At 36.6% G+C, this 72,089-nt stretch overlaps 1 protein-coding gene across 5 annotated transcripts; it reads left to right on the top strand.

Annotated features, from left to right (window-relative positions):
• Nucleotides 1-31,817: 31,817 nt before the first annotated feature.
• On the top strand, nt 31,818-59,589 carry LOC130855439 (phospholipid scramblase 2). 5 transcript variants are annotated; one of them, XM_057739112.1, is made up of 9 exons: nt 31,818-32,070; nt 37,139-37,186; nt 40,991-41,032; nt 45,369-45,634; nt 47,388-47,430; nt 50,162-50,382; nt 51,951-52,112; nt 56,077-56,238; nt 58,554-59,589. In XM_057739112.1, the coding sequence occupies exons 3-9, from the start codon at nt 40,999-41,001 to the stop codon at nt 58,605-58,607; spliced, it is 942 nt and encodes a 313-aa protein (XP_057595095.1). In that variant the 5' UTR covers nt 31,818-32,070; nt 37,139-37,186; nt 40,991-40,998; the 3' UTR covers nt 58,608-59,589. The 5 variants fall into 5 exon arrangements, with proteins under 5 accessions (XP_057595095.1, XP_057595094.1, XP_057595093.1 ...); XM_057739111.1 differs by having other exon boundaries at nt 31,818-32,152; XM_057739110.1 differs by lacking the exon at nt 37,139-37,186 and having other exon boundaries at nt 31,818-32,152.
• The last annotated feature ends 12,500 nt before the right edge of the window (nt 59,590-72,089 follow it).

The raw sequence follows: 72,089 nt of genomic DNA, 5'->3' as shown, positions 1-72,089 counted from the left end.
TCTGTATCTATGCGTTTTGAATTAGTGTTTTCATTTTATTCAGATAAATATCCAGAAGCAGAATTGCTAGACTGTACAGAAGTTCTATCTTTCATTTTTTGAAGAATCTGTATACGCTTTCCATAGTGGCTACACCAATTTACAATCCCACCAAAAGTGCACGAGGGATTCCTTTTCTCCACATATTCACTTTGTATTGTCTTTTATTCTTGATAATAACCATTCTAACAGGTGTGAGGTGATATCTCACTGTGGTTTTGATTCACATTTCCCTGATGATTTGTGACGTTGAGCATCTTTTCATGTGTCTGTTGGTCATCTGTATGTACTCCTTGGAAATTCAAGTCCTCTGCTTGTTTTTTAATCAAGATTGGGTTTTTTTTTAATATTAAAATGTGTGAGTTCTTTATATATTTTGGATATTAACCCCTGATCAGATATCATTTGCAAGTATCTTTTCCCATTTAATAGGTTGCCTTTTCGTTTAGTTGAAGGTTTCCTCCTCTCTGCAAAAGCTTTCTAGTTTGATGTAGCCCCACTTGCCCTTGTCTGAGGAGACAGATAAGAAAAGACTGTTGTCAAAGAACATACTGCCTATATTTTCTTCCAAGAATTTTATGGTTTCAGGGCTTACATTTGACTCAATATACATTTTGAGTGTATTTTTGTATATGGTACAAGAAAGTAGTTCACTTTCATTCTTTTGCATGTAGCTATCCAGTTTTCCCAACATTGTTCATTGAAGAGACTGTCTTTTCCCCACTGTACATTCTTCAATCCTTGGTCATAAATCAATTGATCATATAAATATGGGTTTATTTCTGGGCTCTCTATTCTGTTCCATTGATCTATGTGTCTGTTTACTGTGTCAGTACCAAAGGGTCTTTGATTACTAACAACTTTGAAAGTAGTATACTTTGAAATCAGCGGGCTGGGTGACTCCAGCTTTGTTCTTTCTTAAGAACGCTTTGGCTACTTGGGGTCTTTTGTGGTTTCACACAAATTTTGGTATTATTTGATCCACTTCTGTGAAAAATGCCATTACTATTTTGATAGAGATCATATTGAATCTGTAGAATGCTTTGGGTAGGACAGACATTTTAACAATATTAATTCTTCCAATCCACTGCATTTTTTGTATCATCTTCAATGTTTTCATCAATTTCTTGTAATTTTCAGAGTATAGGTCTTTCAGCTCCCTGGTTAAATTTATTTCCAATATTTTATACTTTTGGATGAAATTGTGAATGGGATTGTTTTCTTAATTTCTCTTTCTCATAGTTTGTTATTAGTGTATAGAAACACAGCAGATTTCTGTATATTGATTTTGTATCCTAAAGCTCTACTAATTCATTTATTAGTTCTAACAGTGTTTTGGTAGCATCTTTAGGTTTTCCTACATATAGTATGATCCTTTTATCTACTAAGTCAATCTGGTTTAATACGTCCTTTAAGGACAATGTTACCTTACTGATTTTCTCTCTGTATGATCCATGATTTTATGTAATCATGGAGTTAGAGTCCACTAACATTACTGTATTACTGTCAATTTCTCCCTTTCTGTCTGTTAACATTGGCTCTATATATTTAGGAGCGTCTATGTTGGCCGCATATATATTTACAAGTGTTATGTTATTCTCTTTGTTCTCTTGTGATTTAATATCTTTCTTTAGTGCTATGTTTGTATTTCTTTCTTTTTTTGTGTATCTGTCATAGATTTGGTTTGTTGTTATCATGAGGTTTATATATAACAACCTATGTATACAGCATACATATATCTACTTTAAGTTGATGGTTGCTTAAGTTTAAGCATATTCCCAAAGCACTACATTTTTACTGCTCTCCCCATGTTTTATGCTTATGTCATAGTTGACATCTTTTTATTTTGTGTATTCCTTAACTATTTTAAATATAGATGATTTTACTACTTTTGTCTTTTAATCTTCATGCGAGCTTTATAGGCAGTTGATTAACTACTATATGTTTTTTCTTTTTATAGTTTACTCATTTCTAGTTATGGCCTTTTCTTTCCCATTTAAAGAAATCCCTTTAACATTTCTTTTAAGGCCAGTTTAGTGATGATGAACTCCTTTAGCCTCTGCTTGTCTAGGAAACACTTTATCTCTCCTTTGATTCTAAATAATAACCTTGCTGGGTAGAGTATTATTGGCTGTAAGTTTTTCCTTTCAGTACTTTGAATATATCATCTCACTTCCTTCTGACCTGAAAAGTTTCTGCTAAAAAATCAGCTGATAGTCTTATGAAGGTTCCCTTGTATATAACTAATTGTTTTTCTCTTGCTGCTTTTAAGATTCTCTTTTTAACTTTTGACATTTTAATCATAATGTATCTTGGTGTGGGTCTCTTTGGGTTCATCTTGTTTGAGATATTCTGTGCTTCCTGGACTTGGATGTCTGCTTCCTTCAACCAGTTAGTGAAGTTTTCAACAAAAAGATTTCTTCAAATAGTTTTTCTGTCATTTTCTCTCTTGCTTCTCCTTTGGGAGCTCTGTTATGCATATGTTAGTACTCTTGATGTTGTTCCACAGGTCCCTTAAACTACCCTTATTTTTAAATGTTTTTCCTTTTTGCAGTTTTGATTAGTAATTTCCTACCTTGTCGTCTGGATCACTGATCTGTTTTTCTGCACTGTCCAATGTGCTTTTGATTGCCTAGAGTGTATTTTTCTTTACAGTTATTGTATTTTCCCATTACAATTGGTTCTTTTTTTATAATTTCTACCTCTTCATTGAAGTTTTCACTGAGTTTATCCATTTTCCCCCTGAGTTTGGTGACATTTTTATGATTATTTGAACCCTTTATCTGGTAACTTGCTTGTCTTCATTTCATTTAGCTCTTTTTCTGAGGTTTTATCATTCTGTTTAGAAGCTATTCCTTTGTCTCATTTTGCCTGCCTTCATTTCTATATATTAGGTATATCAGCTACATCTTGGAAGAGTGGTCTTACGAAGGAGTTCTATGGGACCCAATGATACACTTCCCCCTGGTCACCAGATCCAGGTGCCCCAGGGGTATCCCACATGAAGGCTGTATGGCCCTCTTGTAGTTGGGTTGCAATTGCTGCAGGCACACTGATAGGCAGCGTTGACCTCCGGCTTAGCTGTCTGTGGGACCTAGTTGTGACTGTTGTGGGCATGCTGGTGTGTAGGGCTGGCTCCCCAGAGCAGAAGCCTCTTTAGTGGGTGCCAGTACAGGCTAAGGTCAGCTACAGAGGTGGTGAGGCTACCTGCCCAGTATCAGAGGCACTCTGGAGGGGCCCTGCTTCCTGCTGGGTGGGGCAGGAAGTGAGCCATTTCAGAGAGGCCAGCCAGGGCAGGCAGGTTGGGCAGGGCTGATCCTCAAGGGAATGCCAGGGCGGGGTGCGCAGTGTTATCTATGTTCATAAAGAATTACATAAATGGCTCCTGTCAGCACTAGGACAGCTAGATGAAAGGAGAGTTTTTTTAAAAAAAGAAAAAAAAAAAAAAAAAAAAGGAAGGAGGAAACTACCAGTGCTTTCATCCCGGGAGAAAATTCCCATCAGATCTCTGATCTTCCCACACACACCCTCCTTTTCGTATGACCCAGCAATTTTCAAGCTCCTGCCTCTGCACTAGGACTCAGAGTGAGTTTGTGTGTGTGTTTTTCTAGTGAAGCCTTATTTTCCCACAGCCCTCTGGCTTTCCTGAATACAATCACCACTGATTTTCAAAGTGAGATGTTATGGGGGTTCATCTTCTGGTGCAGGTCCCCTGGACTGGGGAGCCCAACATGGGGCCTGGACCCCTTGCTCCACAGAAGGTACCTCCACAGTTGTGATATCTCTCCCACGTATGGGTCACTGCTGGTATGGGTTCTAAGTAGACTGTGTTTCTGCCTCTCCTATCCTTCTTGATGTGGCCTTTTTAAAATATCCTTTGTTGTAGAAAATCTGTTCTACTAATCTTCTCGATGTTCTCAGAGATAGTTTCTCTATATGTAGTTGTAGTTTTGGTGTGTCCATGGGAGGAGATGAACGCAGTATTTTCCTACTCCACCATCTTGGTTTGGATCCTCTGTGATTCATCTTATTTCCTAGACTATGAGCTCCTTCTTGAAAGGTCTGCCTCTGAACCATTTTTGTATCTATCCTCAATAGTGCCAAGAATACTGCCTTGCATATAGTTAATTTCAATTAGGGTTTCTTTTCTTGCAGTGGAATAAATGAAAATTTTATATAGCTACATCTACTTTCTCAGACCTGATGACAAATCATCTTCAAATTTTCAGAATGGAGAATGTGCCAACATTTCATGTAAATGAAGAACAAGAGTTTTATTTAACTACATGCTCAAGTAACTACTAGAAAGTCAGAATCTTATTAAGGTGATTTGACAGAAGTATAATGTCTATAACAAAGGTGGTAGCTATGGCATTGTATATGTCAATAGTCCACTCTTTGGTTTTATAAACACTATAGTAATAGATTTCAAACTTCAACAACACTGGAGGACATTTGAAATAGAATGATTAAAATCATGAAGATGAGGGGTTCCAGTGAACTCATGTTCTCCTACCCACATACCAAATCTACAGCTATAAATGGGAAAATTCCCTCTGAAAGAAATACAGAAACTGGCTGAGTGACTCCTACATATCAGGTAAACAAGAAAACACCCACATCAAAAGAGGCAGGAGACACTGAGACACAATCTGTCCATAAACCCCACCCCCATCATGGCTACACACAACCAGGAGGAAACTCACAACTCCCTGAATCTTCTTGAGTAACAAAGGGTTTGACCACACATTTGACCCCCCCACCTTTTAATACCTTCACCAGAGATAGGTCCCCAAAATATCCAGCTTTGAAAGCCAATGGGGCATGCATGCATGTTACCCACAAGGCTATAGCAAACTCAGAGAAAGATCTTAAAATATTAGTAAGTGTTCACTGAGGCTAAACCCCTGAAGCCCAGAGCAGAGGCATGCCGGAGCCTGCCGGCAAAATTGATCAGGTCCTTAGGCAAACACGACATGGCTAAGAAAGAAAGAAAGACAGACACACAAAGATTGGGGTCGAGAGGATCAGGAGCCCAGAATGCAGATGCATCCAAAAGCAGCTGATGACTTTCTTTATTCAAGCAAGACTTTATATATGGTTCTAAAGGAAAAACAGGCAAGTGGAAAAAATTATTTCTTAGTGAATGCATGTTTTGCTTCAGGGTAATCATAAACTTTTATAGTCACACATACCATACATACTGTTATTTACTTCTAGATAGACTTGCAAGATAATAGACCTGTGTGCGCAAGTAGTGCATTCCAGGGGATCAGATGTTTTTTGCTTAAGGACGTACTCAAAGGTCAGGGGTGGCGGGACAGAGAGCTATATTTGTCTTAGACAAATCCTTAAGTTAAGGCAGCTCCCAGAGCTATGTCCTGAGAACAGGACCCCTTTTTCAGGGCAGCTCCCCACAGAGGCAGCAGACTAAGACACAACCACTCTTTTCAGAAAACAGGCCTATTTTCCTATCTTAATAGCTGTAGCCTGAGGAGCAGACTTCTATTTTAGCACATATAAACAGGCTGACTGCAATACTCTCCAGAGACCAGGAGGAACGCAGGGCCTTCTTCATGCTCTCTCTCCACCTTGCTCCAGATTGATAATATGTCTCAGAGAAGCTCATGTATGTGTCTGAAGCCCTGGTTTCTGTCTATACTTACATCAGACAAAATAGACTTTAATCCAAAGACTGTAATAAGAGACAAAGAAGGTCATTATATAATGGTAAAAGGGTCAATCCAACAAGAGGAAGTAACATTTACAAATATTTGTGCACCTAACATAGTCATAGCTATATATGTAAAGCAAATATTAGCAGACCTAAAGGGAAAAGTAGATAGGAATACAATAATAGTAGGAGACTTCAATACCCTGCTTTCATCAATGGATAGATCATCCAGATAGAAAACCAATGAGGAAACACTGGACTTAAATGACATGCTAGACCAGCAGGACTTAACATTTACAGAATATTCCATCCAAAAGCAGCAGAATATACATTTTTCTCAAATGCACAAGGAGCATTCTCCACAATACATCACGTCAGGCCATGAAATAAGTCTTAATAAATTTAAGAAGACTGAAGTCATATCAAGCAACTTTTCCAACTACAATGATATGAAACTAGAAATGAATTACAAGAAGAAAACTGGAAAATTCACAAATATGTTAGATTAAACATGTTACTAAACAACCAACGCGTCAAAGAAGAAATCAAGAAAGAAATAAAAAAATATCTTGAGACAAATTAAAAAGGAAATACAGTGTTCCAAAGCTTATTGGACGCAGCAAAAGCAGTTCTAAAAGAAAAGTTTAGCCTACATTAAGAAACAAGAAAGATCTGAAATAAATAACACAACTTTACACCTCAAGGAAATAGGAAAAGCAGCAAAAACTAAGTACGAAGTTATAAAGAAGGAAGGAAGAAAGATCAGAGTGGAAATAAATGAAATAGAGAGTAAAAAAAAATCAAAATGATTAATGGAACTAACAGCTGGCTTTTGAAAAGATACAAAATAGACACACCTTTAGTTAGACTCACCAAAAAACAAGAGAGGACTCAAATATGTAAAATCATGTATTATAAGAAGATACTATGAATATTTATATGTCAAAAAATTGTATAACCTAGAAGAACTGGAAAAATCCTAGAAACATACAGCCTAACAAGAGAGAATCATGAAGAAACACAAAATCTGAACAGATCAATAACAAGAAAGTAGATTCGAATCAGTGACCAAAACTTCCTAACAAACAAAAGCCCCGGACCAGATGGCTTCACTGATTAAATCTGCAAAAATTTAAAGAATTAATAACAATCCTTCTCAAATTCTTCACCCCAAAAAAAGAATAGAAGGATACACTTCCAAACTCATTTTATGAGGCCAGCATCATCCTGATACCAAAGCCAGATGATGATGCTACAAGATAAAAAAGTACAGGCTAATGTATATATCTCAACATCTTTTGATGATTAAAACTTTCAACAAATTAGGTATAGCAGGAACTTACTTCAACTCAATAAAGGATATTTATGACAAACCTACAGGTAACATCATACTTAAAGGTGAAAAACTGAAAGCTTTTCCTCTAAGATCTAGAAAAATAGAAGGATGCCCACTCTCACTACTTTTATTCAACACAGTATTGGAAGTTAGCCAGAATAAGTAGGCAAGCAAAAGAAATAAAAGGCATCCAAACCAGAAAAGAAGAATAAAACTGTCTCTATTTGCAGGTGATATGATATACACAGAAAAAAACCCTAGAGACTTCATCAAAAAACTTTTAAAACCCATAAATCAATGCGTTAGAATTGCAGGTTACAAAATCAATATACAAAAATCAGCTGTGTTTTTATACACTGATATTAAACTAGCAGGAGGAGAAATTAAAAAGGCAGTCTCATTCACAATTGTGTCAAAATAATATATTTAGAAAAGAATAAATTTAACCAAGGAGGTGAAAGATCTGTACACTGAAACTACAGGACAGTGACAAAAGAAAGTGAAGAGAACACAGATAAATGGAACAATATCCCATGCTCATGGACTGGACAAATTAATATTATTAGAAAGTTTATACTACCCAAAGGAATCTACGGTTGCAAAATTCCAATGCCATTTTTCACAGAAATAGAACAAACAATCCTATAATTTGTATGGAACGAAAAAGACCCTGAGCAGGCAAAGCAATCTTGAGAAAGATGTCTAAAGATTTCTCAAGGCTTTATGAGCGGTATCACGCTTCAAACTGTATTACAAATCTATAATAATCAAAATAAGGTGGTACTGGCATAAAAATAGACACATGGATCAGTGAAGCAGAAAAAAGAGCCCAGAAATAAACTCATGGATGATCTATTCATTCACAACAAAGGAGCCAACATTACAGAAAGGGAAAAGGATAGTCTTTTCAATAAATGATGCTGAAAAAACTGGACAGCCACCTGCAAAAGAATGAAATTGGACCTCTGTGTTACACAACTCACAAAAACCAACTCACAATAAGTTAAATGCCTGAATGTAAGACCTGAAACCATAAAACTTCTAGAAGAAAACATAGACAATAAGCTCCCTAACATTAGTCTTGGTGGTGATTTTTTTAGATTTGACACCAACAAGACAACAAGAGCAAAATCCAACAAGTGGAACTACATCAAACTAAAAAAGTTTCTGTACAGGAAAAGAAACTATTGATAAAATGAAAAGGCAATCTACAGAATGGGAGAAAATATTTGCAAATCATATATCTAGTAAGGGGTTAATGGCCTATATATAAAGAACACTTACAACTCAATAGCAAAAAAACCCCCAAATAATCCAATTTAAAAAAGTGCAGAGGACTGGAACAGACATTGTTCCAAAGAAGAATTACAAATGGTCAACAAGTAAATGAAAAGGTTTTGAACATCACTAATCATCAGGAAATCTAAATCAAAACTACAATGAGCTATCACTTAACATCTGTTAGAATGGTTATTATCAAAAAGAAAAGAGATAACAAGTGTTGGCAAGAATATGGAGAAAACGAAACCCTTGTGCACTGTTGATGAAAATATAAATTGGTGCAGCTATTATGGAAACAGTATGGAGATTTTCAAAAAATGAAAAAGAGAACTACCATATAATCCATCAATTCCACTTCTGGGCATTTATCCTAAAGAAAATTATTGTCTCAAAAAGATAACTGCACTCCCATGTTCACTGCAGTATTATTTATAATAGCCAAGACATGGAAGGAACCTAAGTGTCCACAGATGGATGGATAAAGAAAATGTGGTATTTATATGCAATGGAATATTATTTAGCCATAAAAATGAAGGATTTCCTATCATTTGCAACAACATGGATGGACCTTGAGGGCATTATGCTAAGTGAAATAAGTCAGACTGGAAAGATAAACACTGTATGATCTCATATGTGGAATCTAAAACAAAAACAAAACCTCTAAATTCATAGATACAGAGAGAAGATTGGTGGTTGCCAGAAGTAGGGGATGAAGGGGACAGCAAAATAGTGGTGAAAAGCACAAATTTCTGGTTATAAGATAAATAAGTCCTTGGGATGTAATGCACAGCATGGTGACTATAGTTGAAAATACTGTCCTGTATATTGGAAAGTTACTAAGAGACTATATGTTCAGAGTTCTCATCACAAGAAAAAAAAGTTTGTAACTGTGTAGTGATGATGTTACTAAACTTGTGGTACCCATTTTGCACTATATACATACATCAAATCAACATGTTGTATGCCTAAACTAATACAATGTTATATGTCAGTTATACCCCAATAAAAAAAGATGAAGACTGTGGAGACCATGCTCTGTGAAGAATGATCAGTGGGATATAGCCTCGGGAAGGGAAAATGTGGGTGCTGAACTACGGATGTGGGAATAAGCGCAGATACTCTGAATAGCTCTGTAATAGTCTGGGTTTCTCACCTGCAAAACTTAAATAATGACTGTATATTTCTCATAGGGTTGTTGTGAAGATTAAGTAAGTCACTGCATGTTAAACACTTACAATAGTTCCTGGCAAACAGTAAGCACTGTAAAAATGTTACTTACTACTGTTGTTATTATTCCCCCAAGAGTTGAACAAGGACCAATGATACACCTGGACAAATTTTTCTCTGTAGAAGAAAGAGCTCCATGATCATTAGAATTTTCCAACCTCTCAAAACAGCAAAATAGTTCAACACTCAACTTAAATGCCTTGAAGTCAGAAACTCAGAATATTTCAGTCTTGGGAAGAAGTCAGACTGCATAACCTCTCAGACTCTATGTAGGGACTACTGATGAGCGGAACCAGTCTTTGGCCATAAATGACAAGTGCTATGGAAAGGCACTCTGCACGTTTGCAAGACGTTAAGGAACCTTCTGAGTTCTCTTCTCGTGGCATTTGGATGAAATTATTCATGCATTCACAGCCAGTATATGTGCATGGTGAGATTTACGACCATACATACAGAACTCTAAAATTAGTATTCTTTAGACATAAAGAACAATGAGGGTATCGGTTTATGAGAAAGCCAGAGAGAAAAAGTCAGGCATAGACAAAGTGCCCACTTCACAACTGTGTCTAAAGTACACCTTTTTTAATAGTGGCTAAGCAAAGATGCTAGTTGGTGAATATGTCATTGAAAGCCTAATGTCCCTAATCTGACTATAGTGTTCTCATCATCTACAGGAGAAAGCCAACAAGAGTAAACAATGATGTTTTATTTCCACCTAGAAAATCCACAAAGGCTTATACAGGACTGGCTATGTGCTGTTATACTTCATTTTGTGTGTATATATTTGGGTAAGCAAGAAGAACTATGCAGAGAATATGTTGATTTTCATATTAAAATAATTATCTCATATTAAAAGAAATGACATCAGAGACACTAGGTTTTACGTAGCAATAAGAAAGTGAGCCTGAATAATTCTTCATAAAGGAAAAGTCCATGTCATAAACTCATTAGTTACACTAAAGCTATTAATTCGAAGTTAAGTTTTCATAAACCCTACTGTCTCAAACTAATAAATCCCTTGCACATGGAAAGATGTCAAACAAGTTCTCTCTCATCCTACCTTGGGCAAACACCACAACCTCTTAACCCAATTGTTAGTCGCTATGTGTAACACCTGTAAATTTTCACCTGATTAAACAGCATCTACTATATGTTGAGCGATGTAGCAGAATTCTTGATTTCAAAGAAACAAAACCCACTCTGGATAGTTGAAGCATAAAATAAATGTGTTAAAGGATATTAGTTTGCAGGTTCTTGGGGAGGGTTGGAGAGTCTGGCATGCAGTAAGAAACAATGCCCAAACCCTTCGAGGAATTCTCCAGAATGCTGGACTTGTGTGGAACTGTAGGAGAAAAGTAGGAATGAAGAAATCAGGAATTCATGAAAAAGATGAAAGGGTGTAGCAGATTTGTTAGAGAGGAGACTAAAGTACCAATGAGTGGAAAATGCAAGCTCTTACAATATATTCTTCTTCCACACTTTTCATTCATAAACTGAACTGATAGGATTGGTGCCTTTGGGAATAAAATTAAGTTGAAAATAAAATGTGAGCACACAACAGTGAAAGCAAAATGTAAAGAGAAGCCACAGCTCCAAGAATGCAGATACAGCAACACTATAAGAGTATCTGAAAACTACAAGTTTTAATTCAATCAAGTTAATTAGAAATGGCTGCGCTATAAAAAGGAATGAAATTGAGTTATTTGTAGTGAGGCGGATGGACCTAGAGTCTGTCATACAGAGTGAAGTAAGCCAGAAAGAGAAAAACAAATACTGTATGCTAACTCATATATATGGAATCTAAAAAAAAATGATACTGATGAACTCAGTGACAGGGCAAGAATAAAGATGCAGATGTAGAGAAAGTATTTGAGGACACGAGGTGGGGGGTGAAGGGGAAGCCAGGACAAAGTGAGAGAGTAGCACTGACATATATACACTACCAAATGTAAAACAGATAGCTAGTGGGAAGCTGCTGCATAACACAGGGAGATCAACTTGATGATGGATGATGACTTGGCTGGGACAGGGAGGGTGGGAAGGAGTCGTGGGAGGGAGGGGATACAGGGATATTGGTATAAATACAGCTGATTTACTTTGTTGTACAGCAAAAACTGGCACAACAATGTAAAGCAACTATATTCCAATAAAGAGCTTAAAAAAGAGAGAGAGCGAGAGAAAGAAATGGCTGTGAACACAGGGTCCATAAAACAAATTACAGTTTTTATTGGCGTTCAAATGATCCAAGCTACACAGAGACTGCAGAATTGCTGTCATTGTGACTGAGAGACTGACAAAGCCTACTGTGAACTCAGAGCATGGGGCTTGAGATGTTTAGGACTAGGCTGAGTAAATGTGCTAGTAATACGGATAAGTAATATGGATGTTGTCATATAAGAACAAAGATGAGGGAAGTCTTTTCATGATTACCTTCCATTATCAGTTTCCCAATTTTCTACAGAAGCTATTTAAAGCAAAAGATAAATCAATTTTAGGATAAAGTTAAAATCCTAGCGTTCTGTTTTGTTCCACCAGAAACCATGAGTCTTATTTGTCATGTGATATTTGTTGAAAATAGAGATAAATTCACTTTTATAGAGAGAAAATGACATTGTTTCAAAAAGTAGCATCGGCTCTCAACTTTGAGCAGACTAGGCAGAGACTGAGAGGGAAGAGGAATGAAATAGAACGTAATTTGCACTTTAATTTGGAAGAAAGCTGAAAATGCTGAAAAGCTCTTTCTAATGTCCTAAAATAGGTCCCTGTCCTTATTCCCAGCCAACACCCTCCAAACTACTAAGTTAATGACTCTGAAGTTTAACCCTAACCTCAAACAATCTGAAATAGGACAATATTTGTAACAACCATACTCTGCAGCTCTTTTGACAAGGCTAACCTGTGAAGCAGGCAGACTGCAGAAAATGCTATTCTTACCTTTTTTTTTTTTCTGCAAAAGCTTTGTTTCCATTTGGTCCACAGCTTGTGGGAGGGCTCCTGGGTGTTAGAAAAGCTGCCTAGTGGCTGCAGAGAGAGGCTCAGACAGAAGCCCTGACTCAAAGGGGGAGGCAGAGGAGCCCCTAAAAAGCTGCTGTGCTCCCGAGGCTCCAGTCGTGCTTGAGGGTGAGCGTTTGGAAGAAGAGACGCTCGTCCAGCCCCGCATGGGGCTGCCAGCCCGCGGAGGGCAGTCAGGTGATCGCCATCTTCTTGATGAGTTTCACCTGCTCATCCAGGACGTGGCTCTCCAGGAAGTCACAGAGATAGGCGTCTCTGCAGGCAAAACCTAGGCCTGGTTCAGGTTCTTTTCCAGGGCTGCTGTGGCTTCCACGATGTCCAGGGCTTTAGCTCACTTACCATGGGATGGCTTCTGCATGTCCCAGAAGTGGGTGTGGCTTCCACGCTGGTTTTGCATTTTCAGGAGATGCTGGGCTTCTCCTTGGCCAACTTGAGTTACAGGTGAGTGGCCCAAGCCCTATGGAGCCACAGTGTCTCCGTCGAAATAGAAGCCCAGAGAGAATTTTTGTAGATGAGGAATGGGATCCGAAGCTCCTGCTAATGTCCTGCAGGACAACAAAGGCACAGCTCCACTTACCCATTTTTAGCTGGTGAGTGTATTTCTTCATGAGGAAGCAGAAAAGCATGTCCACCACCCTTTCTTGGCCAAGCACAAGGCTCAAGTTATAAATTGTATATCCCTCAAAGAGAGTAGCAGCACGAAGGACAGCTTGTTGGGAGGTGTGAACAGCACCCTCATCTCCATTAACTCTAAGCTGCAATGAAGGAAGGCAGTGTGCAGTCTGGCAATGCAGCTTTGAAACAAGTCACAGCCTAGTTCCTCCCTCCAAGCCCCTACCATAGGACATTCTGCAACTTTTGCCTCTCTCTCCCACCCCATTTTCTCACTCACGAACTCTACCGTACAAAGTCCACAGCATGCAGTTTTGTTCTTATAAATGCTTCTTGCTGTGGTATGATGTCTTCTCCCCTAAATGACTGCACATGGAGGGTGGGGGACTTGCTATCAACACTTGCATCTGACCCAGAGCCCAGTGCAGTAGGTAAGCCACCATGTTTGCTGGTGGAACAGACTTCCTACCAGTGCCCCATCTTCTCCATTTCTCCCTCTCCCCACTTGCTTCTGGGCTACAACAGAAGCCTGCTGGCAAAATGCTCACTTCTAGTAATGCTGTTTCAACCCAGGTTGGAGAGGTTTGACCTGAGGAACATAAAGACCTACCTGAGGGGAAAATGTGACCAAGAAAATGTTAATGACCAGCTGAGCCACATCACACAGCATTACACTGTGACAGCATGAGGGCTCCTGTTGGGGGACCTGCAGAAATAATCTTTATTTTTGAACCACTGTGTGAAGGAGGGTAAGTGACCTGAGGAGGTACCCTGGGTTTGAGACAAGCTGGCCCTTTAAAGGCATGAAAGGCCAATCAGAAATGCTCAGAATCTTCAAAGGTTGAAACCAAACCATCCCCTGCAAACTGGAGTTCCCTGAGGGCATCTCAGGAGAAAGGCTCCATTCGCAGGTTTGGAGAGAGAACAAAGATGCTAATGAAGCGTGAACTGGCTGCCTTTCCTCCAGCCTTCTGGGCACCAGGCCACCCTCTCTCTCCCTTTCCTACCCATTTCTTTATTTATATTCTTAATTAGTGGAAATTTCAACCCCCATTAGATCAGGAAGAGTCAGAAAGAAACAGCTGGAGCGGTAGGTAGGCAGTGCTACTGGGGAAGGGCAGAGGCTCTTCTTCCTGGGCCTAGATCTGGTCACATGGCTGGCCTGGGCTGGGGAGAGAAAATCCATTTGCTGCTTCTATGTAGGAGGGTTGGGGCCTGTGTTGTTGGGCCACTGACCTCTACAGTACCTATGTTTCTTTTCTTTTTTTTTCTTTTTGAAGTATAGTTGTTTTGCAATATTGTATTAGTTTCAGGTGTACAACAAAATGATTCAATATTCTTATATATTATACTCCATTTAACATTATTACAAAACAGTGGCTATATTTCCCTATGCTGTAAAATATATCCTTGTTGCTTATCTATTTAAAAAAAACAGCATTGGTGGTAACTGGTGACTTTGTATGTTTTAGTTAAAATATTCTTTAATGAAAGTAGTTATGTGGATGGAGAAAGTATTTATTAGAATAGGAAAAAAGTTTACCTTATAGGCTAAGTGCCAAGAAATCTATGGGAAAAAGGAAAGTCCTATTGTTCACCACCCAGTTTCCTTAGTACACAATAGTGTCTGCTGAAGCCAAACTTTATTACGTGAGAAAAAAATAGGAGTCCTACATTTGCAAATAATTTGAATTTTCTGTTGATAATATAAATAATCAAGTAACATGTTACCATTTAAGAGAATTATAACTTAGATCCTCTCACCTGGTAATGTTTCCCAGGAAGAAATTTTAGAATATTAAAAAAAATCTATAGAAAATTATCATACATGACTGTACAACACTGGAAACATGAATGTCTTTTAAAGTTAAGGATAAAATATGGATATGCCTTCAATTACTGATACTATGCAACAATGTCTTTAAAGTTCTAACCAATGAATAGGCATGAAAAAAGTAAACTTATGAATATTAGAGAGAAAAAAACTGCCAGAATTTTAAGAGTATATTATTTTATTTTTAGAAAATACTAAACAATCAACTGAAAAACAATAAGGCATTTAATAAAGTATTAGCTATTTTCCTGTAAACCAACAATAACAAATTTGAAAGGGCAGTGGCAAAATATCCCATTTAAAATTAACCACAAATACTGTAAAATGTCCAAGAATATATACAAAAATAAATGTGCAAAAGCTAAACTTCAAAACTTATAAAGCTTTGCTGAGGGTCATAAAAGAAGACGTGGGTAAATGGAGTGATGTTTTAATGTATTGTCTACTTGATAATCTGATCCTAAAGTTTATCTGAAGGAATGTATGTGAAAAAATATTCAATATACAACATTAAGAAAGAACAGTGAGGGAGAACTATTCTAGATATCAAAATATACTATAAAGCTAAATCATTAAAATAGAGTAGTACTGTGCATAGTGCTTGAGGAAAAAGGTAAATAAAAATCAATGGGTTAAACTAGAGAAGCCATGTACATATGGAATTATACATATGATAAAACTGGCACCTTTAAAGCAATGGAGAAGAATTAACTATTTTTAAAATGGCATTAGGATAATTTGATAATATTTAGAAAAAGGAAGAAAAGGTTAGGACCCTTTTATATGTCATATACAAAAGTAATTATCAGGTGAAAATGAAAAACAAAACGCAAAAACCAAAACTATAAAAAGATTAGAAAATCCTGAAGAGATTACTTTCATAATCATTGTTTGAGGAAGGTGTCCCAATGAAAAACTCAGGAAAATATTTTCAAACTTTAACCATTTAAAAATTTAGAATCTTTATATTGTTGGGGGTAAAAATCTTAAAATAAAAAGTCTCAAAAATTATTAACATCAGTGAGCTATTTAAAGTTTCTATAAATCTATAAAAATTAAATTCAGTAAGTCAAAGTAAATAAACAGGAAATATAGTATAAATACTCACAAGGATCCAGTGTATCTAAAAATAGACATTCACTCTCATTAGCAATCAAAATTATACAGATTATGAATTTTGCCTCTTTGAAGTCAACACTCATGCATACTCATTTCAAAAAGTAGTGTTAAAAGAGGTCGTTTCTTTTAGATATTTAAGCAATGAAAGTTTATATACTTATTCAAGTGCCTTAATGTCCACTTTTGCAAAAATGCAATCATCTTTGAAAACTTGTAAGTTTTAAACAGCATTAAAAATGCAAACCACAATGCATTTACACAATTTTAAACCTCTAAAGATACAGGCATTTTAGAATGCTAAATTTCTCATATTTAAAAACATGCACGAAACAAAAAGAATAATGTATACACAGTTTTTAAAAGTTACTGAGTTTAAAATAGTAATACACATATTGTCAGCATAGCTATGCAACCTGTGAATCCCTGCCACTAGAGTTGGCATACTTTTAAGCAAGCACAGAGTCGTCTTCAATTTTTATTTTCTAATGCATAGCACAGTGTTTTATATCGTAGAAGAAGCCTAATAAATATTTTCTGAATGAAAATCAATCTTTACCTCCTTCCCAGGATATATGTATGACAAGTTTTTCCTTGTATTTACCCCCATGAATATAAATGGAATATGTCCCACACATAGATGTATTTAAATTATCTAATAGTGAATATATATAGTGTGTGTATATATATAGTTTATACATATATGTATATAGTATACATATATATACTCTGTAATCTTCATGTTTCTGAATACTTGTAAATAAATTATGATATCATGATTTAACAGAGCTGCACCTATTAGGCGTTGTGGATATATTATCTCAAGTTGATTCTTCAGGATTTTATTGGATAGAAAGAGGCAGTTTGGAAGATTTTAGGCTGTTAGACTAGCTTGATTAAAGTTAGTACATTTCCTAGCAGTTGATTTCTACAGCACAATAACAACATGAATGAATGAATGAATGAATGAATGGAGCATGTTCATGTTTGTCTTCTACATTGGCAAGATTTAATACACCCAATAAATCAACAACAACAAAAAAAACCCCAGAGGAATAGGCAATAACTAAACAGAAACAGATCTCCAAGAACAAGCTGACTTCATACATAAGTTTTTCAAATCTTTTAGATTTCTAGCTGGTAGAAATGAATAAGCATTTTACAATTATAAATATGAACTTTTAACCATAAATAAAGATTGCAGGGAGTATAATTCAAGTTATATGTAAGGATTGTGGCTGGTTAGTGTATTATGTTCATTGTTCCAAGGTAATAAATTCACCTCCTAGTTTGTCTAGTTAGCTGTACTGTCTCCCGCTAATACACACTGCTCATTTATTCCAAAATAGGGCCAAAGGAAAATGAGAAAGAGTTAGAAACAAAGAGTAGGTTAGCAATAAAATAAAGTACCACTACCACTAGCGGGTAATAATGATGATGGTAGCTAACATGTATTGGGTTAGTTTGATATTTAGTTGCTCCTATATATTAGGCAATATGCCAAGTACTATATATCAACTAATTTGACTCTAATATCTTTAAAATATTATTATCTCCACTTAAGAGATGGAACACAAGAAGAGGAAACTGAGGCAGAGAGGTGTGCGGGTATACAGTTTCTTTTTTGAGGTTTACACTTGAGTCTGCACTGAGTCTATCAGGCTCATGTATCATATTTAGATGTACGTGAACAACTAGTAGTGAATGTTAAGGAGTTTGAAATTTTGTCATGGCCCACTGGCCAATTAGCTCAGTGAATGTAGCTGTAAATATACATACATCCAAACATATATCTGACCTACATATACACACATACATACATATGTTTGACTCTGTGTGTGTGTGTGTGTGTGTGTGTGTGTACCTATACCTATAAACACATGAGGCCGTCAACTTAGGTTTTCCTTTTTGAGAATGAGAAGCACTGATGATGCCATCTAGTTGCTGGGCCCAGAGCACAGAATAAGGCATCCACTGACTGATCTGCCCTCATCCTTCTCTTCCCTTCCCTTCCCTTCCCTTCCCTCCCCTCCCCTCCCCTCCCCTCCCCTCCCCTCCCTTCCCTTCCCTTCCCTTTCCTTCTTTCCTGTCCTGTGTGACGGGCCCCATGTGGCTAAGGAAAAGGCAAAGCAGCTGTGCTGAGGTGGTGGACATTTATCTCATGTAGAAATTATTCTCCCTGAGTGGCATCACGAAAGAGGACTTCTTATATTTTGTTTCAGAATGAGCCTTTCAAAGGAATACATCCTGAAACTCAATTAACAAGAAATTTATATATTGGAATCATGGCTGCATTCCTTACTAAAACAAGGGGAAAGTTCAACTGCTAAGTCTCATAAATGAATACATTTGATGTCATTTGAACCAAGAAGCAACATATAACATTTAAGAGTACTGACCCTGGAGGCAGAGTGCCTGGCTTTAATTCTACCAGCTGTGGTCACATTCCTTAACTCTCTACAAACACCGATCATCTGTAAAATTGGGCAAAATTTAACCTTAAATATAGAGAATTAGATGTGTGTTTGTATATATGCATGTGTGTGTCTGCATCTCTGTGTGTATATACACATATATATACATATGTATATTTTTTATTCCCAATATAGTACTCAAATCAAGGCCTGGTATATAATAAGTGATCAACTACTGTTTTATTTATAAAAATATGCAGACTTGTTCACTTATGGCATTTTTAATCTTTTAACCCTTGTAAGGGCTCTGAGTGTTCTGGATCCAATTACCTACTATATCTGGAGATTTATGAGTAAAACATTAGTAGAAAAATATGCAGTGGCATATTATTTCTATTTGTGTCTGTTATTAACATTCCAAGTATATCCTAAAGTAAAGTTTAGCCTTAAAAGAGAATCTGTGAATTCATATAATTTGATATCTAGTTGATACCTAAGATTGAATATCATATATTTACAATTTAATTTTTACTAAAATAATATAATTGCATTGCATTTTTTTTCCATTTTGGGGCTTATATAAAGGATATCTTCATATATGAATTTTAATTAATATTTCATCAAGGAGCTCCTCATAAATACTACCTAGGAAATCAGAAGTTTATTGGGAAACAAATTTGATCCAGTAGGTTCCCTGTATCTCCTCTTGCTTCAAATATAATGTGCATACCAAAAGTGATTATCAAATTGCCTTTAAATGTCAAATATTTAACACAGTTGTAATTGTAATTAATCCTGATTAAATATCTCACCTGATGCACAGTTCATAATGTTCATACACATACAGGTGGATGAATACCATGTGATGGCACTTATATGAGAAATCTAAATAGTCAAACTGATAAAAGCAGAGAGTAGAAATGATGGTTGCCAGGTGCTGGGGAGAGGGGAAATGGGGGGGTATTAGTCAAGGAGTACAAGTTTCAGTTATGAAAGATGAATAACTCCTAGAGAACTACTGTAAAATATAGTGCCTATAATAAACAATACTGTAGTGTATATTTAAAAATTCACTGAGAGGAGTACTTAAACATTCTTATCAAAAAAATAATAATGATGATAAATAAAGAGGGCAAGAGTGAGATATTGGAGGTAAAGGATATGTTTATGATACTGATTGTGGTGGTCCTTTCACAAATGTATACTTATGTCCAAACTTATCCTATTGTATATATTCAACACATTAACCCTACCGTGAGGCACATTAATCAACAAGGCCTGTTGCTGAAATGTGCTATTTTACTGCCTCTGACATATATATAAATAGGCTATCTAAGAATCACCATACACCTAAGGCAGGTCTCAGACAAGGGAGACAAAAACAAACAAAAGAAAAGCAAAACTTGGAAAAACAGACATATTGCTGAAAAAACAGCAAAAAAAACCCAAACCCATAATTAATATCCTCTGCAACATAAAAACAATTATAAAACAAGAATACAAAACTACAACAAAGGGTATTTGGAGTGGTGGGCAGGAGCTGAAAACATAATAGCAAAACCTTTAAATTAAGTTTGGGTATGAAAGACAAATTGAGAAAAATCTCTCTTAACAAACAAAAAATACCAAGAAGGAAAATAGGGAAGAAAAGGTATGAGCGAGTAAAGGGGAGGGAAAAGGGATAGAATGAAAAAGAAAGGTGAGTTTGAACACCCTATTAGGAAGGGAATCCAGGTTTACTTTGTATATTGTGAAAAGTTTTCTGAAATAACAGAAGTAAAACCAATTAATCACCAAAGTAGTAAGTTTTCTGTGCACACACCAAAAAGACAGTTTGAGAACTGGGAACACCCAAATTAAATACTGAATGGAGCTCTGGATAAATTATTAAAAGCTAAAAATGGTACTGATGAACTCAGTGACAAGAACAAGGACGCAGATACAGAGAATGGACTGGAGAACTCGAGGTTTGGGAGGGGGCGGGGGGTGAAGGGGAAGCTGAGACGAAGCGAGAGAGTAGCACAGACATATATATACTACCAACTGTAAAATAGATAGTCAGTGGGAAGTTGTTGTATAACAAAGGGAGTCCAACTCAAGGGTGGAAGATGCCTTAGAGGACTGGGGCGGGGGGGGGGGGGGACTCGAGGGAGGGGGGAGTCAAGGAAGGGAGCGAATACAGGGATATGTGTATAAAAACAGATGATTGAACTTGGTGTACCCCCCAAAAAATAATTAATAAATAAATAAATAAATAAATAAATAAAAGCAATGACTATGTTTTCTTCACAGTGATTGGTTGTAATCTTAGAATTTTTTTAAATAATAGAGAATTGGTTAGTAGCTACCTCCTATCAAAAGCAAGAAACGACCCAAGCCAAGTTAATATCATGAAACAAGCTAAATTAAGCTTTGTATGACTAAACTGATTTTGTCTGTTCAGGGCATTTTCAAGGCTGCTTGTCCATTTGTGCTTGACTTTAACACCATTAAAAAGAGAAATTACATGTGCAACCAGTGTTGGACTGCTTGAAACACCAGGCTTCTCTGGTGCAGAAGAAACTAACCTAGGAGGTTGTTTGATATTTTCCAAGAATGGAGGAAGGATAGAGGGAAGGGGATAATTTAAGCATGTCTTTTGAATCTCTACGTTCAGTTTCACAGCTCATGAGTACTCTTCTGTAGATAAAATGGTCCATCTCTGCTATGAATAATTACAATTTGTGAGAGAGTTCTGGAAGTATTATTTGCAAAGTATGGCTCAGCTGTAATTATAAACGGAGATAATGCTCTTAGTTTGAGAGATCTCTTTGTATTCCAAATTAACTGAACCAACTCTATGGTTATTCCAGGCCTCAAAATTTCTCTCAAGAATGGATTCTAAATTTTTACAAACTCTAATCCAAAACAGGTCTCTCCATAACACATCATACTGAGACCTACTAATATCATTTGGCACTATAGCAGACCTGTATTTTTTAATTTTCTATGAGCCCAAGGATAATACCAAATAAACAAGTAGCTTTCTTCCAAATCTCAAAGCTTAAAGTATTTTTTATAGGCACAACAGATGATAAAGTTTAATTTGATAGATCTCTGAGAATTTGGCCTCTCAGCAAGGGAGTGAACCTTGCAGAACTTCTGGGAGAGTGCTGGGAGTGGGGGTGGGGGGGGTCAAGACTAGTCCACATGGTAAACCAGCTGCAACTACTTAGTTTGGACCCCCTTACAATACCCAAGCATGACAGAGGAGTAAGTGGTGCTTCCTCAACCAAGATTAGTGAGAAAAGGAATAGGGCTGACTGCCAAGGTTATAACACGTCTCACTGCTGTTGGCATTAGAATTATATTCGGGAATGACAATCAAAAGTGTAACTGGGATGGTATAAGGCCAAACGAGTCAGAATAGGTGCTGGGATAGATAGAATTATAAAGATTTCTCCCCCAGTTTTCCATCCCCTGGTTAGTTAATCAAACACTTGTCTAGGTACTGCTGTGAAAGTTATTAAGGTTACTAATCAGATGACCTTAAACTAGGGATAGTCTCCTGAATTATCCAGGTGGACCCAATGCAATCACATAAGGCCTAAAAAGCAGAAGAGGAAGATAGAAGACACAGTAAGAAAGATGCAGCAGAGATGGAAGTCAGACAGATTTCAAGTGTGAGGAGGATTCAACACACAACTACTGGTTCTGTGATGTAGGGACCCATGTGGCGCTAAGGGTAGGCCATAAGCTGATAGCCAATAAGGAAATGAGGACCTTGGTCTACAACCATAACAAAATGGATTTTGCCAACAACCTGAATGAGTTTGGAAGCGGGTTCTTTCCAGAGCTTCCAGATAAGAGCCCTTGATTCAGCCTTTGAGACCCAGATCAGAGAATCCAGTCAAGCCAACCCAGACTTGTGACCTACAGAACTGTGACATGACAAACTTGTGTTATTTTAAGCTGCTAAATTTGTGGTAATTTTTCCCAGCAGCAATACAAATCTAATACAAATGCCCAGCCTATCAGTAGAACCTGCACACAGGCTACACACAATAACTGCTAACTACCAGCTCTGGCTATGCCATGTAATGTTTTACCCAAAACTAGTGTTGCCGCATCTAACTACAGAAATACAGAGTGTGTGTTGCTTCACATTTCCTCCTACATTCTATTTACGATCAAATAATGCATAAATTAAATACCTGAATATTCATTATCCACATAGACTAGTCTCATTTTGTACAAGGATTTAGTGGCAAGAGCAAATAGTACTGATACCTAATAATTTCATACCTAGGATTCAAATCCACCTAAAACATTCTAGAGGCTCACATGTTTCATGTAGGAGACTGTTCACAGCATTTTATATAACAATAAAGAATAAATAAAATACATCATGGCACAGTTATTACATGAAGTATTATGTAACCCTCGAATAGATTTTTGAAGGAAATAATCTCTAGATACTAAGTGAAAGCAGGATACTAAATTGTATCAACTGTCTGACTAATTTTATTAAAAATACAAACACAATTGTACATACAATGAAGACTGGAAAGAAACATTATGTTATAGTGGTCATTAATGTGTGGTATGTTATTAATTTTTACATAGTTTTATTCTTTTTTTATCAAAATATATATTTTTACTTTGCAATTTGATATTTTTTTAAAAACACTGAATCTGTAGAATTAGTTTGCTACTTATACATATGGCAATAATTCTATATATTACTTTGCCAAATTGACCTTTTAGCACATTGGTTTCCTTATCTTAAAAAATAAATTGACCCAAAGGACCTAACATCTCTTTGAACACAAAACCTCTAAGAATGTCTAAATATAGAACTGTCACGAAAACCCTAGGTTTATAATGTATAGCTGTAGACTCATCACTTGGACTTGGCACTTTGCTATTTTTCTCCTTCATGTCATTGTTGCATAGGTCTTTTTATGAGCATTTATTTGAACTCTGAATATGAGTCACCTCTTAAATAGCAATAAATGATCTTCTTATTTTCCATCCTATCACTACATGAGTTTTGAAGACAGTTAAGAAAGTACAAACAAGAGCACAAACTATTGGGAAATTGCTATCTTAATTTTTCTTTATATTATTTTAAATAATATTCTTATGTAAATGACAACTACATAGAATTGTTTGTGAATTTCCTTCTCAAAATATTTATGCTCTTATTGTTGCCTTATATTAACATTATGCATACTAAAATAAGGTTTGTATATATGTTTGTAAGAGCTTTTAATTGAATTCATTATTTTAAAAATTATATAGAGATTACATCAAAACTACTTTGTATCATTAAAATTATATTTTAGCCACTGGTTTAAAACTTAATAAACACTATGCATAGTTTTCATTTTTTAAAAATCTTGTTTCTATATTTCATATATTTCATTCTATAAGTAGGAGTATAAATAAATCTTGAGGTGGAAGCAAATTTGGTAATATTCTTTTGGAAAGCATTTTAGCAAGATATACAAAGAGAATTAAAATGATCAAGTATTCTGACCTCAAAATCCACCTGGAAATTTATCCTTATGCAATGACTCAAAAGAAATAAAAGATCAATGATGGATATTTGCTTACATTTTAAAAACTTTCACTCAATTTTGAGCCTAAAAAATCTATTAGCATCTATCCCGAATTCTTTGAATTTCGCATCTCAACCCAGATTAAACCTAATTTCTTAATGCACTAATTTGCATTAACCCTATGAGCCTAAAGAATGGATTAGAAATTCAGTACTCAGTGAAGGAATGGTTTGGAATCTATTTACCAGGCTAATAAGTGCAAATAACATTCCTTGAAATATCACCATATTTAAGTTATTGCACACAACTATGAAACTTTTTTACTTCGCTATTATCTCTTTACAGATGAATATAAGGCCAAATAAATACATGCAATTCCTGCTTTGGCATGAATTTAAATGATATTACTTTGCAAATGAATTCAGTTCACCATCTGAGTTTGCAAATATGTGCTGACTATCAATACCAAGCAGTTTCTTCCTTGTGCCACAAAACAAACAAAACCAAACAGAACAAAACAAACATAACCACATTATTACTGGAAAGATCAAGACTAAAGTTTTCTTTTTTAAAAAAAGTAGATAAAATGTTGAATTACCACCAGTACTAAACTGGTGAAAGTAGAGCCAATATCTAACAAAACCATGATAAGTTGTTGCTGTATATTATGGTTTGTTTTCAATGTTGATTCCACTGGTGACTTGATTGTAGGCGATACAAACAAGCAATAACCCTTGATCAGAGGAGAAAGCAAGCAAAGGGCAAACATGATAAAGTGTAATTAAGTTAACTGAGATTTTTTTATCTATTGACCTTATACAGTATACTATCTATACTGAGCTCAGATTGACATATGACTTTTTTTTTTTTTTTTGAGAGGAATGAATCTCATTTATTATAGTCTAGAGCCTAATGAAACCTCACAGTTGAAATCACACATTTAAATGATATATTAACCTAACATCTCATACATTGTTCCAGTAAGTGTAGTTTATATAAGTACCAATTCAATCTAGCACCTAGAATAAAATGGCCAGAACCCTGAATATCTGCATGTAAGTAGCATATTAGTTTCCTTGGGATGCCATCAAGTATCACAAAAAGAATGGCTTAAAACAATAGAAATTTACTTTCTCACAGTTTTGGAAGGTAGAAGTCTGAAATCAGAATATCACCAGTGTTGACTGACATTCTTAATATAATGACTTATTGAAGAGATGAATGCATGATTGGTCTTTGATGGGGTTTTGTTTGTAATGAGTTGTTTTGTTTAAATTTGGCATTCATAAAGGAGTATGTCACTCAAGCTCACCCTCTGACTCAGTAACCAAATATTTGTACTTTATACACAGGAGCCCTTAATCTGAATATGAATTCCTCAGTTAACAGGGTTTCAAATTGTTCTTAGAGTTTTATTAAAGTGTCTCTTCTCTTGTTTTTGCTTGTGATACATCCAAGAAAGTTAATGTTTTCAGTTAACAAAGGGTTAGTCCAATGAACTTGATCCCCTTTAGGGTTTTTCATTACATCTTCATGGTTAGTAATCTTATAATTGCTTATAATTACTTTTAAGTAAGCTTGATTAGCAGTCATTTTATTTACTTTAAAAATAAATCCTAAAGTCATCTATATTTTGTTGTCTTCCTTTTCATTCCGTAAACCAACTGAACTATGGTTTCCATTCCCACCATTCCAATAAAATTGTCCTTGCTAAGATTGGTAATGGCCTTTTTACTTGTTAGACCCTCTGGAAACTGTTAAATCTTTAACTGACAACCAGGACAAATGTATACTATCTTTTTTGTGCTCAGATTTCCTGGATTTTTTTTTAACCTAATAATTATCTCTTTTGATGGTTATTTGATATTGGCTAAATAAGTAGAAAATTTAGGCCTCAAATTTAACTATTTTGTTTTGTTGGTTTGGATTTGGGGGAGGTGAAAATGGTTTGACTTGTGCAAAGTGAAGAATCAAAAGAGATAAGCTCATCTGATGGTAACTGATAAAGCTATACCTACAATTCTAAACCTTAGGAGTTGCCTGTGCCTCCTCCCAGGGCAACAGGATGCAACAGCCTGGCCACTCCCACCCTGCTCACTGAAACACGGGCTCTCTCTCTCTCTGTCTGTCTGTCTCTCTCCTGTCTACCAAGAAAAAGAAACCAAATAAATAAAAAATAAAGAACTAGTACATCACAGGGATCTGAAACTATAGAACGAAATCCTACTTTCTTTCCACCGTGCTCACATCCACCTACTAGGGATAAGATTGTGGATAAGATCGTGGGATATATTTTCTGTTTAGTGACTTCCCTTCCCTTCTAGAACCCAGGAAGTGGAGGGCACAATAAATTAGGCATTACGTTTAATCAGAAGGTCTCTTTTCCTTGTCATTAGTTGCAAAAAAAGGACATGATCTTATGACATAAGTGCAAGACTCAGCCACCACAATTTCTCTTATTTCCTGCAGCTGTGATACCACTGATCATTTCCTCATTAAAAGTTTCTCGCTGCTTAGTTTCACAAACATTACACTTCTGTTTTATGTGTTCTTCCTCCCTTTCAGTTCCTCTCGTTTTTTTTTTCCTCTCAGTTTCTTTAAGTAAGAATACAGAGCCCATGCTCATTAAATACTGGTGTCTCTCATTTCCATGCCTGACCCACTCCTCATGCTACAAATTCAATGGTATGGGTCTGTTTCGATAGCTTCAGTTACTGGGCATATTTCAAGTTCTCTCAACAGGTAGACAGGAATATCTTAACTACCCATTGTCACCACTTTGATGTCCCACAGGCATCTCACACTCAACAAATCTAGCTAGACTCTACTCCTAATCTCATTCTGTGCAGTCACTAATAGCTATCCAATTATTCAAAATGGAGACATTCTGAAAATAATCATCTTCCCTTTCCCTCTCCAAAATCTGTTGTCCCCAAGCAGCACCTATCCTTTTGTTTCCTAACCCTGGAATGCATCTCCTCCTTTCTAATTTCACTAAATACCATCTCACTATTTTTTTCAGGATAGTATTTTTGTCACTAAAATGATCTCCTTTCTTCTCCTACTCTACAAATCATTCTTCTCCCTGTCACAATTGTCTTGCTAAAACAAGAGCTTAACAGTGTCTTTTTCATACTTAAAATGATATCATACTTCAATCCAGTCTCCAAGATCAAACCCAATGTCTTCAGCACAGTATATGACCTTTCACTTGAGGTTTCTGCCCAACCTTTCCAGAATTGGATGATGAGAGCTCCTATAACAAATTTTAATGGCTTTTCTCAATACAACTTTCTTTCTCTTTCCCATAACTATCAAGGTGAGAGCTTCTAGTCTCTGGGCAGCTTTCATTCACACAGGGTTTCAGGGCCACAGAAGCCTCTGTTTTGTAGTTCTGTCATCCCTTAGGGTCTCAGCATCTTCTGCATCAAGCCAATGGGAAGGAAACAGTATGGTGAAGGCTGACCTAGTGCTTAAGAGTCTTAACTTGGAAGTAACACATTTGTTTCTTCTCACACTCTGTTGGCTGAAATTCAGTCGTCTGGCCACATGTTATCTGGCCACTTCTCAGCAATAGTTCTATACACCAAGGAAGAAGGAACACAAATTTTGGTGAACAGTTCATTTTCTCTGTGTCGACATCAAAAGTTTCTTGCTGTTCCCTATCTTGCTCCCTCTTGCACGGCAGCCATACTTAACCCTCCTACTTCTGAAATACACCGTGGCATCCCATGGCATGTATTGCTGCCTTTTGCTCATGGCTATCTTCTGCTCATCTTTAAAAATGTAGCTGAGAAATCTTTTTGTGTAGAAATCCATTACAGAACTCTTATTTCTGGATTAATATCCTCCCAATGTCTTCTATATATATTTTGTTGTTGTTGCAATAGGTGCTTGGAAAATCTTGACAGACTCAGTTATGTACATTATAACTTCAAAAATGTCCATCTCTCTTCTCAGTGGGAACTGAAAAATACGAGTACTGAAAATGAAACCTGACCCATTTGGAGCAATTATTATAAATTTATGAAAATGTTTTTGGTAAAGTAAAAGGATTTATGATTTTATAAGTAGCTGTTATTATACATCAGGTAACATACAGTTTGTTAAACAGGAGTTTTTTGTTTTTAATCTTAAGTGAAAACCTGCAGAAGATGATATAAAAACCTCTTGCTTAATAACAAACTAATTTCCTTATTTTTCTGAAGAAACACCAGACAGCATCTCTCAACTTCCTTTGTGCTTAAGTGTGGCCATATAATTGAGTGCCGACCAAGGAAATGTGAACAGAAATGATGTGTGTCAATTTCAGATAAAAACCTCTCATATGCAACCAACTTCTCCTTTCTCCTGCAAACTCAGTGCCAAAGCCCGGAAAAAATCTCAAAAGCCATATATTAAAGACGCCAGTGTTTCCATGAGCCTGGGTCCTTGAGTGATGCTGTAAAGCAGAGACCCCAGCCCACCAAAAGGGAACACTTCCATTTGGCTGTTACGTTGTGGAAAAAAAAGAAAAAACCTTTTATTATGCCACTGAAGTTTTGAGGTTGATAATGCCACCAGCATTATCCCAAATTATATGGCCCAGTGTTGATGACTAAAGAATTAATGTTTGGTGATCTTTTGGCAAATTAAAAACCTTTGCTAACATTAATATTTCAAAACAGAAAAATTTGTCTGAATAATGGTGAGCCTGAGGCACTCAGATGTTAGGACCTTCTCCTGCTGCTTCCCATGAAACCCTATTACATTGATTCACCTTGGGGCTGTGGGACTCTCTTGGAGCTACTGGCTATAGCAATTGGCCTAAACAAGAAAACAAAGAGCAAATAAGAGGATTTTAGGAAGAATATATTTAAGATTCTCAGTGGTACAATGCTAAGATTATTTTTAAAATAACCTTAAATAGTTTAAACAATAACCAAGAATCATGAAGAGTTATAACTATGGTGTAAAATTATAAAGACATAAACCCCACCAAGCAGAAGAAGACAGCAATACAGAATCCTGCTTATTTTAAGTATGAAATCAGATGAAAAAACAAAAATAAATACTCTTGGTCAGTCCATAACCACAAGCCAGTCTTCACATAACCAGTCATCTGGAACTATGTAAGTCAGGGTCAGTGCTATTGTTGCAGAAATCGGTCTGTCAAGAAACCAAGCACCACACTTGGAGGGTTGGAGAACTCAGGTTTATTAAGCCAGCAGCCCCAGATGAGCTAACGCTCCAAAGTTCTGGGCCCCGAACGCAGGGTGAGCTTTACTTTTATAGTGCACATGTTTACAGAGCATAAAAAAGTTTCCAAACAGAAACTTACAAGAGGAGGTGCAGAACATTCCATTTTTAGCAAAACATCTTAAAGTTACATTGGATTGCTAGGTCATCCTGTTTTTCTGTTTTTCTCCAGGCAGCAAGCATATTTCACAAAAGCAAAACAAACATGGAGTTATTTCTAGCTGAGAGTAAGTTTCTAACTTTCCTCTTCACTATGGCTCAAAGGGATCATCATGTTCTTGAGACTGTTCCATAATTCCTATATGTATGTGTGTGTGTGTGTGTGTATGTAGGTACGTTTGTATGTGTGTATATACAGAAATATATATATACACATATACATATATACACATACATATAAGGGTAAGTCAAAAATTATCCACACTCTGGCAGTAAAATTTATAGAAGTTTTAATATAATTGGAATGCAGATAATCTTTGACTCACCCTCGTATATAAAATTAGGCAGGAAGGCTTTTCTAAAAGTCCTCATGAAGATTTTTCCTCAGCCAAATCTGAGAAAAATGCTCACCTGTGCACCAATCACAGGCAAAAGAGATAGGCCGATGTCAACATGATTGTCTACCAACAAAAATTCATATTTCGGGTTAGGACCCTTTTTCCATGAACACATTGCTCCCTAATACCTGACCACAATCGGATTCCCTTACCAAGTGGTTCTCAAAGTGAGGTCCATAAAGTAACATTATCAGCGTCACATGTGAAGTTATCAGAAAAGCACATTCTCAGGCTCCCTCCCAAACCTACTGATTCAGAAAAACTGAAGATAGGGCTTCACAAATTCAGTTTTAACAAGTTTTAACAGGTGGTTCTGGCACACATTAAAATTTGAGATCCACTGCTTTACCATGTAAAAGCAGATCCTGAGTTTTGGGTAGGCAACTAATAGTTTATGCTATGCCTAGATATTTTCTACTTAAAGATATTTTCTAATTAAAAATACTTTTCTTTAGAGATCATAATAAAATTAAAGCAAATATAGTTAAAACAAAACAAACAAAAAGCTATAAAAAGCACAAGAACAACAAGAAAATGTCAACGTACAGAAGGGAATAAAATCTTAACACGTTTGAGAAAATCGGAAGTGGCAGATGTGGTAACTGCGGAGTGCGCCAAGGACAAAGAACAAGCTAGATTCAAAGGGCCAATATTGCCAGAACAAAGAGCTACAGGACTCCTATCACTCTGTACGATGCAACAATTGCAACGTCCCAAACTTTCTCAAGCAGCATGCCATGTCCCTTGCCCAACCCATATAAGGAAAAACATTTGCCCCATTTTTCTCCGGCTCAGCACACTAAAAGTATACATTCTCTGCCCAGTCAGCAGATAGCTGCAGGTTCCCTGCCTATAAAAACAGGCAAGCGACCAATGCTCAGGGTCGGCTTTCCCAGGCTACCAGGAAGTCGGCCCACTGTTCTAATCAGCGACCTTCTCTCTAATAAACTCTTATTTTCCTTGCATTCTACCTTGTGTCTGGAAGTTCTTTTTCAACCCGCAGTCGCACCACGACAGTAACTATTTTATAACAGGAAGTTATAAAGTGTGTAAAGAGGGATGTAAGAATAAAGAGATCCATCTTACCACCACAGAATCGCAGGGAGACTAAGGACATAGCGACTTCCAATAAAAGGGAGAATAAAGTTGAAAATTAGAGATCAGAATGAGAAAAGCTTGAAAGTCTATATCCAGAGGCCTATTCACCAACCGTTATTCATTATCACCATGGAGAGAATGTGGCAATGGTATATACCACCCTAAGACCCTAAGCAAGGTGTAGGAGATTTCTTCTGTTTAAAAGAGAACAGAAACGTCTAGAGATTCAAAAACAATATTCATGGAGGAGGAGGAGAGGTTGAAAAATAACATTGAAAATGGAAGGTACTGAATCTCTACAGTTTTCCTACTTCTTTTGCAGCAGATAATCAGCAGTCAGAAAGCTAAACGGCGGCAAGGTACATATCACTTTTCTCCATATTCGACTACAATTGTTTGGAAGATCATGTGTTATTTTTGTAAATAAAAACTTTAATAGAAAAACAACAAAAACGAATCCTTCAGTTCAACAAATATTTGTTTTTTTACTGTGCCTGTTTGCCAGGAGGGGGGCCGAAAATAGTCAACATTCTAAACACATCTGGTTGCCCTCTTCAAAGCAGTTAACATCATTTAGTGGAAAGACAGCGCGCGGGCGCACAACAGAAAAGACACCATAAACAAAAACAAGCTTGACTCGCCCTCACGTGTACTCTTTATCGCCCCCTGCTCCCTGGCTTGAAAGCAACGGGAATCTAAGGGACAGAGGTCGGTCGAGGTCAGGGCAAAGGAAATTCTCCTGAGTCAGGCACCAGAGTCCACCCCCGAGGGGGCCACTCCCCCGTTAATGACTTCCTAAGTTCCAGCTGGTTTCAACTTCCCAGTTCCTCGCGGCCCCGAACCTTAGAACCAACGTTTCTGGCGCCTCTCCAGGTCAAGAGGAGGCTGACAGCGTCTCGGCGCCGCACCGGCGCGGCGGCACCGCCTCCAGGTCTCAAGCCTCCAGTAGCAGCGCGGACGCGCCCGCCCCGGAACGAGCGCGGGAAGCCCCGTTGTAACCCGGGATCTAGGAAACGAAACCAGAAGCCACCAGCTTCCTCACCGGAGTCTCTCGGAGGCCTCTCTTCGGGTCACTTAAGGGAAGATTGTGTAAGGAGCACACTTGCCCGCCTAGGCTCGGACGCAGAGCATCGGCCCCGCGCTCGTCTCACCGGGGCTGCGGCGGCCACAGGTGGGCGGGCGGCTTGCTCGGCCTCCTCCCCGGGGGCACCGGGCGCGGGGCTGGCGCGGGTTCCCAGGCCCGGCGAGGGGCTCTGCGGTTACGGGGGAATGAGGGCCGGCGGGCTGCGTTTGAGCTGAAGTTGGGAATGGAGGGTGGGGGCTGGGGCTCCAGCCGCCTCGGGAAGCGACCACAGAAGCTTAGCGGAGACTCAGCGCGGGGCCCGGCTGACCCTAGTCCTATCCCGGCCAGACCCAGCACCTTTCCAAGGCCGAGATGCTTCCTGCCTGAATTCGCCTTGTAGCTTCGAATTCGCTTAGTTCATCTCTCAATAGCGCGGAGCAGCCCTGGATCATGGCCAGAACTTGGGCTCTGGGGTATCTGCCAGCATTTGGGGGTCTTAGAAGGGACGATTAATAGAGCCTGCTTGCTGTCGTCAAACAGTAAGTCTTAATGAGTGTGGCTGGAGCCAGAACTATGCTAGGCAACCTGGGACACCAGAAGAATTGGGAAGACAGGTGGTTTGTGGCAATAGACGCTAAAGCCATTAGCTTAGGAGTCCACCTGCCTGAGTTGAATCCTGCCTGTGCTACTTAACATCTGTGGACTCCCAGAAAGTTTCTTCCTTCATGTTCCTTCCTTGCCTCATCTCTGAAACTGGGTAACGATCAAAATTTACAGCAGTTAGAGTATGACGTGTAACTGCGTCTGGCACTGCAGAAAGTACTCAGTAAACGTTAAAGTTATTACTTTAAATATTTGATCAAGTCCCTGCTTCTCCAGGCTCCCTGTCTGGTTCCTGTGTGGTTTTATTTAGACAGTTATTCCAGCAAGTACTGGCATGGCCACTTCCCAGTTCCAAGAACAGGCAGTCAGTGTTTCTCCCAGTTTAGCAATTTGAGATACATGGTTAGTACAAGTGTCACTTGCTTAGTGTGACATGTCAGGCGATTCAGGGTCTCCTTGTTCTTCCTGGAACTTTCTTAACAACAGAACCTTCTCTTAATACCACCCTAGCAAGTATGACAATTGTAGGGCTTTGAATACTGAACAAACAAAAGGAAATGAAAACTAAATGGAAAGGGAAATGAGTGGGTTTCTGCATTTGGTTAGTAGTGTCATGTAAAAGGGCTGAGTAACAGGTTAGCCAGCCTTCACATCTGTAAGGTTACTGTTCTTTCTGACTGAAGGGAATGAAATAATACTGTACACACTGTTGAATCAACAAGCACCAATTAAGTGTCTTGACCACAGGCTATGCTCTGGCCTTTGAGAGCTTAGAGAGACAGGAAACCTATAAGAACTGTTCCATGTCCACCTCTCCATCCTCTTGCCCGGTGATCTCTCTCTCCTTCTGTGCTCTGTGACCCGCATATCTTCATTCCGTTGAATGATCCAAGCTCCCTCCCTGCAGCCACAGGACTGCTACCTCTGTAGTTCCCCCCTGCCTCTAATGCCTCACCCCACCCAAACCCACACTTCCATAACCTGGTTGATTTTAAACTGCCTTTGGCTCTCAGATCTGACTTTCTGACAAGCCCACCACCACCATCTAAATTAGTGCCTCTATAGTCTTTTTATAGAACCACTATTTTTATTCATAGCAGTAGTATTTGTAACAACGTATTAACTCTCATTTTGTTCTAGTGATTGTTACAGTTTCTTACATGCCCTATGCCTTCAAGCAATATTCCTTGAAAAGAGGCATAAACTTTATACTTAGTAAATATTTACAGACATTTTTATGTGTATATGTGCATTTATATGTGTGCATGTGTGTGTATACGTTATTGCATTTTCTTTAATAGTGCTAAATTTCAAAAAACCAAAGCATTGTAGTTAAGCTGTGCTAACTACTGTGCTTTACATTTTTCAAATTTTGAAAATAATAAGTACTTATAAAAACTCTTGCCTGGCCTAGTAAAAAACAAACAGCCAGGAGTAAATTTGAAATCCATGCTGTCTGCCTTACATAAGAAAGATACCATAAAGATAGTCTTTTAACAAATTTCACTGAAACTTGGCAATTTGTAAGAATGTCTTTTTCCCCCCAGTGACTCAAGGACATGACTGCGAAGGAACTGAATCATGAATCATTCATATGAGCTAGTTAGTGAGCTGTATAACATTAACTAACCATTAACCTCTCTGGGCTTAGGGTCCTCAATTATAAGGAGGAAAGGAACCAACACAAATTTGTGAGGGAGCTCTGAGTTGTAAGGAAAGGTTTTCTAGGAGTAATAAAGCAAACAAACTAGGATAACTGACATAAAGATTAGTTTATGTGTCTTTGGTCTCTTTGGTTTAGTTGCTAGTTCTGTTGATCCCAGTTGATGTAATATCTGTGTTGTTCTTCAAGGTTTACTTGGGATAAAATGCTGTCCCAATGTGGTTCTGAGCATATTTGTTTTGATTTCTTGAATCTAAAATACAGGAGTGAATTTTTATAGGCAGACTCCTATTGCTAGGTTTCTTGCACTGATAATGGCCTCAGCCACCCCTTTCAGTCCCGTCTTGGATGTACGTATACTGGTGTACTCAAATCCTCACCAACATCTTTGCCACCTATTTGTGTGAACCCATCTGTTGTTGCTCTGCTTGTCTTTTACCAGAACCACAGTTCAACAGGTGAAATGCTTTTGCCGTTAGATGTTAACCTTTTTAAATGCATAAAATTTACCTGTAAACATAAAGCTGAACAACATGGAAATTGCTTATTTGTGACTTACCTCAGCAAGTGTTGTGTTCTCCACCTCTGTCTAATTCCTCTCTCCCCCTAGTCTAGTATCTCATTTTTACTTATTTGTAGGGAGTTAGGGATATAGAATTCTGGGATTGTGTTTAGAGCAGTAATGTTGTGCTAAAGTAATTAAGAACACATCCCTATCTTGGGACTCTGAGGAAAATGTTAAGTGGCCTTGGTTTTAGGCAATTAAGAAGTAAATTTGAATAAGTAATCCAAATCTAGTTTATGCCTAGTTTATACGCTTAGTAGTTTTAGGATCTCTCAAAATTAGGGATGTTTGATTATACTTTAATATTTTTGACACAGTAAGATAGAAATTTCAGGACCCCAAGAGATGGGTCAAAGGGTTTCCTGTAATATGAATTGTGGAGCCATAACTGGCTATCACCTGCGCTATTTCTCCTTCTCCTTGGTGGTAGAGGTTTATGATTGTCTAATATCCCATAGCACCAATAGAATGGGTCTTATGATGTCTGATAGAATAAATTTAAGAGAGATATACTTATTTGTATATGGTATATGGTGGCTTAATTTCCTCAGAAGCTCTCATTTAACAGATCAGGATAAGTGTGTAGTAATCAGATTATAATTTGAAGTTCTGTATTTGTCCTGAAGTAATTATGATTCCAGTGGTACAATAAATATATAATATGACTTCATTAGAGACCTTTTTGTTTTAGTACAGGATAAATATGATTTTCTTGGAAGTCATTCTGTGATTTGTTTCTTACTAGGAGTGGTGGAAGACAGTACTTAAAAGTTACCATATTAAATTAATTAACTAATTAATTCAATCAGGACACACAGGCCAGTCATTCCCAAAACTGAGTAATGTTATGTCTTGTAATACACCCATTAAGTTTGAGAAAACCAAAACATCCTTAAAACAGCAAAGTAGAGTGGACGGGGATGAACATGGGAGATATCTTTAGTCCACAAGTGCTTTATTCTACCTGGCGCACATACAGGTTCAGCTGTCACATCACATTTTGCACCAGAGCTTGTGATATACCATTTTTCATGCTTGAGATGTTATGAAATTGTGAAAATTCTAAAACCTACAGGATATTGAGGACCCAGATTTTATTCTGCAGTAGTTTTGCCAACAGGTACTCATCCTCACAAAGCTTATAGTTTTAAGACTCAAAATAATGTGACCAAGTAGGAAGGAAAAGAGTAAATATGAACAGATGAGCTGTTTGAGTCTGTTTTGTTTCCCTTCCTTGGATTTCTGTGCAAGGAGGGAATTATCTCTGGCTTCATGAAAAGTAAATACTCATATTCACAGTCGGTACTTATTCTGCAAGGACTTGGGAACTTATTGCTCTGTTGCTTAAGAGCCTCCACCTGTTCCTAATATGATGCATAGCATTCATGTATAAATTCCCTCTCTTTCTAGCACATTCTTTATTTCTGACTGGCACTGAATTTCCCAGGCTTGAACAGCTAAATGCTAAGAAGAGATATATTTTTCTATTAAAACTAATTTCTTTTCCATCTCAGATGTACAGACTTGCCCTCCAGGAACTATGGATTTTTTTTGCCAATTCAGCAATTTGTGCACAAAAATAGTTTAATTCTAAAAATTAGACCTCCAGGTATTATTTAGGATTTTTCCTTGAACTGAGTGCCCTTTTGACATTGTAGGCAAGGCAAGAATGACTCAAACAGTAGTCCCTTAAAATTGCTAAGTTGGTTAAAGGGCCATATGACATTTTAGGAAAACTAATCATATTATAAAGTGATCCTATGAGAAACAGTAGTTAAATAAAAACTTAAGCTGTTTAGTCCAGTGTGTTGATTAAGGGATACTACCCATTTCTTCTCCAGAATTTATTAGGTTTTAAATTTTTATATATGTTAAGGTACTCAGCATATTTGAAGATAACGGGTGTAAATTTTAATATACAGTCTTTGATCACAGAACTGCATGTTGACAAAAGTAATCGTGGTCTATTATATATAAGAATTTAGTTTGCTTTTTTTAGTTGTTCTTCATATGATAGAACATAAAACACAATAATGGCCTTTGAAAACTTTTGGTATGCTTGTGTTACATGTGTTTATTAGCTTACAGTTCACCTTCTTGAATAAATGCAGAAAAACGTAAATTTTAATCTTTTTGTTCTTTTGGCCTGAGGAGGTCCATAGCAGTTCGTTTCTGACCATTTAATGCTAACAGGGGTTATTATTCTAAGAAAATCCAGGAAGTCAAATCTGTGAAAAAAAACATATTTTTAAATTTATTCCAGGGCCAAGAAAACCCAGTACTGAACTTCCTGAATATATATAATTAAGAGGTGACTATAATTGGAATATTCTTAAGAGTTTTACTATATTATTAAATTGTATGCTCCTAACATGCAACGATAAATCAATAATTTAGAAGAGGAGAGGAGGGATGGGGGGGGTTCTTCTTGGGAACGCCAGATTTTAGTTAAGGATATGGAAGATCAGATGGCTTTTATTTACCATTTACGATAACAGCAGAAGGGGTTAGAAAAGGGGCAGCAAAGACTAGAGAGGGCCTGGGAGGGGCACAGCTGATTCGTATTAGTGTGTGGGTCCCAGATAAAACCGCTGAGTAGCAAATTTTTGCCTAATGTGTTAATTGTAATTAACAGGCATATAGGGGTTGGGATTTAAAGTGGAGAGATAGGAAAAGTAGCGACTGGATAATAGTGGGAAAGACTAGGACAGTATCAAGGCACTAGAAGGCAGAAGTGAGTATAATGTTTTTTATTATTCTTTGTAGAAATAAGCAACACAAAGTTTCAGTTGAATATGGTGTTACAGCTACTACAACCCCTGAGTGCTTGTTTTTAGGCTAAAAGCATGTAGTGATACACTAACGGAGTCAGGCCTTCTCAGATTTGCTGTTGAAGCTAGGTGGAACATGTCCTCAGGACCTGGAATTTCCAGAGATATTTGCAGTAGTGTGACCTGATAGCTAACCTTTCTCTTTCCCGTGCTGGACCATGCCTGGAGCCCACCCCTGAGGCTGGATGCTGGAGTGCTTTGCTCTCTGTAGATTGTGTAGTTTGGAAGGCTCCAGTTTTCAACTAGAGGGCCTTGAGCTCACAGTGTTTCTGTCTTTCTGCCTCACTGGACCCTCTCCTCCCGAGATTTTTATAAACGGTTCTAAATATCCTGGACTGACCTACAACTTGTAAATCCCACTCAGAAACATAGCAGTGCGGAATAGAGTCAAGATTGAAGAGTTTAAATGGCCAGATTCTGGAAGACTAGATGAATAGAGGAATAGCTCATGTATTAGATTATCTTGTTTCAACCATCATATTTGACCAATGTATTTATTATCAGGTCTTCTTTTTCAGAACTGTTTAAATCATGGACAAAATAAGTAATTTAAGTGTTTACTTTCCTCCTATAATATTAAATCTCTTGTTAATGTGTTATTTGTCATAATGTTTTATTCAGTTTCTGAAAGGATAAAATTTGCTTTGTGTTATGTTCCAGAATCCTAAGTCTGGGCCAGTGTTTAGACCATAGAGAAGATATACACAAACATCCACTACCACTAATTTTCCCTTTAAAAATAAAAAAGCCTTAGATAAACCTAAGAAATGTTAGGGTTACTGGGAAATATGTTGTATAATTTATATTACATTTCATCTGAATCATTTCCTTTTCTGTGTGCATTTTATATACAAAAAGACTATCCAAATCATATTTAACAAACAATGAATTTAAGATGCCAGGACACTGTAATAAAATGCTCAGATACATCCCCACTATATATCTCAAAAATTCACATGTGGATAGGTTTAAATAAATACAAATCTTTATTTTCTTGCTATTTTTTTCTCAAGAAAATTCTAAATAAGATGAGTATTGACCAAACATGTAATAAAAGACTTTGTCTTTTAAAAATTTTAAGTCCCCAAACATGTAATAAAAGACTTTGTCTTTTAAAAATTTTAAGTTTTTGAAGAGAAAAAAAAAAATCACATGGGAAAAATATGGAAAACAAAATTCTGTTTTCTAAAGGATCTCTCTTCTCTATCTTTGTTTAGATAGCCAAAGAGATGTTTATCTCTCCCACAGTGCCAGCCTTGCTACATATATTAGATACTCTTTAGGACCAGAAACCTTCACTTTCCTTCATGAAGTTTCATGATTTTTCTTAATGTTTGCTATACTAATTTAATTTTATTAACAAAACTCAAAACTTTTAAAAGGTAAATTTATATAATATTAGCTATTTTCTTTGCTGTAAGCTTTAGGATGCTTCAGATCACTTAAAATTCATTGGGTCATGTTCACAATTACCTTTTAACTCTTCAGCTTCATATACACAAATGTATGTCTTTGTATGTATATGTGTGCATAAACGTGTAAATAAGTAGAAATAGAATATGTAATACATATAAATATGCATATATAGAGAAATAACTAACTTGTCAACAATATGAAAGTCCTATGAGTTTGTAAGTTATTCTCAGTTGCATTTCACAAATGCAGAAATCCATCCATAATTCATATGCTCTTTGATCTACTTGAGCAGTTGCCCATTCACTTATTTTCTCCTTGTATAAATTCCCCCTGGAATTCCTGAAAGTGGGATCATTGCTCTGGTACCAAAACCCCAGAGATTATGAGCTCCTCATTTCTTGAATCTGTGACCTCCTTTATATGTGTGTGTATTTACTATTGTTTCAACAGTGGTACCTGTTAAGATGTGCCAAAATCTGACATATCATTTAAAGATGGGCCTTTAAGTCACACTTGCAGTGTGTTTCCTTAAGATCTGTTGAGTCTGATCCTGTTGCTTTCACCTCAGGTTGGGAGTTGGGGCTGTGGGCAGAGCCTTGAGAACTAGAGAACAAAGAGCTCAGCCACCTTCCTGAAGCCAAGACACAGAAGGGATGGTTGGGGTGGACTGACTTGTGATATTGCAGAGATGTGTGATAATTTGGGGCATGCTGTGGTGTCTGTACGGGGAAAAGCCCTGACTCAAGTAGAGGATTCTCTGTTGCCTGAATTTGCACAGTGTCCATAGACTCCATTCTACTGAAGTTATTACAAAGCCAGTGATGGAGGAGAAAGTGGGTGGGGGGTGGGGGTGGGACACAACCCTGCCTTCCTGCAGAAATCATAGGACTTGAGTGGTCTTTCAAGGCCCAGGATAGAGAAACAGAGAGGAAATGTGTCAGACTGAAAGTCTGGTCAACTTTTTCTTCTACATTGATGCCATGTCCCCATTGTTTAAAAATAAACTATTTTGAATTTACAGTTAGTAATCCATAGGAAAGAAAGGAGAATCTGGCGTAAATGGAGTGTCCACTGGACCATAAATTCCATGAAGGCAGGGCCAGTGTGGCCATAGAGCCTGACTGAGGGGTGACACAGGAGATGACAGTAAATACTTTCCGGCTGGGGTGGCTGCCAAAGGAATGAGCTGAGAAGCACAAATGTGAAGAACTAGGAAACCAAACTATGTGTACATATATTAAGATTATTCAAACCACGCTGATTAGCAGATAACAAAAGTTACTATGTTTGCTTATTGTAATTAAGTCTGTTATGATTTTTGTAGGTCAAAATCAGTCAAATACTGGGAATCTCCTATGGTTCAAACTGAATGGGGTAGTTCCAGAGTAAGCATAAAAAGGATATTTAAATACTGAATTATATGTATTATTTTAAATAGTTAAAACATAATTCTTATAGCAACAATTATAGATATCTTTAAAATCACCTATAATCTTTCCATTACCAAACCCACATCCAACTAGTTTCATTTACCTGTTTCTTCACAGTCTAAATGTAGTTTTAAAACAATCTATTTTTCCTAGTGACAACAAAATCTAAGTATGGAAGAGACCACTCATCAGGCATATGTGAAAACTAGAAATTCAGCCCCAGTAACTTAGCTACCTATTTTATCCAAAGGGAATTTGTCTGAAACAGGATTCTACTGCAAATTAACTTATAACAGGCACAGCTTTTGTTAAGTGAAGAAGCCACTTTGTTTCAATATGACACAAGAGCATATAAATGAAATTATCTAAGAACAATGCATTTTTTTTCTGATATGTATTTTTTAAGAAGATATATGTTTTCCGCTCCTTGAATTGCAGATGTGAAGATGAATGCTCCTCACCCAGGAACACATTTACCAGGTGGGTATCCCCCTGAATATCCTCCGCAGCAGTCCCAGGTAAAACACTGGCTTAAAGAATAAAAAAACAGAATTTATCAATTATTGATATTCCCCAAAGGGTCTGTGTGTCTGTTTGTCTCTGTGTGTATTTTAGTCATGTCTTTTATTAAAAGTGCAATAATGAAATTGGCAGCCTAGTTCTTTATTTTTTTTTGACCATATGTTATCATAAAGATCATTAAAATATTTTTTATTTATACAGGATACTAAAAGAATAGTGTTAATAAAAATAGTAGTGAGTTGACATTTAGCAAATAAAATAGAAGGTTGCACATAAATTAAACCCCAAAATACACATATTAAGTAACAGATTTTATCAATTCTCCATTCATTCTGAAAATTTTGGTAATGCAATCACATTTAGTAGATTTGTCTCTGGGTAATTTTGAGTCAGTTATTATTTGGGGTTAATTGTGTTTAGTGATTGTCTTGCAAAAGAGATGACTGCTTAAGTCTGGAAGCCTCAAGCAATAGCAGCATAGCTACCTGGAATAATTCTCATTTTTATTTTGTAACATGCAAAAATGTGAAAGCTTTGCTTTTATATACATGCTCAATCATGCCTTGCCTTTCTAAGAAAAGTAACTGAGTCATATCGTTATATACCAAGGAATATATTATTTCTTTTGAACCACTGCATAGAAGACTTCACAGGTTTTCATTTAGACAAGTGCAGTTATCAGCATCATCAGAACTTTACCAGACGGTAGAGTCCATGGTGCACACCCATATTTGCAAGCAGGCAGGCTACCCACATCTTGAGAGACTGTCCTGAGGACTTAGGATCAAAAGGAATCTGGTTTGGCCACAAGGGTGTATGCATTTTGTATTCTACTTGGAGCAAACAAATCTGCTTGGGAGCTGAATGGCTTGTTTTGCTGTCTAGCCAGAAACCTCTCAGTGGAGCCTGGATCTCATCCAGATGTTTGCATTTAAGAGAATGTGAAGTAGAAAGACTCCCAAGACTAAGATGATAGTTCTCAAAGGTGCCTATACTTAAGTATTACTTGTAAACTGCTGAAAACACTAGTGTCAGGGCACTATCCTAGGAAAACTGAAGCAGAAGCTCTGGTTGTGGGACCCCGGAATTGGTAATTTTTAAATTTCCCAGGTGATTCTAATGTGCAGCCAGGGCTGAGAACTGCTGCTTTAAATTTTTATTTGGTTGGTGTTTAGAGAATAATTAGCAAGTGTATAGTGTGCACCCAAGGTGCCTGGAGGATATTTTAATCCACTCATAGCTAAATAATAGGAGATGATACATCATTAAGTTAGGTTATAATCAGACTTGAAAGTTTGTGAGAAAAAGAGCTCAATTTTATTTCTCAAGTCCAAGGCCAATACAAAACACAGGTCTTTTAGGACAATGATGGTAACAATAGTGATAGATTAAAATTGAGAGTTTATTGTGCCTAATGTGGATTAACTCATTTAATTCTCAGACAGTATTATAGGGTAAATACTCTTAATTATCCCCGTTATGCAAGTGGGAAAACAGGCACAGAGAGGCTGGATCAGTCTTCAAATTCTGGCTTCTGTACTTAATAGTTATGTGGTGGTTTTAAGCAAGTTGCTGTACCTTCAAGCCTCAGTTCTTATCTGTAAAATGGGCATAATATTTTCTAATTCAGGCAGTTTGGAGGTTTAATAAGAGTATGTGTAAAACACCTTGCACAAATGCTTTACAATTAATAAATGACAAATATTTGCTGACTATGAGATTAATAATATATTAAATCAATTGGCTTTAGGTAAATGAAAAGGTACCCAAATTTCAGGTTATTCTATATGCTTAATCCATTGATTTGGGAAATAATTATCCTCTCCAAGAATCTTGTGAAGATTTAATACTGCTAATAACGTAACCAATTAATTCACATTTCCTCCCCCTCACTGGTTTGCTAATGGTTTGATCTTTGCACTGTAGTCAGTGATGTTTAAAAATAGATATCTGTTAATATTACAGACAGTACCCAATGGGTACATCATTGGCTTCCTTTTGCTTTCAAGATAAAGACCAAAATGCTTAGTTTGGTCCACCAAACCCAAGGGGCTCCCCTGCCTGCTCTTTAACTGTCTCTTAAGACTGTCTCTCTTCTATTCATAGAGACTGGCCTCTTTTCAGATTTTTAAAGGCCCTGTGTTTATTATATCAGGGCTTCTTTCTGAAATGTTCATTCCCTGCTGCCCACCTACTCAACTCCTTTGTATCCCTTAGATTTCAGCTGAAGGTGGTTCTCAGGGAGGCTGTCCCAACTCCCTCCCTTTCTCCCCATCCAGACACCTTCCTTTGGCACGTGTAGTCATAAAACCCTGTCCCTTCTATCAAAGCGCTTGTCTCTGATTTTAGTTAATCAATTAATCACACTGGTGTTGTAGATCCGTAGAGTAAAGGGTGAGTATAAAGTTTTCTCTCCCATTAGGCAACAAGGGCAGAGACTGCATTTGCATTTCCCATTTTAAATCCCAGTGCTAGGTACTCCTAAAAACTTTTTGCAAGATATAACACAGATCATGGAACTCAGTCTGCTGTTTAAAATTCCTAAATCCTATCAATCACACTTGGAATAAAATCCAAACTCCTTAAGGGGCTCCCAAGATGAATCAATCCTATTTCTTTACTGACAGCTGTTTCTATTCTTCTCCCTTATAATGTCCCTCTTTCTCAAATATGTCAAATTTATTCATAATGTCAGAGATTTTGTATTTGGTATCCCTTCCTCCTGAAACATTTCTTACCACATCTTCACACATACTCCTTGCCTTCTCAACTTTTAGGTGTCAACCATAAATTTTTATCTGTCTAAAGTAACTGATTGATGCCTTGCACTTTCTCCCCATGTATTTCCTCCATCAGATAAATCTGAAATCTTTTTTAAAAAAATTATTTTCTGTCTCCCAGAAGTTGCCTCTAAGCTCCCTGAAAGCAGGTTGCCTTGTTGATAGCTGTATCCTCTGATTCTAAAACAGACCCAATCACATTATAGATCATCTGTAAATATCCATTTAGGAAGGAATGAATTATAAAGCTATATTTAAAAGACATTACTATGAAGTTTGGTCTGTCTTCTGAGTCTTACCTTTTAATGGTGTATGTATTTTGTCATCAGCATTCCACTTAAAAGTATTTACAATTTTCCTATTTTAAGTATTAAATTTTGCATAGCCTTAGCTGTTAAAATATTGTGGGACACAGTTCTTTGAAATTCCATTCCATTCCTATGGAACAGCTACTCTGCAGACTATTCATTTAAGTTATAAAGTTATGAAGCTTCATATTTGTAATCACAAATTCATGTGGAATAGAGTATCTACTGTACTTACTGAATTTCTTCTACTGTGCTTAATAAATACTTGAGACAGTTTTGCCTTTTATACGTTTTTACCTTCCTTGGTTCTCAAATTGTATTTTCCAGAGAGCTAAGGGTGGTAAATTGTGAAATTTAAATTTGTAACCTAAGTATCATAATTGAACTTTTTTTTTTCACGTGGAGGCTTTTAGGCATGGAAAACACCATGGGTTAAAAGTTCAGGCAAATTGTTAACCCAGAGGAGTTTCTGGACCATACTGGAAGGAATGACATGCCTTTACCTCTATACTATGGTTTCTCAACAAAGGCACTGTACTATTTGAGGATGGATAATTCTTTTTTTTTTTTACGGCACTGTTCTTGTCCTTGTAGGATATTTAGCAGCATCCCTGGCTTCTACCCACCAGGTGCCAATTCTACTCTCCAGTTGTGACAGCCAGGAGGGTCTCCAGACATTGCCAAATATGCCTTGAAGGGACAAAACTACTGTCAGTTCTATCCATATAGAACTGTGTGACATACGTCACTTGTTAGAATTCTAGAATTATCATTTTTTACAGGGTGGTTTGGTCCTAGAAATGCTGACTCAAAGCTTATTTTGGGCTTTCTACTCAATGCCATCCCTCTTTTCCAGGAAGCCATTCCAGAATTTTTATGTGCCTGACTCTAGATCATTGTTGACTTTCTTTCACTTTCTTAGATGTCAAGCATATTTTCATCTGAGTTTTTGAATGAGGAGGGTAAGGCTGTGAGGCAACTCTGTACACAGCCTAAAACCCTCAAAATAGAAGTGGACATGAAACCATAGGTATTTCATTGAAACATCACTGAAGGATAAAAATACAAACCTTAAGCTTAAGCTTCTTAGAAACAGGATTTCTGAGTGGAAATTGTAGTTTGTAGATAACTAGGGTAATCCTAAAAGACTTGAAGTTTGCATTTTTTTTGTGCAGTTACAAATTATTTCACGTGTTCATATTTCAGGACCTCCCGAATATACTGGCTATCCTGGCCCCCAGGCTGGCTATCCTGGCCCCCAGCCTGGCTACCCTGGCCCCCAGCCTGGCTACCCTGGCCCCCAGCCTGGCTATCCAGTCCCACCAGTCGGCTATTCAGGCGCTGGCCCAGTCGGCTTTCCTGTCCAACACCAGGCAGTGACCAGTCAGCCAGGTGCGCCTGCAGGAGTACCATGGATGCCAGCACCACCACCACCATTAAACTGTCCACCTGGATTGGAATATTTAACTCAGGTAATTCAATACATAGAAGACTCATTAAAAACAAAACTGTGCTTCCAGTTTACTTAATGAGATTAATAATTGACCAGTTCACAAAAGTCTGAAATGGTAAAACATCATTTTTTGCTAACAGATTACTTTAACTTCTCGGTCAGGTTTACTTTTAAAGCAAACTGCAGATGTCTTAGAAACTGTATTGTATGTGATCTTGAATATAATCTGCAATAATAGCCAATGGCAAACCTTTATTAAGCACTATTGTCCAGGCTTTGTTCCTAAGTATAATACATGTATTGGCTCATTTAATTCTTTTAAAAAAATTCTGTGACATATAAGTGCTATAATTATCACCATTTTACAGAAGAAGAAACTGAGGTCCAGAAAAGTTACATAATTCACTTAACATCAAAATGCAGAGGCAGTGGGAATGGCTTTTTACATCTGGAATCTTGGTTCTGGATCCTGTACCCTTTAAATCCCAAAACTGAATAATTTCCTAGGAGTTGGAAAGAAACATCAAACTCTATTTAGTGTTGATTCTCCATAAGTGGTACCAAGAAAGGAGTTAATAATGTGTATACTATGACCTACCTTTTATTATAATTAAGAAAATTACATTTTTATCTTGCTTTTGTTCTTCAAAAGACCCAATTTTATTAATGCTACCAATAAGAAAAGAAAATTCCTGGATTTTAATGTACTACATGATAGCTTATCTCAGCAGTGTGAGGTTTAGTATTTGTTTGCCATTAGAAATCTGGTATGTTAGTTTTCAATAATTGAAGCATCTCTCTTGCACTCTGCACTAATGTAAATGAAGTGTCTCTCTTGTACTCCACACCAGTTTTCCACAATGTACTTGGGCAGCATAATAATATAAGAATTTTGGTAGTTCCTAAATTTTCTAAGAAATACCCTAAGTAGATTTTTTTAAAAATTAGGCCCTTACAAAATATTTGGGGGAAGTTATCACCTACTACAAATAATAATATCAAGTATACTTAGAAAGAAAAATGTTTAGATTTGCAGAAAAAAGTTCTTTAAATGGATGAAAAGGTCAATATTTCTTAGGCCCTTTCTGGAAGGAACATTTTTTTCTACTTTTTATGGGGATTCCAGTGTAAGTCAATTTTTAAAAAAAATTTTTCAGTTTATTTATTAATTGATTGGCTGTGTTGGGGCTTCATTGATGTGTGTGGACTTTAGTTGCAGCGAGTGGGGGCCACTCTTCGTTGCAGTGCATAGGCTTCTCATTGCAGTGGCTTCTCTTGTTGTGGAGCACTGGCTCTAGACACACGGACTTCACTAGTTGTGGCACATGGGCTCAGTAGTTGTGGCTCGAGGGCTCTAGAGCACAGGCTCAGTAGTTGTGGCACATGGGCTTAGTTGCTCCATGGAACGTGGAATCTTCCCAGACCAGGGCTCAAACCCCTGTCCCCTGCATTGTCAGGCCGATTCTAAACCACTGTGCCACCAGGAAGTCCCCCCAGTGTAAGTCAATTTTGACCTGAATTTGCTCACATTAATAGTGAACATGTTCAATAGGTTTTTTTTTTTTTTTTCAGTTAAAAATATATTTATTAACTTTAATTTTATACCTGGAATTAATATAAAGAATTATTAAATATTGATAATATTGATAAATGTTGATAATTGATTATATACATTCTTTTCAAATATAAAAATACTAATGTTAATGTGTTTGGCTTAATAACATATGATACATGGTTACAGCCTAATGTTTTTTTTTCTTTTACTATAATAGATAGATCAACTATTGATTCATCAGCAAATTGAACTTCTGGAAGGTATGTATTCATTTATTTATCATATTTCTAGGAAGAGAGGACATTTATGCAGATAAAGGCATATCACCAACCACAGATATAACACCTTCAGTGATGCTGGAAATTAAACCTGGATATTCACAAATGTCTGTCTTCATGATAATGAGTTGATAAGGATTATCAGCAGCTCATTTCTTGAAATTAGGAGTCAAGTGGTAAGATACTATTATGCTGGACATCTCTCCTCATGATACAGACCCTAGCTTAGAAGGAAACCAATCAAACCTTACTTTTGTTCTCCCTTCTCTCTAGAAATCACTTCAGTGATTCTATCACTTTGCCTAACCTCTATCCCTTCAACTGTTTTTTCCCCGGTTTGTGACATCCTTGAGATTGTCACAGAGCCACATGCCATACTTCGTTACCTCAGTACATTTCCAAAGCAAGTGAACTCTTTGAGTTTGGATAGACAGGGATGTTTTGGAAAATTGCATTAGTGCCCACAGTTTCTCTTGAGAGCTCAGATGAATCCTATAAAACCTTTGTTCCACGGACTGTGGATCATCACCTTGCACACAGGGACACTGCACTGGATGGTACTGACCAGCTGGCTGAGAGGCCTGACCTCCTAGAACATCACTGCTGCTCCTGTGACAGGGGCTTGACTCCTACAGATGTTTCCTTAGGTCCAGCGCTCCTCAGGTACAAAGCAAACTTAAGAAGCCACTAGATGTTTCAGGACTGCTGCCACAGGAAAGAGAACCTGGGTAGATTCAAGAACTACAGTGTCCTCCTTATAGGTATAAAGAGTTCAGTGAAAACTCAAATAGATTTTAGAATATATCTATTAAATCTCTCTTCATATCTCCACAAAGTTCTTTTCCACTGATAGAAATTGTGACCTGAATTGTACTACTATAGTAATATGGTTAATATTTGGTTAGAATATATACTTGTTGTTTGTTACATGTAAATTACTTACGTACACTGTTAGATTTTATAATGTTCTCATTTTTATTAGTTTGTTTATACTATGTTTTCTCTGGAAAGGAGCTCTTTATAGTATGATAATTTGTATTCTCAGTTTTTTTAATGATTCATATTAGGGAATTTATTTTTGATATTATGAAAACCAAAAAAACAGACACTTTACATTATATAGCACTCCATTTATAGTTGTTAGATTTATAAGTTTTATATATATATATAGTTGGAAAAATATATGTATTGACCATGAAAGATAAACTTCAAATTTAGTAGCTATAAATTCTTCAGTTTTTGAAAAAGGATGTCTAATTCTTTTGTTTCCTTTTTGTCTCAAATTGAAAGTTTATATTTAACATTATGAACAGCATAAAGAAATGAAGATTACTCAGTTTATTTTTAGCACCTGAGACTACGCCAGGCACTTATACATTTCCCAGTTTAAAACTTAATAGACAATAAAGATGTAACCATAGAATTATTTTGTTTTATTTGATTTCATTTTTTAAGTAACTAGAAGGAAAATGATTGCTTGTGTAAGCCCACTGATCTCATTTTACAGATAAACAAGCTGAAGAATTTTGAGATTAAGCTACTTAATGAAACTCTTAGGTAACAGATCTCATTTCATGAATCAGTTTAATTTTTTTCACATGAAATATTTGACTGGCAGACATTGAGGTAAACGGTGGTTCTTTTAAAGTCAGAGTCAGGGCCTGAGTCATAGCAAAGACACTTAAGGGATGTCATGGTGATAAAATTTGTGAAGAACATCTCTATCTCACTAAAAGTCCATCCACACCAGGATTAGAGAGTGATTTTTCCCTCCATGTGTTTCTTCTAATTGCACATTATTTTGGTGGCTTCTGACATCCTATGGCCCATGTGAATGAGGGCTGTGGACAAGTGGGACCATTAATTGCTCCTTCCTGGCTTTAAGCGAGGGGAGGTTTCCAAAGTGTGGCTCAATACACAGGAAGCCCTTTAGTAGGAGACCACGCGGGTGTCAGTATTTAGCACGTCGGTTTCCTCCGTGGAGAGATTAGCCCCCTCTAAGGTACAGAGTTCACTTAGGATGCCAGTGGTCTAGATATCCTGCGACTTGCAGCCTTGGTTGCCAAGAGCCTTTACCCCTTGTCTAATACCATCTCCCACTTCTGAACAACCACCGCTGAGCTAAGCAAGGGTGCCCTGGGCCCAGGGTGACGTTCTACCTCACCTTCCATTTTCACTGTCTCCCTTTTCACACGTGCATTGAGAGTAAGCCCTCTCATACCTCCTCACACAGTGCAGAAAGAGAAGCCGTGACCGTAGCTTAGAAAACAAAATCTCAAGCCAGTGTATTTAATATAGTATTGTAAGGTGCATAAACACAGCCATCATCCTATATTCCCCTCCACAGCTGAATATGTGAACAAGTAGATGTCTTCTGCATACACCCAGCACGACTGTGACCGTCAGCAGCACTGCACCATCCCTCACAGCACAGTCTCCCTTTCTGACATGGGTCTGTGGAATTAGGAAGATAAGAGTTGTTTTCTTTTCCATGTCTCATATAGGAATTCCTAATTTCTCTGTACCCTCTCCTCCATTCCCTTTGCCTTTTTTTCTCTATTTAGATCATCTCTAAACACCTTTCTTTTTCATCCTCCTGTGTTACATGACGTATCATCTAAAAATGGTATAACTAGATATTGTAGTAACTTAGGATAGACTGATTATTCTTTTAACACAGTAGTCTTAATGATTCCCTCTTTTATGTTTTTAGTCTTAACAGGTTTTGAAACTAATAACAAATATGAAATTAAGAACAGCCTAGGACAGAGGATTTACTTTGCAGCAGAGGATACTGATTGCTGTACCCGAAATTGCTGTGGGCCTTCTAGGCCTTTTACCATGAGGATTCTTGATAATATGGGCCGAGAAGTCATAACTCTGGAGAGACCACTGAGGTGTACCAGCTGTTATTTTCCCTGCTGCCTGCAGGAGGTTGGTGAGCAATTACCAGGGAAATTTTTACAAATAGTTTGCAAAGTAGTTCTGTAAGAATTTTCACCTTATTAGTGAATTTATATAGTCAAAAGAGATTTAAAGGAAAAGTGGTTCACAAGATATTAGTTTCATGCTTGAAAGTAAACTGCAGGAAGGAAGGCAGGTGGAAACGACTGAGGAGTAAGTCCCATGTCCCTGAGCAGTGTGCCCCCTGGGGGTGAGATCACAGATCTCAGAGACCAGACTTCTTGATCTTCAGAGAGAGCTGAGAAGGTAGGGCACCTTGGTCAAGTCCCTTGGTCACTTGAAATGACCATGAGGGCCTGGCCAAAGCCAGAGGAGGGCCCCATAGAGAATACCCTCACATGTCTTCCCAGAGTCAAGTGGGCAGAAGAGTGAGGAAAAGAACAGATGGGTTCACCTCATAATTTTAGCCAACCTACAAGGAGCAAACCTAGGAGAGGCTCCCTCTGAGAAATTGCAGCCCCTGTGTTTTTCAGTTCTCCATTTGAAAAAAAAGGTACCACGAGGGTGAGTCAAAAATTATCCGCACTCTGGCTGTAGAAAGTTTTGATTCACCCTCGTATATCTGAGTCTCTGTAATAGGGACATGCGAGCTGTGAGCACCTTCAACTCCATAAAGACCAGGTGTCTCGTTCATAGTACTTGACACCCCTCTGATAGGGAACACAGATTTCAGGGGAGATGCCAGGGCACAGAGTGTTTATGGGAAGTCAGCCTCTGCCTGCATCTCCACTGGCCTGAGACTAGTGCTGCCTGGGTCACTCAGTCGTCCATATGGGAAGCCGTGAGAACAGGGCAGACAGAGACACAAGCACGTAGAGATCTGATGTCTAATACTGCACTTATTTTGAAAAGATAATTGCAGTTGTTCATACTGAATTATTTTGTTTTCCATGTCGATAGGTTAGGTATAATATCTATCATGAGAGTATCTGAGGAAAACCGAATTTGATGGAATACGCTCTGCAATTTACAGAGCACATTAACATATATTATTGATCTTCAACAGCCCTAGGAAGTCCTCAGTTACGATGAGCATACTGGGATGCTCTCAAAGTGGCCCAACTGTACAGCAGAACGAAGACTATAGGCCCCAGTTTCTTTCCGTCCTAGCACTATTGCTACTCATATTTGAAAATCGCCCCAGTGATCAGAGCTCTGTCCATACATCTAAACCACTGTTTTTTAAGTAGTTTAAGGAAAGAGCTCTTAATAATTTAGATATTTTTCTTAAGTATGGAAATTTACAAATATGTGACACCAGTAAAGCAGTGTTTCACAGTGGAGTGCATGCAGCCTCCCCTCATTTGTGTCTCTTCTCTTCCACTTTATAGCTGGGGAATCTGATACTAGTTAATTAAGTTCTCTGTTCCTTAGTTACTTTCTCTATAAAAAGGGATAATAGTACCAACCTGGTAAGGATGTGGAGTGAGTTAAGTGGTGCTTAGAACAGTGTCTGACACTTAGAAAGTATTCGGTAAATGAGTGTTCTTATTAGACATTGTTATGATTAAAATTTATATATCCTTTTGCTTTTGTAGATAGAAATCCAAGCTCCTCCTGGTGTACCAGTAGGTTATGTTACTCAGACCTGGCACCCATGCCTGCCAAAGTTTACAGTTCAAAATGAGAGGAGAGAGGATGTACTAAGAATTACTGGTCCATGTGTTGTCTGCAGATGTTGTGCAGATATTGATTTTGAGGTAAGAGATGTGATAATGTTTGTAGGTTTTGCTTTCCTAGTATAAGAATAATACAAGCTGGGAGGATGTTATATTAAGTGAATATGTATCTTCTGATATCTCAAGAGGGACTCCATGTGCTCATATATTTATCTTTAGTCTGAGAGATGGTTATTGCTCTGATTAAGCGTCAGTGTTGACTATGTTAAATGGAAAAAAGAGAAGCAGAGATTTGTAGTCAAATAAATATAAACAAAGCATCTAACATTTAAACGTGGTGGTTTTCATACAGAGGCACTGTATATTATCCATTTTAAGTGGAACATTAACCTTGTAGTCAAACCTGATTGCCAAAGCATATGGTCCTTCCTTAGTCTGAAACACAGGCTGCCAGTTCTCTAAGCCCTCTTCAAAATCTCTGACATCTTTGAGTTTGTACAAAAAGCCTGATTTTGAAAGAGAATTTTAACAAAGATAATATAAGATGTACTACACAATCATGCTTCTTTATGATCTCTCCTTTATCCTTGTATTAAATTCATTCATTAGAAATCACGATATATCTGTGTATTTACTACCTGGAGGAATTTCATCCCAGCAGTTTTTCAACAAATGAGGCCCAGACTTATGGCCCAAATTATTTAGTTGCCAATGCTTAGAAGTCGAGAGATTATAAAACTTAATCTTTATACCATGATTCTCTTGTATAAGCATAAAATCTATTAAACTGGACAATTTCCACAAAAGGACAAAAATCTAAAACTGAGCAGGGATGCCCCATTATGATAAATGAGATGTGGGAACTCTGCCACTGTCCCTTAACTTCCCAAGGTTTTCCACTTCACAATGGAGCTTCATTCTTTTGTATTATCTGCCTGGCTTTGCTAGTCATGTAATTTCTAATTCCTCTGTTACATAAAGATGGATCGCTCACCTCGTTGACTCCAGTGTCTAATAAGGCAGACAGGCATTTCTAAGAAAAGTACATGTGATGTAATGGAGACTTTATAAAGACTCTTATAAAGGATGCAGTAGTGTGTGGGAGGGATATAAACTATGTATGTTTAAAGATTTTATAGGTTTATATATAATAATAGTTCTCTATGTAGGGGTTATCATTCCCATAAAACATCCAGAGGATTAAAAGGTAATTGTTGTTTCAGGGAATATTAATGGAAGTTTTGCTGACATATATTTTATCTACGAGGGTGAGTCAAAAATTACCCACACTCTAGCTGTAGAATTTAAATTAACTTTTAGAAAAGACAAATACATCATTTATCAACATAATCTTGCTTTCCAATACACTTTGTCCATCTGTCAACAAGCTTTCATATTCCCTCATTAAAAAGTGTTTTAGGCTGAGCTGTGAGCCATGAATGCACCACTGTCTTCAGTTCTTCATCAGAAGTGAATCTTCATCCTCGTAGGGCTGCTTTCAGGGGACCAAACAAGTGAAAGTCCGATGGAGCAAGATCAGGACTATAGGGAGGATGCTTTAACACCTCAAAACTGAAGTTTTTGCAGAGTGTTGACAGTGTGGGCAGAAGTGTGCGGACCTACATTGCCATGTAAGAATGTCCTTGGATAGCAGTCCTCTGCATTTAATCTGTGGACGTGGATGAGGTGTCCGGCTCCTTCTTGATGGCTAATACTTGTGTGACCTTCCTTGAACTTCTCTATCCATTCATATACACTTCTTCATAACCTAACACTTTCTCCATACTGCACACAAAGTCTTCGATAAATAATGGTACCAGGTACACCCTCAGACCACAGAAAAAGAATCACTGCACACTGCTCTTCTTTTGTGCAGATCACAAGTGGGGCATCCATTTTTGCTTGCACCGCAGTTACAAATGAACTGATGTAACACATTCACACCTGCACAGCAGTGACTGGGGAGACAGTAGCCTTGAAGAGAAAGTGCTGATACAACAGTGCAGCCAACAGAAATTTTAATAGAACTAGAGTGCAGATAATTTTTGACTCACCCTCCTATGTAAAATAAGTAAAAATATTGGTGCAGTAAGTCATACTGGAGTGTGAAACATATCTAATGATAAGCAAGTTAGAAATCATTCAGTAACCCTTCTCAATGGATACCTTAAAGCATCTGTTATATGCAATGAATTAACTTCTCTCTTGTGCATCTAGAATGGTACTAACTAGATAACACCTTTGAGGGAATTGAGAAAATAGTACCTTGAATCATTTTCTGTATGTTAGATAATAGAAATTTTGAATGCAGGAATTATTAGTATGAGGGACCACTGTGGAACATGGACCCCATTATTCACTTTTCTGTTCCTTTCCTTTAAAAAATTATATGTTCTACTTCGTACATGAATTTTTGGTGAGTTTTTGAATTTCTTGCTATAGTAATAAAAAAGGGGAAATGTTAATATCTGGTAAGTCTAGTAGTAGGACTATGATGGCTGCTAAATTATCTTTTGTATATTTCACTTAAAATTTTTTTTCAAAAATTAAAAATACTTGAATTAAAAAATAAAATGTAAGGTTTTATTACTAGCTCCAAATGCTTAGATGATAGCTATTAGCAGATAAAACGTGAAGGTATGCAATAGGGAATTCGTATTAGTCTGTTTTGCCACAGTAGCGTAAGAAATAATCCCTAAAGCTCAGTGACTTAAGAAAACAGGAATTTATTCTCATGCTTGTGGGTCTGAAGGTCAACTGATATATCTAGGCGCAGACAGATGGCTCTGATTTAGGCTGCCATTTGGTCTCATGTCTGCTCCAGGTATGTTCATCCTGGAGCTGCAGCAACAGCAGCTGCCTGGCTCATGCTTTTCTAGTGGTGATCACTGGAGAGCAAGACCAAGGCCAAACCACTCAGCCATGTTTAAGATCTCTGTTCGTGTCACATCCACTAACACTCCACTGGTCAAAAAGGCACGTGGCCAAGCCTAATTTCAATGTGCAGGGAAGTATATTGGGCTTACAGAGGGAGGGGATTGAAATGACAGCCTGATGAATAGTAATCCATGCTATCACAGTGTTCATATTAGAAGTTTACTTCAGGTTTTAAAGAACTTAACCACCAACATCCAAATAAAATGAGTCAACCCTTTCTAGTTTCCCTACATTTATGTAGCTGGTGCCAACCTGAGCTAGGTCTTCAAAGGTTGTTGCCAGCACCTGTGGTACCTTGTGCACATTTGAAAAGACACTTCCCTTCCTGATTTGACACAACCCTGCCCAGCCCCCACATGCCCAGTTGGCGAGGTGCACTTCCCCTGGCTACAATCTGTTTAGCTCTTTATCATGGCCCTGAGCTTTCCTCAGGCAGAGCTGTAAAGTTAGAAAAACTTTACTTTGGAGCTATTTTTTTTTTCATAGAGATTTCCTCTTTTGTTTTTCATCCTCCTCCTGTTGTCGAGTCTTACCCCAGTCTTTGACCTGGGATATCTCATCGGGTTACTTACTGGTTACTTTACTTCACTCAAAACTGTCAGTCCTCTTTTCCAGGCTCTTGTCATTGCACATCTTCCTACTGACAGTGGGTGATAATAGGGCCTCCCATCGTCTTTAAAACTCTGCCTATATCAACTCTCTGTGCTTGTATTAAAGCAGAAGTCAGATAGGAGTTTCATTTACTGCCTTCCTGATGGCGTCTAGAAATGTCATCAAAGAAATATTTCATAGTTGTATCTTTTCCTGCTTAAATTTTATTTTAGATCTATTCAATTAATCGAGTACCATATGTCTTAATGGAGAATAGAAAATGTTAAAATATTTCAGCTAAACTACTTTCCTATTTGTTCTCTGTACCAAAGAAGCAGTTTTTTTAAATGAATCTATAAATGGATATAGGATTCTACATGCATGTAATGAGTCATATAATGTTCATAGTTATGAATGGCATATAATTTTAATATGATATTTGTTTCATTTTACTCCTGCTTGGAAAGTAGCTTTACTATTAGTTTTCTACAATTCTTTGTCTTTTTTTTTAATTTAGATTAAATCTCTTGATGATAAATATGTGGTTGGCAAGATTTCCAAGCAGTGGTCTGGCCTTGTGAGAGAGTTATTTACAGATGTCGATAACTTTGGCATCCAGTTCCCTTTAGACCTTGATGTGAAAATGAAAGCTGTGATGCTCGGTGCATGTTTCCTCATTGTAAGTTTGTTCTTGCTAATCTAGGGTACAGATGGTTTCTTTAGTATCATTCTGAAATGATTTGGTAAATTTTACATTTTTAAATGGCCTTAAATTTATAGGTTTTATTCAAAGTGGTCCTATTTAATTTTAGCTCTGAAATTCCATTTTGGAGTTCACAGGTGACTAGCTTCTCTCTGGAGGGTCTATGCAGTTTCACATCATAACAAGAGGGTCTTATATGTTAAGGAGAGGCTCTGGTTTTAGTGGGTTTTTTAAAAAAAACAAAACAAAATCGGTGCTTTAGCGAAGAGTCTGAATCTTCCAATGTGTTTAAAAGAATAAGTCTCAGTGAAAGAAGGAGATTTCTGCCTGATTCATTATAAATTAAATCATCTAATACAGAAATACAGATTGTAACAAGAGTCTACATTAAATCAAGCCTTAGATAGAACTACCAATTGAGAGGATATATATGGGATAGAGCAATGATTTTGAACTTGTCTTCACATTAAATTACCTAGGGAGCTTTTAGTAGTAGGCCGTACCCCAGTTTAACTAAATCAGAAGCTCAGAATTAAAAGTTTGTGTAGCTCCCCAGATGATTCCATATACAGCCACTCTCAAAGACTTCTGGGACAGAGCAGTGGTTTTCGACCTTATCTGCATAGTAGAAACACCTGGGTAGCTTTCACTCTCGCTATGTCAAGACTGTACCAGATCTAGTAAACCAAATCTGGAGGTGGATCCAAGCCTTCAAGCTGTTCGAGCTGTCACGTGATTCCAGTGCAAGCAAGGTTTGGAGCCACTAGATTAATATCTTAAACATTGACATGTAGATGCAATCAGGAAAAAAAACTAAAAAGTGAAACAACATACAGAAAAAGGATCCAGTTACTTCAACACATATCAGGAAAATAAAAGATAAAACACAAAATAAAAAGAGAGAGAAACATCAGCTTAATGTAGTTCGTAGGCCATGTTTGGATACTGATTTAAACAAACCAATATAAAAAGACATTTACAAGACATGCAGGGAAATGTGAACATTGGCTATTTGATAATATTAATGAATTATTAAGGCTTTTTTTTAAAGATTTGATGTTGTTATTGTGGTTGTGCAAAAACAAAACAGTCCATATTCTTTAAGGGCACTGAAAGTATTTCTGTATAAAATGATATGGTATCACAGATTTGCTTTTAAATAGTGGGGGTGAGGGAAGGTGGACATAGGGGATGGAGTGAACCAAGCTGGGTGAGTTGTCATTGGGACTTTATTATACTATTCTATCTAATTTGGGACAGGCTTAATATTTTCTATATAAAGTTTTAAATATAACCGTAGCTCTATTTAAAAATTATGTTTTCAATAAGTGATTATTTCACATGAAAAGAAAATTTTAACCTTAACCTTGGGGAACTGCTTAACCAAAAGTTTACACACCATAAACAAAGATATGGTATATGTAGGGCAGAGAGAGTAGTCTGGGGTGTTTGGATAGATGAGAAATGGGATTGCAGGGGCGGGGGGTATGGTTATTAGGAAGTGAATATGGGGTAGATTGGACAACTTCTTACAGACCTTGGGAAGATACTGAAAATTGTTTAGTTAACTGGTTAGTTTTAAGCTAGGTATAAATAAGTTATAAATCCAAATCCTGGTGTCTGTGTGTAAAATGGATTGAAGAGAGGTAAAATTGTAATAGTGCAATTGCAGGTGAATGGTGATAAAGATTCAATTAGTTCTTTGTAAGGAGAAAAGGAAAATGATCGATGTGAGAGAGGTAAAATCCACAGGATCTGAGAGAAGTTATAGGGGAGAGGGTCTGGTTAGAAATTGATGGAGGAAGACAAGCTGAGGAACACAGTGGACAACAAGTTTGGAAGAGAAATCATAAAACTGGGCCAGAAAATGCTAAGATGTTATTTTAACTCTAAGGTGGCTGTATTTCTCTGGAAACAATCTAAAAATAGTACATGGAACTCCAGTTGCAACACAAGTTACATTATTAGAGAAGGAATACAAAAAGTTGAGGAAGAAAGATTGAAAGAGGAACATTCTAAGAGGCATGAGAAAAAGCGAAATTTACAGAAATTACCAGAGGATTAATTAAGGTCATGCAGGAATCAGTAAGTGAATAGAACTACAGGATTTAATTGCCATTAAAATGGAAAGCTGAAGCTGTCAACTTTCCCAGTCTACCTATTACAGTTGATTTTTCTTGTTTAGCAGATATGTTATTGTGTTTCATCAGATCTCTTAAGCATTTATGCATCTGAGAGTTGATCTCTGTTTTGTTGCTGAAAATCCATTTCTGTACTTTGTTTTTATCTAGGACTTCATGTTTTTTGAAATGACTAGAAATGAGCAGAGAGCAGGAGTGTGGTAATGGATTCATTGAAATCTCAGAAAATCTGAAGTCCATATATTGATTGGGACTATATAAAGGAAAAACTGCGTGGATATTTTTTCTTTATGTAAATGACTTATTGTAGCATATGTGAATTACACTGTGATGCCTGAAGCTCCAGGTATATGATTTTACTTTTCAAATTAAAGTTTATTTTCTGTATCACTTACTTACAAATGTTTTTATACATTTTCTTTTATACATTTTCTTTTTCATTGTGTATTTTGGAGAAAGGATATGGAAATTTTTACATTTAAACCTAACTTCCTATGATGAATTGCTTTGAACTACAGTCTCTGCTTTATTTTCTATTTGTATACAGCAAAATTAATTAAAGCCTTTTGAAAATTTTAATATAAACATACATTATTTTATTAAATCGTTACAATTTATTTCATATATAACAACTAATGTTATTTTGCAAATACCGTATATTCAAAAAAGTTCAAAATGAATATAATTTCAGTTTTTACAATTTACAAATTTTTTTTACAAAAAAATTTCATATTTTACAATTATGTTCAAATAATAACTCAATATTTTATTGTCAAGGGAAGTAAAATGTATTTTCTTTTTGTTCAGAAAATTACACTACATTTAACTTCTCCTATAAGCTAACCATCAACTATAAACAACATTTTCATATTGACAAGACTATAAATTACCAATTTTTGATGATTTTTCATGAAACAAGAATGATTCTGTCCCAAAGAAGGACACATTAAAGACTCATTCACTCTAAAACTGGGATGATATTGTAATTTTTGAAGTAATTATTTATATATGGGATGGTTAGCTCCTGTCCTGTATTGTATCATTCATGGAACATGATAGTTTTCAGATCACTCAGGTGTTAATTAAATAGAACATATATATTCTGTCTGAGTATAAAAGTCTATAGTGGTCTATAAGATTATTTTTACCAACAATCAAATAACTAAAATAAAAAGCTGCTGATATATTTCTCTGCATATTTGATTTTTGTTATTAAACAGTGAACAGTCAATTCACATGATATTCTGAACTTTACACATTTACCTCCCCTTCCCTTTCAAATCTCCTTTAAAAGAGCAAAAGCGTATGATAATCTTTAGTAAAATATATACCTGTGCTGTTTTTTTTCTGTCAGAGGGTTAAAGGAATTTTTTCGTAGGGAAAACTGAATCAAGTGAGGGGAGATGTCCAACCCACAGTTTACCTCATGGAAAGGAAAAGTGTGTTTAGGAAAATAAGAACTTAGGGGAGAGAATCCCTTTCATCCTCAGCAGAACTCCAACACCGCTAGCTCCTAATGTTGAGAACATTGGGATGGCAGGGGAGCTTCAGGAAAAGTGATGTCCAGACTACCTTTCATTAGCCTACATAATTCACCAGATGCTAGATTCCTATAATGAGGTGTAACCAAGGCACTCACATTCAGTTTGTAGTTGGTACAGACAGCATGCCAGGTACAGTGAGGTAGTTGTGCAGCTGGACCCTAGTGGCATTAGTTATGCAGTTAGAGAAGGGGAGGGTTTTCCAAGCCAGCTGTCAGGTACCACAACCAACCCAAAATGAGGCTAAAAGACTGACATTATCCCTGTGACAGCAACACTTGCTTTCACTTTCCCCCTTCTCCAAATCTCCCCTACCCCTACTCCTTTGCGTAGGACTCAAGATCTCTGGATAAGAAAGTAAAACTGCAGCTTAAGTGAACAGTTCCTTCCTTCTTCAACTACGCAAGGAAGAATTGAACAGAAACCCATACACTCTCAGCAGAATCCGTTTAAGTTCAAATACTAGAAAAATGTGCTCTCATTAAATATTTACAAAGAGAAGACTCATCATACATGGAAAATTAGAAATTTCAGTGAGAAAAATACCAGGACTTGCAACAAATGTCTTCATTTGTAATCTCAATGAGATTTGAGGAACTGTTGCATGTTTATTTCTGGAACAGGCAGTAGAGAAAACGGAACGTTCTGGTGAGACAAAATTTTAATAAAGTTGAAAACTATGATAACCACATTTTAAAGTATGATGGAGACACTGGAACAGTTGATTGCATTAGGTAGAACGGTACAGTAAGATAAGAGATTTTTAAAAAATTCTCCCATAAGTCTGATAAACACAGAGTATAGAGAGAAAAGGTGATTTCTGAGGAACAGATACATCCACTGCATGAAATTCCAGAAGCAGAAATTAGATGAGTTCAAGAGAATACTTTATTTCCAATCAAAACAGACTGCTGTCTCTAGGTGAATGGATTTATCACACACCAGACAAAATTAATGAAAATGACCCATTTCTTTGTCACTTTTAAAGAAGAATTTCACCATATACAGAATTCTGCGTTGTTGGTTTCTTTCTCTCTAAATATTTCACTCCACCTCTCCTCTTGCTTGCCTGGTTTCCAAACAGAAATAAGATGTTAATCTTATTTTTGTTCTTCTATAGGTATGGTGCTTTTTCCTCTTTCTCCTTTCACGATTTTTATTTTCTTTGATTTTATGTAGCTTGAAAATAATACACCAGTGTAGGGTTTTGTTTTGTTTTGTCTTTTTATTTTTTTCCTACCTCATGTTCACTGAGTTTTCTGAACCTATGGGCAGGTATCTGACAACATGAGGAAATTCTCCATCATTATTGTTTCAAACATTTCTTCTCTTTGTTCCTCTCACTCTCTTCCTTCTGGTATGCACATTACATTTATGTTAAACTTTTGTATTTGTCCCATAGTCCCTGAATATTCTGTTCTGTTTTTTTCAGTCTTTGTTCTATTTGCTTTTCAGTTTTGGAGGTTTCTATTGAGACATCCTCACAGATTCTTCAGCTGTGTCTAGCCTACTAATAAGCGCATCAAAGGCATTCTTCATTTCTGTCACAGTTTTTGATCTATACCATTTTCTTTTGGTTCTTTCTTAGGATTTCCATCACTTTATTTCCATCTATTTTTGCATGCTGTCTACTTTATCCATTAAAGACCTTAGCATATTAATCATGGTTGTTTTAAATTCCCAGCCTGGTAATTCCAGCATCCCTTCCATATCTATTTCTGATGCCTGTCTCTTCAAATTGTGTTTTCTGACTTTTGGTATACCTTGTAATTTTTTCCTGATAGCTGGGCATGATACTTGATAAAAAGGAATACTGTAAATAGGGTTTTTCATAATGTAGTAGTGAGATGTGGGGGAATTGGAGGTGTTCTACACTCTGATGGTTACATCTCAGTCTTCTACTGAGCTTTCTCCTCTGGACTAGCAACTTCACAAGTGTTTTTTCAGTATTTTATCTCCCCTTTTTGATGGAACAGGATGGCTATAGTGGACTGGAGTTGGTATTTCTTTTCTATCACATGTAAGGCTAGAGCTGACTGGAGTTGGGCATTTCCTTCCCACCAGGTCATTTAGGTGGTTAGGTACTTCCTGAGGGCAGACCTTGTTAACAACAGAGTGCTCTCAAAAAACAGAAATATAGATCAATGGAACAGGACAGAAAACCCAGAGATAAATCCATGCATATATGGTCACCTTATCTTTGACAAAGAAGGCAAGAATATACAATGGAGAAAATACAGCTTCTTCAATAAGTGGTGCTGGGAAAATTGGACAGCTACATGTAAAAAAAATGAAATTAGAATACTTCCTAACACCATACACAAAAAAACTCAAAATGAATTAAAGACCTAAATGTAAGGCCATACATTATAAAACTCCTAGAGGAAAACATAGGCAGAACACTCTGATATACATCAAAGCAAGATCCTTTTTGACCCACCTCCTAGAATCATGGAAATAAAATCAAGAATAAACAAATGGGACCTAATGAAACTTAAAAGCTTTTGCACAGCAAAAGAAACCATAAACAAGACAAGAAGACAACCCTCAGAATGGGAGAAAATACTTGGCAACAGAGCAACGGACAAAGGATTAATCTCCAAAATATACAAGCAGCTCATGCAGCTCAATAACAAATAAACAAAACAATCCAATCCACAAATGGGTGGAAGACCTAAATAGACATTTCTCCAGAGAAGACATACAGATTGCCAACAGACACATGTAAAGATGCTCAACATCATTAATCATTAGAGAAACGTAAATCAAAACCACATTGAGGTATCACCTCACACTGGCCAGAATGGCCATCGTCAGAAAATATAGAAACAATAAATGCTGGAGAGGGTGTGGAGAAAAGGGAACCCTCTTGCACCATTGTTGGGAATGTAAATCGATACAGCCACTATGGAAAACAGTATGGATACTCCTTAAAAAACTAAAAATAGAACTACCATATGACCCAGCAATCCCACTACTGGGCATATACCCTGAGGAAACCATAACTCAAAAAGACACATGTACCGCAATGTTCACTGCAGCACTGTTTACAATAGCCAGGACATGGAGGCAACCAAAATGTCCATCGACAGACAAATGGATAAAGATGTGGCACATATACACAATAGAATATTACTCAGCCATGAAAAGGAACGAAACTGAGTTATGTGTAGTGAGGTGGATGGACCTAGAGTCTGTCATACAGAGTGAAGTAAGTCAGAAAGAGAAAAACAAATACTGTATGCTAACGCATATATACACACTCTAAAAAAAACGATACTGATGAACCTAGCAGCAGGGCAGGAATAAAGACGTAGTTGTAGAGAATGGACTTGAGGGCACAGGTGAAGGGGAGGGTGGGACGAAATGAGAGAATAGCACTGACATATATACTACCAAATGTAAAATGGAAGCTGCTACATAGCACAGGGAGATCAACTCTATGCTCTGTGATGATCTAGAGGGGTGGGGGTGGGTGGGAGGGAGGCTCAAGAGGAGGGGATATGGGGATATATGTATAAATTCAGCTGAATGATTTTGTTATACAGTGGAAACTGGCACAACAGTGTAAAGCAATTATACTCCAATAAAGATCTGAAAGAAAAAAAAAAGAACAGAGTACTCTGGTGTGTTTCAAAATGATACCTTTCCCCCTTCCGCTGCAAGAAGCACAAGGGGATTTTATTTTTTTAATTAACTGTGAGAACTGATTGAGCTCCTGAGGGAGAATCTCACAAAATTGTGTCCCGCCACACCCATCAATGACAGGGTCCCTGCGGAGTTTCTAACTCTCTGACTTGTCCATACTGAGTGTCAGTACATCAATACATTTTCCTTTCCTGACACTGGTTCCTGTGGTGGTTTCCACTCCTGAGTCTTAACTCCAGTAAGCCTTGACTCCTTGTATTCACCTGTCTCTCTAGTCTTGGGGGCAGAATTTGGCCTTGTGTCCTCAATTCTTTTACAGATCCTAGAAGAGTTGTTAACTTTTCAGTCAGTTCAGCTTTTTACTCGTTAGGATGGAGGGACAGCTTCTAAGCTCCTTCATATAGAATCAGAAATCAGAAGTGGCTCTTCACTTTTTTAATGTCAAAATTGTCACCACATCAAAATTATTTTCTAATATTCATTCAGTCTGTATTTCTTCTTTTCATACCATAAAATAAAATGGTAACTTTATTATGAATATGAGCACATTTTACCCTATATTATATCTATGTTCTGTTTATAATTCACCTTCTTTACTATAGTGTGTGCTCCTTCTGGGCAGGCTCTGCCTCAAAATCATTTTTGTATCTATCCCCAATGATGCCCAAAACACTGTGCCTTGTGTATAGTTAATTTCAATAAATATTTCTTTTCTTGTGGAACAAATGAAAATTTTAAGCAGACACGTAAACAGACAACTAAAAATCATCATCAAAATTTCGAAATTGAGAATGTATCAACATTTCATGTAAAAGGAAAACAGGAGTTTATTTCATGACAAACCCAAGAAGTCTGCAAAAAAAGCTAGAGTTTTTAAAGATGAATTGACAGAAATACAATGTCCATAACAAGAGTGGTAGCTATGGCGTTGTATCTGTCTATAATCCTCATCCTGGGTGTTATAAATACTTCATAGACTCCAAGCTCTTAGAACACTGGCAAACTAGAGGACATCTGAGAAAACATGATTAAAAGGATGAAGAGTGTGGAAAACATGTTCTACGAAGAATGACTAATGGTATATAGTCTCAAGAAGGGAAAATGTGGGTACTGAACTATGGAAGTGGGATAAATTTATTCTTAATTGTTCTGTTAAGCCCCAGATTTCTCAGCTATAAAACAGATACAATAATTGTATAATTCCCATAGAGTTGTTGTGAGAGTTAAGTCACTACTACATGTTAAACTCTTAAAATAGTTCCTAGCACATTTTAAGCACTATAAAAATGTTAGCTATTATTATCATTATTCCTCCAAAGTGTTGGACAAGGACCAATGAAACACACAGACAGACATATTTTTCTTTGTATATAAAAGAGCTTCATCGTAATTGGAATTTTCCAACCTCTCAAAATACTGAAACAGTTCAACTTTCAACTTAGATGTTTCTAGGTTAGAAACTTAGAGTTTCAGTCTTGGGAAGAATTTCTTATGCAAGAAATCTGAATTCTTGCATACCCAGACTCTGTGGAGGGATTACTAATGAGCTGAACGCAGCTGTAACCACGAATGACACATACCCCAGAAAGTCACTAGTGAGCACTCTGCACATGTCTGAAAGATGGTCAGGAGCACTTCATGTTCCCCTCCTGGCACTGAGCTGCAATTACTTATGCTTCCAGTCAGCAATGTCTTCATGTTGGTGAGTATGTTTTCATGGTGGGATATATGACCATATGTACAGAACACTAAAATTAGGATTCTTTAGACATAACAAACAATGAAAGTGTGGATTTAGGAGAAAGAGGGAAAAAGTCAGGCACTGACAAAGTATCCACTTCATGACTCTAAAACACTCTAAAATATACAACTTTTTTTATAGACACTAAGCAAAGGCATTAGTTGGAGAATATGTCATTGAAGGCATAATGTCCCTAATCTGCCTGGAATGCTCTGATCATCCACAGGAGATAGCCATCTAGATTACCTAACAGTGTTTTATTTCTACTTAGAAACTCCACCAAGTCAAGTAGAGGACAGGCTATGCGCTACTGTACATCGTGTGTGTGTGTGTGTGTGTGTGTGTGTGTGTGTGTGTGTGTGTATTGGGGTTACTGAGAAGAACTATGAAAAGAATATGTTCTTTTTCCATATACCTTATTCTGTAGTTAAAAAGGATGACATGGGAGACACTGGGATTCAATTCAGCACTAAGAAAGTGAGCTCTAATTGTTCATAAAGGAAATAGTTCATGTCATAGGCTCAGTAATTACACTGAAGTCATTAATTCCACTTATGTTACCCTAAAGTCTACTGTCTCAAACCATTCAGTTATTTGCACATGGAAAGATGTCAAATAAGTTCTCTTCCATCTACACTTGGCAAACACCATAATGAAAAAAAGAATCAAGTAATATTTAATACGAGCATTAAATATATGATAAAAATGCCACCTTAAAGCAGTGGAGAGACATTAACTACTTTTAAAATGACATTAGGATAATTAGAAAATATTTGAAAAAGAAAGAAAAAGTTAAAATCCTTGTGTGTCACACAGAAAAGTAAATATCAGATGAAAAACAAAATGCAAAAAAAAAAACTTTATAAAAAATAGAGTACAAAAACCAAAAAGAGATTACTTTTTATAATCACTCTTTTGACGAAAATGTCCCAACAAAAAACTCAGGAAGACACTGAAAATTTTTAATTGTATGTTTAGAATCTGATATTGTTGAAGAAAAATGCCCTAAATTAAAAGCAAAACGTTTAAAGAAAATATTGATATCAATGAGCTTTTTAAATTTCCTATAAATCTATAAAAATTAAATACAATAAGTCAAAATAAACAGGAAGTACATAACAATCATAAGTATCCAGTGTATTTACAAATAAACATTCAATCTCACTAGCAATCAGAATCATAAAGACCGTGAATTTTGATTCTTCAAAGAAAATCCTGTACATATTATTTCAAGCACAAGCTGTAAAAGAAGTTGTTTTCTTTTACATGTGTCAGCAATGGTTGTTTTAAAATACTTTTAAAGTATTTTAACTGTCTGCTTTTCCAAAATTACAACTTTTGAAAACCTGAAATTTTCAAACAATATTAAAAGCTTTATTAAATTACAATACATTAACAATTTCAAACCCTAAAGATGTAGCTATTTTAGAAAGCTAAACTACTCATATTGAAAAACAAGAAACAAAAATACTAACTTGCACACATTTTTCAACTACTGAGTTTAAAATGGTAATATATATTACATATAGTCATTATAGACATACAACTTGTGAGTCCCTGCCACTAGACTCTGTACTATCAGTCAAGAACAGAGTCTCTTTCAATTTTTATTCCCTAGTGCAAAGCACGGTACCTGATATGATAGAAGAAGCCTAATAAATATCAATATTTGCCAAATGAAAGTCAATCTTAGCCTCTGGCTCAGAATATATGTGCCAAGTTTCCATCATATTTACTCTCTATAAATATAAATGGAATAAATCCCACAGATAGATTTATTTGGATTATTTAATAGTGGATATATATATTTTATAATCCTCATCTGATTGTGAATACCTATGAATAAATTCTGATAGTATGACAGAGCTACACCTATTAGTAGTTACGTATGTATTATCTCAAGTTAAATCTTCAGGACTCAATCTAATACAGAAAGGCAATTTGGAAAATTTCTAGACCCTTATCCCAGCTTAACTGAAGCGAGTATGTTTGCTATCAACTGATTTCTAAACCACAGGAACAACAAAATATAAATTAATAAGTAAATAAATGGAGGAAATGTGTTCATGTTTATTTTCTACATTGGCCAGTTTTAATGAACTCAATAAACAAATTTAAAAAACCCAGAGGGTACAGGCAAGTAACTAAACAGAAACAGATTACCATTAAAAGCAAGCTGATTTCACATATAAATTTCCCAAATCTTTCAGGTTTTTAACTGGTGGAAATGAAAAGCATCTCCCAATTATAAATGTGATATTTTCAACCATAAATAAAGATTGCAGGTGCTATAATTCAAATTACAGATAAGGAATGTGGCTGGTGAGTGCACTGTGTTCATCTTTTCAAGGTGATAAATTCACTGCCTACTTTGTGTAGTCAGCTGTACTTCCTCTCACTAATAAAAACTGTTTATTTAACCTGGCAAACCTTATTCTACAAACATTACATTGAAAAATGAAAAAGGGTGAGAAAGAAAGAATGTATCAGCAATAAACCCAAGCACATTATCTATGCCTGGTAGATAAATAACTATGAAAGTATGTAACAGGTATTGAGCATTGAGTACGCATTAGACATGTACTAAGACTATATATTAACTTATTTGACTCTATTATTTTTATAATATTATCTCCACTTTAGAGATGAGAGAGCAGTTGAGGAAAGTATGCACAGTGGTGGAGCTAGCACACAGCATCTTTGCAGAGTTTACAATTGAGCCAGTACTGAGTCAGTAATGCTCACATCTCATACTAGTTGTATATGAACAACCAGTGAACGTTAAGAAGTTTGAAACGTTGTCATGGCCCACTGACCAACTGGTTTAGTAGATGTAGCTGCAATACATATATCTATACATATATGTGCATGAGTGTGTACTCATGTATGCATGGGATCTTCCACTTAGAAAGGTTTTTTTTGAGAATGAGGGTGGGGAAGCACTGATGATGCCATCTAGTTGCTGGGGCCAGAGCAGAGATTAAGGCATCCACTGACTGATCTGCCCTCATCCTTTCCCTTCCTTTCCTGTGTGACGGGCCGCATGTGGCTAAGGAAAAGGCAAAGCAGCTGTGCTGAGATGGTGGACACTTATCTCATGTTGAAATTATTTTCCCTGACTGATTTTATGAAAGAGGATTTCTTTTATATTTTGTTGCACATGAGCTTTTCAAATAAGCACATGCCAAAACCCAATTAAATCAAGAATTTTATATGCTGAAATCATGGCTACTTTTCTTAGTAAAACAAGGGAAATGTTGAACTGGTAAGTCTCATAAATGGATATATTTGATGTCATTTGAGCCAAGAAGGAACATACAATGTTTAAGAATGTTGGCCCTAGAAGGCAGAGTGCCTGGCTTCAATTCTATCAGCTGTGGTCACATTCCTTAACCCTCTACAAACCTCCATTACCTGCCAAATCGTGATAAAATTTCACTAAAACGCAGAGAATTACATTTTTATAACCAATATAGCACTCAAATCAAGTTTTGGCATGCAGTAAGTGCTCAACTGCTATTTTATTTATAAAAATATTCAAACTCTTCCCTTTACAGCATTTCTGATCTCTTAGCCTTTGTAAGGGCACTGAATGTTTACTAAGCTGGTTCCAAGAACCAACTTATAAGATTTACAAGAGTGAGACATTAGCAGAAAACTATGACTTTCATATTTCTATTTGTGTCTGTTATTAGCATTCCACAGTTATCCTGAAATAAAGTCTAAAACCTGAAAGAGAATCTGTGAATTCATTTACTTTGATATCTAGTTGATACCTAAAATTAAATATCATATATTTACAATTTACTTTTTTAATAAAATAATTGCATTGCATTTTTTTTCATTTTGGAGCTCACAGATGACATCTTTCACATATGGACTTAAATTAACATTTACGTCAAGAAACTTTTTAGAAATACTATCTAAGAAATGTGAGGTTTATTGGGAAACCAATTTGAAATAATTTTTCAACAGTCCAGTAGTTTCCCTGTATCTATTCTCTCTGCATGTAATCTGCATACCAAAAAAGGATTATCAAAGTACAACTGTCTACAAATGTCAAATATTTAACATAACTAATTATAATTAATCCAGATTAAATACATCACATGATGTGCTAATCATAATGTTCATACAAATATGAACATATATATACAATATTCAGTAAAATCAAAAAAGAAGAGAAGAGTTCAAAAAAAAAAACAGAAAAAAACAAAAAAACTCCAGAGATTCCAGATCCAGGAGAGAGAGAGAATAAGCACACTGCTCCCTGTCTCTTCCACTTAATGTAGCCAAAGCCTGGATTGGACATTGAGCTGCTATTTAAGGAATCTGAAAATGTAATAGTAGAAGGCAGATTATGTTAAGACCCCAAAACGCTTTTGTTAAATGCATTATATCTAGTGATATTTACCAGAATTAGAAATTAAAACTGAGATATTGTTAAAGCACAGATTCACACTCCATTAGCTGTCAGAACAGTGACATCATCACCACATATCACAAACCTCTGGAAACTTCCACCGTACACTCATAGGAGAAAGAGTGAAAAAAGCAAATAACATCTCAGTGATATAGTAAATAGTTGTGACCACACTTTGCGAACTCCTACCCTATCTGCAATGAACAAAGAATATTGTTTTGAAGCACACATGAAACATTCACCAAAATCTACAACAGAGGATTTTTAACAAATATTTTTAAAGTTAATTTCACATAAAAATAATGAAAAAGAACAAAACAGAACAAAACCATGAACACACAACAAAATACACGGACAAAAAGTTATAAAAATGTTTTGAAAATAAAAGACATTCCTAAGAAATAAAGACACGTCTATCTCATGTTTTCTTCTGCCTTGATTCTTAGCACTTTACTGTAAGTTTCTCCATTCACATAAGGTTAAAAGAATACCAGATTCATGCTTTGTCAATACCTTTTTACATATGTGCTTACATTGCTACTGAGGAAGACCTCACTGTAAAAATTTAGGTATTTATATTTAAGAAACTCTTTTATATTAAGCTTCTCCAATTTTTTTTAACAAAGTCAACACTTACAAGGCCATATCTTGGGTAATGAAGGTAACCCAGCATCAGGAGTCAAATGCCCTTGAACAGTCTCAGCATTCCAGAAAGAAGGCCTGTTTGTTCAATTTCTCGTTATCCAAGGAAGATTCTGAAAAAGACAAATGGTTCAACATTTATCAAGGTACATCTATGAGAAGTTACCAGCTATTATACCTATTAAAAATGATCAACTTATGATGACCCATATAGAGTGATACTTTTGAAACCTGTAGGAAAAAAAATATCATGTAGATTACCTTTGATTTTATAAGGTAGCATTAATTTCTAATGCTTAAAAGACTTTTCAGCAAAAATAATTTTCCTTACCTGGCTTAAAATGTGTCAGGGGCAGGGAATTTTCAATACTCAAATGACATGTCAGATTTTTTCAAAGAAAGTTTTAGTTCAATAGAAAATATATAAACTTTAGTTTTAGAACATATAAACAAGTATAACACATTTGGTAGAACAAAATGGGCATGAGCAATATTAAAATGTGATGTTAATTTGTAACTTTAAGATATTTTAGGTCTGGCCATGGAATCTGAACCCAGGGCAAAGGATAGTCTCTTCAATAAATGTTAGGCAAATTGGATATCCATATGCAAAAGGATGAAACTGGACTCTCATATTATACCATACACAAAATTCAACTCAAAATGGATTAAAGACTTAAACACAAAATCTGAAACTATAAACTCCTAAAGAAAATATAGGGGAAAAGCTTCTTGAGGTTGGTCCTGGCAAAGACTTCTTGGCTATGACACCAAAAGGATAGGCAAGAAAAGCAAAAATACAGACGTTGGACTATGTCAAACTAAAAAGCTACTGCACAGCAAAGGAAACCATTAAAAAATGAAAAAACCTAGGAATAAAATATTTGTAAGCTATGTATCTGAAAGGGTTGATATCCAAAATATACAAGGAACACCTCAATAGCCCCCCAAAAATGTGCAAAGGAACTGAATAGCCACTTCTCTAAAAAAGACATACAAATGGCCAAAAGACACATAAAAAGATGCTCAATATCACTATTATCAGGGAAACACAAATCAAAACCACAATGAGCTATCATCTCACACAAGTTAGGAAGGCTATAATCAACAAAGCAAAAGATAACAAGTGTTGGTAAGGATGTGGAGAAAAGGGAACACCTGTACACTGTTCATGGAATGTAAACTGGTGCAGCCACTTATAAACAACAGTATGGAGGCTCCTCAAAATACTAAAAATAGAACTATCATATGACCCAGCAATTCCACTCCCGGCTGTATATCCATAGCAACTGAAATCAGGATCTTGAAAGGTATATGTACTCACATGTTTATTGTAACATTATAGTCAAGGCATGTTAGCACCTAAATGTCCATTAATTGACATACTGATAAAGAAAAACTCACTGAATTGCTACTTGTAAGTGGTAAAAGTGGGACTATGAGTAGTCAGATGACAGACTATATTTATGTAAACTACAAATATATAGTTATTAATTATAAGTTACATAACACAAGGAATCCAAATGTAAAACTGAACTCAAACAAATGAGATCTTATCCAGTATCAAGCTTTACTAGAATTTTTCAAGATATAAATAGTCTAGCTGCCACACAGAGGTCAAGCAGGAAGAGGCCCAGGAACACTGAAAGAACTTCTTAGGTCCTATCTTGCCATTTCAGGACACACACTGG

This window comes from Hippopotamus amphibius, chromosome 6, assembly GCF_030028045.1.
Source record: "Hippopotamus amphibius kiboko isolate mHipAmp2 chromosome 6, mHipAmp2.hap2, whole genome shotgun sequence".
Taxonomy (NCBI): Eukaryota; Metazoa; Chordata; class Mammalia; order Artiodactyla; family Hippopotamidae; genus Hippopotamus; species Hippopotamus amphibius.
This window is presented reverse-complemented; position numbering and strand designations above follow the sequence as displayed.

Bases quoted from the DNA above. Each gene is read 5' to 3' on its own strand.
- LOC130855439 (XM_057739112.1), top strand. From the start codon at position 40,999: ATGAATGCTCCTCACCCAGGAACACATTTACCAG. The intron at 45,635-47,387 runs GTAATTCAATAC...TTACTATAATAG, and splicing joins GATTGGAATATTTAACTCAG to ATAGATCAACTATTGATTCA. The intron at 56,239-58,553 runs GTAAGTTTGTTC...GTTTTTATCTAG, and splicing joins TCGGTGCATGTTTCCTCATT to GACTTCATGTTTTTTGAAAT.